At 36.1% G+C, this 72,089-nt stretch overlaps 1 protein-coding gene, 1 long non-coding RNA gene, 1 other non-coding gene and 1 pseudogene across 3 annotated transcripts; 2 read left to right on the top strand and 2 right to left on the bottom strand.

Moving 5' to 3' along the window:
• The first annotated feature begins 7,373 nt into the window (after window positions 1-7,373).
• LOC132286704 (uncharacterized) lies at window positions 7,374-10,391 on the top strand. Its single transcript, XR_009472843.1, has 2 exons — window positions 7,374-7,640; window positions 10,118-10,391. It is a non-coding gene; the product is annotated as an uncharacterized LOC132286704 (long non-coding RNA).
• A 13,633-nt stretch (window positions 10,392-24,024) lies between these two features.
• LOC132286452 (uncharacterized) lies at window positions 24,025-26,054 on the bottom strand. Its single transcript, XM_059788788.1, has 5 exons — window positions 25,694-26,054; window positions 24,947-25,427; window positions 24,727-24,823; window positions 24,477-24,645; window positions 24,025-24,428 (listed from the first exon to the last, which is right to left on the bottom strand). Exons 1-5 carry the CDS (start codon window positions 26,052-26,054, stop codon window positions 24,025-24,027), a joined length of 1,512 nt encoding a protein of 503 aa, XP_059644771.1.
• Window positions 26,055-30,434: 4,380 nt separating this feature from the next.
• On the bottom strand, window positions 30,435-30,533 carry LOC132287555 (small nucleolar RNA R71; annotated as a pseudogene).
• Window positions 30,534-57,383: 26,850 nt separating this feature from the next.
• Window positions 57,384-57,492, top strand: LOC132287519 (small nucleolar RNA R71). Its single transcript, XR_009473053.1, has one exon. It is a non-coding gene; the product is annotated as a small nucleolar RNA R71 (small nucleolar RNA).
• Window positions 57,493-72,089: the final 14,597 nt, after the last annotated feature.

Genomic DNA, 72,089 nt, shown 5'->3' with positions numbered 1-72,089 from the left:
AAAAATTATTTTATTTTCTTTAAATATATCCTTGTCTGATTAGATTTCATTTTATTAAGAAACTTATAATAAAAGCTAATTTGTGGTAGAGTTTAAAAAAATTTATTTTATTTTATATATCAATTAATAAATATTTTTTATATTAATAATTTTTTTTTTCTATTCATCTAATAATAAATAGATAAATAGGTTAATTTGAATTTTATTAGTTAAATTTTAGAGTTTTATAGTGTTTTTTTTTTAAATTTTTTTATAAAAACACTTTTCATATCAATTAATAAATATTTTTTTTATAAAAATAAAAAAAATACTAAAGCACTACTGAAACTCTTTGCACATCTAATAATAGTATAGATAAAAACACTTTTTATATCAATTAATAAACATTATAAATTTTTATATCAATTTATAAATATGTTTTTATACAAATAAATAAATATTGAAACTTTTTGGTATATCTTCTGTATTTCCCTTTGGAATTATGAATTTCTACAATTCTCAATTTATGTACCCCTTAGTCCTTCATGAATGCTTCTTGGATTAATTAGATGATGACATGTGTCCTTTCCTGATAATGATATAATCATAACTTGGCCGGGCCAGGTCGGTTATATTGTGATAATTATCCCTAAAAAATAACTATTCTTTTTATATCAATTAATAAATATTTTATTGTGATTGATTTTATTAGGTAATTTTTAGAGTTTTATAGGAACTATTTTTATAAAAACCTTTAACATTTTATTGTGATTGATTTTATTAGGTAATTTTTTAGAGTTTTATAGAAACTATTTTTATATCAATTAATAATTTTATTCATTTAAATAAATAAATACTGAAATACAAATAGATAAGTAGGTAATATGTGTTAGAGTTCTATAAAATATATTTTAAAAACTCTTTTTTTATGAATTAATAAATATTTTAACATATTAATAATTCTTGTCTAATTAGATTACCTGTTATTAAAAAAACTCATAATAAAAAGCAATTTGTGGTAGAGTTTTAGAAAAATTATTTTACTTTCTATATTAATTAAAAAATATTTTTTATATTAATAATTACTGTCTAATTAAGTTTTCTTTATTAAAAAACTCATAATAAATAAATAAATAAATAAATAGGTAATTTGTGTTAGAGTTTAATAGAAACTCTTTTAAAAACTCTTTTTATATCAATTAATAAATATTTTTATATGAATAATTATTGTCTAATTAGATTTCCTTTTATTAAAAATACAAAAAGATAAATAGGTAATATGTGTTAGAGTTTTATAAAAAAAACTTTTAAAAACTCTTTTTTTTTTATTTATGAATTAATAAGTATTTTTATATATTAATAATTCTTGTCTAATTAGATTACCTTTTTTTAAAAACTCATAATAAAAGATAATTTGTGGTAGAGTTTTAGAAAAATTATTTTATTTTTAATATTAATTAAAAAATATTTTTTGTATTAATAATTAGTCTAATTAGATTTTCTTTTATTAAAAAACTCATAATAAATAAATAAATAGGTAATTTGTGTTAGAGTTTAATAGAAATTCTTTTAAAAACTCTTTTTATATCAATTAATAAATATTTTTTATATTAATAATTCTTGTGTAATTATATTTTCTATAATTAAAAAACTCATAATAAATATATAAATACGTAATTTGTGTTATTTTTTTATAGAAATTCTTTTAAAACTTCTTTTTATATCAATTAATAAATAATTTTTTATATTAATAATACTTGTAAAATTAGATTTCATTTTATGAAAAAACTTATAATAAATAGATAAATAGGTAATTTGTGTTAAAGTTTTATAGAAACTCTTTAAATATATCTTTGTCTAATGTGATAGAGTTTTATTAAAAATAAAATAAATAATTTGTGATAGAGTTTTATATTTATATTAATAATACTTGTCTAATTAGATTTACTTTTATTAAAAAACTCATAATAAATAGATAAATAGGTAATTTGTGTTGGAGTTTTATAGAAACTCTTTAAATATATCTTTGTCTAATGTGATAGTGTTTTGTTGAAAATAAAATAGTTTGTGATAGAATTTTATAGAAATTATTTTATTTTCTTTAAATATATCCTTGTCTAATTAGATTTCATTTTACTAAGAAACTCACAATAAAAGTTAATAAAAGCTCATTTGTGGTTGAGTTTTAGGAAAATTATTTTATTTTATATATCAATTAATAAATATTTTTTATATTTATGATTCTCGTGTAATTATATTTTCTTTTGTTAAAAAATTCATAATAATAAATAGATAAATAGGTTAATTTGAATTTTATTAGGTAGACTTTAGAGTTTTTTTATTTTTATTTTTTAAACTCTTTTCATATCAATTAATAAATATTTTTTTATATAAATAAATAAATACTCAAACTATTTGGCAGAGATTCTGTATTTTACTCTGGAATTCTGAATTTTTAGAATTCTCAATTTTTGTACCCATTCCTCTTTTCTCCATGCCTCTATTTATAGCCTTCTTGGATTAATAGGATGATGACCTATGTCATCTACTGATAAAGACATAATCATAACCGGGCCGGGCCGGTTATATTGTGATATTTATCTATAAAAAATAACTATTCTTTTTATATCCATTAATAAATATTTTATTGTCATTGATTTTATTAGGTAATAAACACTGAAACACTTTGCACATTTAATAATAGTATAGATATAGATATAAATATGGTAATATAACAATGCCATACAGGTGGGGCATACTGAAATTTAAGTAATTAATGTATATATTGAGTAATAGTGTAGGTAATAAATGCATATATAATAATATAGGTGTTCCATATCACGAGAACTCTAATAAATATAGTTATAATAAATAAATTCGTATGGAAATCGCGAATTAAGAAAACAAATTCGCGAATTGCAAAAATTCAATTTGCAAATTTTGTACAAATTTATTTCTAAATTGTAAATTCACGCATAGAGCTTGAGAATGAAGCCCCTTTAAAGGAATTGTGTGACTAAGGTTTGTTGTGCCTGATTTCATTAACTTGGAACTCTTGGCTGTGAGATTGCCTGCCCCTATATATATATATTCGGCTTGATGATTATTTTGAGTACAAGAAGACCAAATTTTCAATGGGATATATGTTTATATATGCCTCAGCCACTTGCCATATATATATATATATTAGCCTTGATGATCATTTTGAGTACAAGAAGACCAAATTTTCAATGGGATATATGTTTATATATGCCTCAGCCACTTGCCATATATATATATATATTAGCCTTGATGATCATTTTGAGTACAACAAGACCAAATTTTCAATGGGATATATGTTTATATATGCCTCAGCCACTTGCCTAGCTAGTGCTAATTAAGACATTCTCTCACACATGGAACTTCGACGATGATAACAGCACTACCTATATATTCCGTTATGAGGTCATTCTTCTTAGCTGTAATTATGATCGTTGTTCTCTGAAATTCTATTCCTAATCATGATTTTAGCCAACATTGCAATTGACGAAGCAACCACTTCTCTTACCAGCACTCAATATCTCATTTTTTCCTAATGACCAATTTGCCCAGCAAAATCACCCCTTTTTCAAAAGAAAAATTGAGAGTTTAAATTTTGGTGAACGTAAAGTGTGCGCATAATATGTCTTAACTTTCAAAAAAAAAAAAAAAAAAAAAAAACTACTCATTTCCACATCAATTTACATGTAGGTTGTCGTTGAAACTATATATATATATATATATGTATATATAGATATTTATACTGTATCTGCTTTACCATTCTAGTTTTATATATTTCCAATGCCTCCATGGTTAAGGTAGTAGAATGAATGACGAGGTGTGACGACACATTTGAAATTGATATCATACATATATATTTAATGTATATTGGAAAATGTTTATCTGTCAAATCATTCAATTAAGTTATATGAATCTCACTGCATAATACATGGAGAAAAAATTCTTTATAATAGTATAAAAATTGAGATCAAAGATATGTTTTGTGACGATTTATTTTTTAATATAAAGTGAGACTTTTTTAACGTTCAACATTAATGTCATTGTTATAAATTTGAGCCATAGATCAATTAATTTGTAATTAAAATACAAAATGTTAGGTATGCGCTTGGTGTTATATGGTATGTAAGAACTAAGAAAGCATAAGTACTACTCCGTGGTAAATAGTTAGGACCAATCAGGACTGGTTGACACGAATGATTAAGCAACTAATCTATCGATGGAGACAAGAATTAGTATATATAAATAAACAGATAACAGACTATAATTAACGAAATAGCACGATTTTATATATACAAGTATTTTGAAGTGTAATAAAATAATTTGAATAATCAACCGTACCTGATTTTGGAATCTTAAAGGGTGGAATTCGATAAGAAAATAGTGTAATAACTTTTATCGAGTCAAATTGAACTTTTCTGAAAAAAAAAAAAAAATCAAAAAATTTACAGCCTCTAAATATTTGGCTTTTCCCATTCAAAATACCTCCATAATCATTGACAATTCGTTGTACATCAATTTAATTAGGTTGGAATATGTTAAATTGCCCATAAAGTTTATAATCTGAATATATATATATATATATAAATAATATTAAATTGGTGATAGGAAAAGGTGTGACCATTCATGCATGTTTGGTGGTTATATTGCACCCATTAGTATAAATTAGCCACTCATTTCATACCATTTAAATAAATTCCCAACTGTAACTTCTTTTTCCTTTTCCTGTTCCAGTATTTTTTATTGTTGTCAGTCCCTCAAAATAATTTCGTATTATTGTATAATGAACATTAAATCAATATTTTGTATTCTTTCTCTTTTTCCTGTTCTTGTATTTTTATTGTTGTCATTCCCTCATCATTTCGTATCATTGTATAAATAACATTCTATCAATATTTACTTACCCCAAAAAAGACATTCAAATATTTTTGTACGTTACATTTAGTCTCTGTATGTTTTTCATTTCGCAGTGAATGGTAGACAGATTTGAAGTTTTCTACTAGGTCTTTGGAAGAATTTCACGTGAGAATAAAAATAGAAAATTAGGAAATTCTAAATAACAAAATAAACTATTTAAAAGTGCATTTTTGATTATGAATGAATTAAGCAAGTTAATTATAAATATATTAAGAATTATTTTTAAGATTCAAAATATCTTCAAAATTTAATAGTATTTCAAAATACTAAAATATATTTCTTAAAATCATATAATTTGCAAACTATGAAAATAAATATTCGAGAACCATTTTGAACTAACAAATATGAATTATATAACTTAAAAAATTGACTAGCACATTGTTATTAAAACGGTCAATTTGAAGAACTCATTTGCAGTAGTATAATATGTTTAGTAAGCTGTGCAAGGAAAGGAAATCAAGAGAAGTACTAATTAAATCCTTACTCTTATTATCCAATACTTTTCTTTGTTCCAACTAGGTGCTGGACCTATTACATATAGATTTTTTTTCGAAAAATGCATAAGAGTTATTTAAAAATATTTGATAAATAAGAGTCTCTTATTATGTTATATTAGGATTCTTGAGCTAGAAATCAAGAATAGCACCATGGAATTACAGATTTTGGAGGCCGATTTCAATACCCTCCAAGCTTTTTAAAAAAACTTAATTCTAACAAATTAAGAATAAGTTTGAACAAGTAGGGCTGCAAATGAGTCGAGCCGAGTCGAGTTTTGGGTTGTTCGGGCTTGGCTCGAAATCTTTGAAGGGGTGCTCGGGCTTATTTATATACACCCTCCAAATTTGCTTCCCTAATTGTGCCTTCTATGCATAAACAAGATGTATAGAATTCAACAAAAAAAAACAGAGATGTGTCAGAGATTCGGAGAACATATTTCTACATCTGCAACTAGAGAATTTTTCACATAAGGCAGCCAAGAACCAAAAACTAGTGCATCCATTTTTTTGTTTTTGTTTTTGTTTTTTTTTTTTTTTTTTTTTAATTTTTTCAGTGAAAATTTCAATATACTCAAGTAGTAGAATGAATTCCATATTCAAGAAAGTAACTAATCTCTTACATGAGATCTTATCTAAATCTCCAAGGAAAAAAGAAATACAAAAAAGATATATAAATAAATAAATAAAGATCAAATTTTCAAGATAAAAATCAAATATTACCAGGTTTCCATACTGCAGTTCCGTCTTAAGATTCGTTTGAGCGATAGCTATGTGGCTTGTGGAGTGATGTCAGAAGAATTTAGGTTGGTGTTTGAAGATGCACAAAATTTTCCCCCAATTTAGAAAGAGAAATTACGCACTTCAAACATTTTCCAACCCTTTTTCCCTTTCCTTTTTGTTTACTTATAGACGGTTACAACCACTCCTGAAGCTTTCTAACTGATTTTCTTATGATGGGCTGGCCTTGTCTACCTTCCTTTTGTTTGGGCCCAACCCCTTTCATCCTACTGCGGGCTTCTCTACTAACCTCCTGGACCTAGGCCCGCTCAGCAAGGACTTGCTTCATTTCAGCTGCCCTTACCGGACCCGTTCTCAGCAATCCGGATCGTATCAAGCCCAGGTCACTTTTAGTGTAATGACCCGGTCATTTTTCTTCCTTTTCTTTTTCTCAGATTTTAACGGATATTTTTTTTTCCGTTGTCTTTTCTTTTTTGGGTTCGGTTTTTCATCACTTGATGTCGTCTCGAGTGCTTTGGAATGATTTCCGAGACTCTTTTCCTTGGATTAACAACTTCCTTTGGGGATTGTGTCATTTTCATATTTTATTTTTCCGAATACTATTCACATTTTGTCTTTTTCTTGTTTATCCATTTTCCTTGCACAACCTCACTTTTTGTGCTCGGATTTGATTCCAGTTTTGCATGCATTCATGATATTTGATTTTCATGATATTGGTATTTTTACTTTTCTAGAAAAGTATATTGATTGCTTACTTCTTTCATAAAGGGGCATTAACGCATACTTTAGTGTAATTATTCTTAACTTGTGGGGTTTTAGTGTAATTAAATAAAGTAATTATTTTTTTTATCTTGGGGACCATTTTGCAATTAAATTTAGAAGATATTTTCAAAAAGGACTTTTTTGTAATTTTTGAAAAGTGTGACAAGTGTCCCACTCTCATTGGTCCACTTGTTGACATTTGTGTGGAAACATTTTAATGCATTGGATGATGACATTTGGAGGGTGAGGATTCACCCACTTGTTGGCTTGAATGGTTAACAAGTGTAGGTGTGGGATTAAGCCTAAGAAGAAGCCATGGATTGGTGACAAGTGTAGGTTCACAATTTAGTCTTGCAAATATCTTTAGGCCACTTTGGGATTATGGTTTTAAAGAAGGGTTTTTGTGCAATTGACCATAGATGTGTGTGTTGACCATGGTGTAAGAGCACATATGAGTGGAGGATTTTTATTTCCTCCACTCATACTTAACCACATTATTTCATTCTCTTCCTTACAAGAAAACCTTAGCCTCTATGGATGGAGCTTGAAGCCTTAGATATTGACCTTGATCTTTGAGGCCCTTCCACTTACTTTAGACCATAAAGCTTGGAATATTTTTTATTCCCCTCATCCTCCTCTTCAAAACCCTTGAAGGATCTAGCCTAACTCCTAGTTTTGCTTTTGTATCTAGAGATTCAATTCTCTAGTGAGGTATTGATCTATTATTTTGAAGTATTTTTATGTCATTATTGAGTGTTTTACATGCATGGAAGAGAAGGACTTGTATTTTGCCCTTAAACTGTTTTAACTTGAAATTAATCTTGTTAAATTAAATATAGAATATGAAAATATACTCAATTATTTTTCATTTAGTTTTGGTTTCATGTAATTTGGATTTAAAATGAAATAGTTATGAATTTTTGAAGTTGCAAGCTAGTTGTTGGAAATTTGAAGCTTTTCCTTTTTGGTCCGGAAATGAATTTTTATATAAAGCTTTGGTGCTTTAATTGCCTTAAAATTTTTACTGGAACTTTCCCCAGGGGTTTTACACCATTCAGAATTTTTTTACGATTTTAGAGAATTTCTAATTTTTTTTAAAAATCCGAAACTATCTACTGTCCATGTTTTTATTGCAGCTGGAAAATATATTTTTAAATGATTTATTTCACTAACCTTTTGACATTGGATCATGGCTTAAATTTCCAGTTTTACACTCTCATATGTTTACTTCCAAAATAAATTAGGTTTGCCCAATTTGGATGTTAAATGAATTTTTCATGAATTTTCAAAGTTGAAAGTTGCAAGCTGAAAATGTGTTTTCTGGGCAGAATTTGTTTCAAAGTTATGGGTCAAAACTGTTTCAATTGGAAAAATATTTTGTTAAACTAAATTGATATTATCAAATTACAGTGTTTAAGCTTTCATTGGGCTTTGGATTCATTCAATTTGGGTTAGAGTTGAATTTTTTATGAATTTTACAAGTTGAAGGTAGCAAGCTGAAAAATCTGTTTTGCGGACTGAAAATTTGGGGCGATTTCATTTCGGTGGTAATTGAGATTTTCATTCCAATTGAGATAGGGAATGTTTTAGGATTATTTGTGTGTTGTATTGTGTATTTGCCATGATTATACAACATATATATATGCCTTGTATCAAATCTAGAAAGTTAGTAATTTTTATTTCTTTGTATAAGATTTAAAATTTATGATGATGTATAACTTTGATTTGAATTGTAACATGTTAGGAAATTATGCTTTGATATGTTGGTTAACATATATTAAATTTGGATCATTTGATTAAGAATTACAACTTTTATTTAATATTTATCTTTAGTGAAAGTTTAATTCACATGGTTGTATCAAGTATTAAATCAAGTTGTAATGTGGTATTTAAATAGGCCTTGGCATGTTCTCTAACATAGATTAAATTGAGGCAATTTGGAATTGTTTAAAAATCTAGAGTAAATTAATTAATTAGCTTGATTAATTTTGTTTCGAGTGTTTTAATCACTGAACTAGTCATTTGATGCTATATATATGATGACCATGACATGTCTTTCAATATATATTAAATTGAGATTATTTGGATTAACTTGGAATTTAGAGAATTTAACTATTTATGTTTAATTAAATTCTACTTTATTACTCCATGGATTTAATTGCATTTTGGAAGTAGTTTCTATATTTAAATCATGGATTTGGATTTGATGTATGTTCACTTGATTACTTTTGAGTATTGGATAACATAGTTGTTACTTTTATATTCATGAGAATATGTTTTTCCTTATTGAATATATTGTTGCTATGTGTAAGGAATTGCACACTTTGTATTTGACATCTTACATGCCATAGTAGTTGTGAATTTTGAGCATGTATTATATAAGTTTCCAAAATTTGGATTGTGCTTGGTAAATAGTTGATATCTTGTATATACATGTTGATATATATACGTTGTTACACAATTTGTTGATTTTGGAAACTTGGGGATGTCGTTGTTTGGCTACGGCTAGGACTTGGTTCTAGTACGGGGGATTGTCCCTCTATATAGTCTAGTGCGCACATAGGGAGGTTACCCATGGGCTAGTAACCCTAAAGTAATTATGTTGTCGGTTTGATTCGGTGTGACGTCCGAGTATCCACTTTGTTTGATTTCGTATTTCATTTCAAGTTGATAACTAGATGATATCGTAACTTGTTGTTCCTTATTTGATTTCCTATTTTGAGCTTAAGATGTAGCTTTGTTAAAGCATGCTTCATGCGTTGTATTGGAAGTTCCATTGTTGGTTAAATTGCATTGATATCATAATTTGTGTTTTGATGTTCAAATGTAGTTTAGGAATGACCTTATAGATTCATTTTGAACATAGACGTTAGGTGGCATGACTCACACTTGTTATTTTCGTATTTTGGATTTCAAGTTGAAAACTTTGAGAATCTATATCTTGTTGCCTTGTATAACATGTTTCCATATTGTTTGAATTGCATGAACAATGTGATTATGATAGAAATGATCTAGGTAGCTTAGGATGCTCCCTAGGTCTCATCTTGACATAGACGTTAGGTGGCATGAGCCCCTTTAACATGTTTCACCATAAGGTGATAAAATTGTAAAATGTTAGGTCGATGCATGCTCATCTCCTACGAGTAGCTTTATGTTACTCACCCCTACAATACTGGGGCATATTTAAGGTACAGGACTCAGGATTTAAAGATTCCATTGCTCCTTGGATGGCTTACAGTTTCTAAGTTTCTATTTTATGCAAGCGTTAGCATAAGATGCCTCTTTGTAGCCCTATTTGTTTAAACTTGTATTCGTTGATTCGTATATGTAAAGTGTCCGTAAGTGCACTCTTTTCAATGTATTTAACATGTATGGGATGAGGCCGGAGGCCAATGGCATGTATCTCATTTTCTATGCACTTTTGTTTTCAAAGTTTATTATGAAAATATTAGAAAATGTTAAGTCATTCCTTTATAACTTTCGCATCGGGTGTTGGAATTTCTTATCTTTTTTGCCCGAACTCAGAATCAGACGATTCTTGTGTCTAATTTTGTTCATTTTTCGTTGTCCTTCCAATGGTGTGCACGGTGGCACCCTTTTAAGTGAGAAATGACCATTTTGCCCCTAGTTCATCTTTTTTCGGGTTAGGCATTCTTGCTTCATTTGTTTGGCTCATTTGAGTTCCGTGGCTTCATGGAGAGTCATTTTGGGGCCTTAGGGATGACGTACATCTCTTGAGGTCATTTAGCTTCTTTCGCTTCCGCATTTCGTGTCCGTTATCGGGTCAATTTCTGGTTCATCACTAACGCACCGGGTTGAGAAATCCGGGTCGTTACAGGTGGTATTAGAGCTCCTAGGTTTGAATACCTTGGACGACGGGTTTTGGGTGCATATCATGCTTATGTTGCCATGCTTTATGGGCTTATATGCTTCATGATAACATGTTTTGGTTTGATAACATGTTTATGTGCTTACGTGCTACATGTGGCATGCCGTTTGTTTAGCATGATTTAATTATCATGTAAAGAGCATGACATATGATGTATTCTAGATCAGATTTGTATATGCATAACTGTGTTGCATATTTGGCATGACACGAGATTGGTAATTGAGGCTCGAGTTGAGGTTGATGGTGATTGTAGTCATAGTTGTATTGTAGTTTAGGTTGTTGTTGACCTAAAGTTGGTTTTGAGGTGGGTGGAGAGACACCTTTTGTTTAGGCTCTCGTGGGGTGAGCCATTAGGCACAACCGTAGTACTGGATTTGTTGATTTTAGGCCATGGTTAGGTTTTGGACCTTTTGGGATCCTTGGTTGTTTTGGAAGGTTCCTCTGAGATTGCAATTTTCGTGGGCGGGTACGTTGTGGGTGGGTGCATGGCACTGTCATGCTACTGTATTGGCAAACTACGAGTGCAGTTCGGATGGAATCAGCGTTGGGTTTTGTTCCGACAGGTGTAGTCCTTTTGATCGATAATGATGATGGTTATTTTGGGGATCAGTCGTAGTGATCGATTTGGTTGTCTGATTGTATGGCTAGAGTTGCCATTTCCTTTGAGTTCTCCTTGCGCGATGACGCTTTTCGGGTCAAGTCGATTAATAGATGCTTCGGGTAGAGAGAGCATTGCATTGTTAGTGTTACTTGTAGTGTCACCGTTAGATTCAGAGATGGATTGTAAGAGTCTTACCATTGTGGTAAGGGCTCACGTTTGTTTTGAGCCAGGTTGTTGTTGCATTGGTTTTTGGAGTCAGTGTATGGCTAGGACTGGTCCTTCCTTTTTACCTAGGCATTTTAGGACACGATATCCATAGGGTTTATTGTTGCATCACTTTTATTTTCTGCAGTTTCTTTTACTACCATGTTAGTAGTATGATTTATGATATTGTGATGCATGAGTAGGTGGAGGTCTATCCACGTTTGCCTTCTTGTTGTGTGGCAATAGCATGCCTTTCTTATATGTTTCGAGATGCCATGTTGTTACTGCACTTTAATGACATGCTTTTGTGTTTATGTGGAGACATGCAGCATGTGCTTTTGATTTTCATCTATGTAAGTAGATTTTCTTTCTGGTAGTTGCATTCCTTGTCATATGCATGACTTTCAGGTTTGGTTTTCCCATTCGTTTCCCTTGGTCGCACGTAGTCTGTATGCGGGTTTCCACAATGGTTTTGTGCTGGTTCGTGTTAGGGACTTCACAAGGAGTGAGTCTCTTCCCTCTGTTGTGTTGTGCACTGTTTTGGGGTTGGTGGGTCCATGAGGATCATCGTTATTGTCTTGAGTCCTTGGTGAGGATTTGATAGATTTTGGTCGACTTACTTCCATGTAGGGGGTGAAGTCGTTGACTTTATTATCTTTTATTTCAGAGATGGAGTCGTGGTGTTGTCCTTTTTAGGACTGGTGGTCCCCTTTCTTTCGTGTCTTCCCTTGGGGAGTTCCTGCTGTGGTTGTTGATGGTTGTGGTGCTCAAGTGAGTTGATTGGTGTGAGATCATTTTATAGAGACTTATGTCCATATCTTTGAGGATTGTTTGATTCGTGAGGTGAGCTCGATGCTCTTTTGAGAATGTCTTTTGGAGACTTGTTCCAGTTTTGGAGGCCTGAATTTTGTTGACTCTTAGGAGGAGTTTTGGAGGATCGTTGTTGGATATGGCTTGCTTGTAGAGTTTTCTCATCCTAGTTATGACTAGGCATGGCCTTGAGGAATCGTAGTTCCAGTGGTTGTTTATAGATGGATCGAAATTGAGAAATTTTGATTTAGCTTGGTGTTGTCAAGTACGATTTTGAGAGACTCATTCTATGACCTTGGTTGTCCAGATTTTGATGTGTGTGTGACTTCGTGGACTTGTATTTCGAGGATCTAGTTATCCGTGATAGGGATTTTGATTCGATGTTTGATTACGGTGAGTAGTCTTATAGTTGATCTATTTTAGGATGATATCTGGGATTTTGGAGATGTTGTTTTGCTTGTCAGACTTTGGATTCGTAATTGATGTTGTTGATAGTAGTGTTTTGAGATGTTAAAATTGTTGGTCTTTTTGTATTAAGGATTTAAGGCTTTAAGCGTAGCGGTACCTATGGCATTGTTGTCAGAGTTTTGGTATTGGCCAGGATGGTCCAGCCGGACATCTTTGGACCATATCTTAATTCTCACAAAATGTTGGTTTCCGTAGTGCTTTTGGTAATGATCATTTTTGACATTGAAGTCGTTTGTATTGAGAGGTTTCATGGGTAGACCTAGTGGGGGCAGGTTATGAATTGGTGCCTTATATTGTCATGCTACCGTACAAGTTGTGTGCTGTGGGCGGGTGCTAGTTGCCGTCGATGCTACCTTACTGACGAGTAAGTGTGGGCGGACACTAGGAATTGTCATTGCTACCACACATTTGAGTACGTCGTAGGCGGGTTCTGGTCGCTATTCGTACTGCCATGTCGTCTTTGTTTAGTACTTTGATTTGATTCATGGATATCTTGGAGTTCTGTTGGTGGTTGTTTTTGGTTCCTTATGATGGTTCGTCAGGAGTGGTGCTTTCGATTGTTGTCTTCCATTCCCTCGTCTGGCCTTAAGTTCTGTGTGTGAGTTTCGACTTGTGGTGTGGCCATGTGATCACTTTTCTTTTGAGGGGTAGTCCTATCATGAGCACGTGGGTGCGAATGACATGGGGTTGTACGTTGTTTTCAGTTTTGGGATTACTTTTGTAGCATGTTGTGAGGGATATTCAGAGATGTACTCCGTAGTTATCCTGGTTTCGCCTTTTTGTTTTGTTGGGGCTAGATTTCGGGAACGAAATCCCTTTAAGGTGGGAAGGTTGTAATGACCCGGTTATTTTTCTTCCTTTTTTTTTTTTTTTCTCAGATTTTAACGGATATTTTTTTTTTTCCGTTGTCTTTTCCTTTTTGTGTTTGGTTTTTCATCACTTGATGTCGTCTCAAGTGCTCTGGAATGATTTCCGAGACTCTTTTCCTTGGATTGACAAATTCCTTTGGGGATTGTGTCATTTCCATATTTTGTTTTTCCGAACACTATTCACATTTTGTCTTTTTGTCGTTTATCCTTTTTCATTGCACAACTTCACTTTTTGTGCTCGGATTTGATTCCGGTTTTGCATGCATTCATGATATTTGATTTCCATGATATTGGTATTTTTACTTTTCTAGAAAAGCATGTTGATTTCTTACTTCTTTCATAAAGGGGCATTAATGCATACTTTAGTGTAATTATTCTTAACTTGTGGGGTTTTAGTGTAATTAAATAAGGAATTATTTTTCATCTTGGGGACCATTTTGCAATTAAATTTGGAAGATATTTTCAAAAAGGACCTTTTTGTAATTTTTGAAAAGTGTGACAAGTGTCCCACTTTCATTGGTCCACTTGTTGACATTTGTGTGGAAACATTTTAATGCATTGGATGATGACATTTGGAGGGTGAGGATTCACCCACTTGTTGGCCTAGGATTGGTGCACTTGTTGGCTTGCACGGTTGACAAGTGTAGGTGTGGGATTAAGCCTAGGAAGGAGCCATAGATTGGTGACAAGTGTAGTTTCACAATTTAGTCTTGCAAATATCTTTAGGCCACTTTGGGATTATGGTTTTAAAGGAGGGTTTTTGTGCAATTGACCATAGATGTGTGTGTTGACCATGGTGTAAGAGCACATAGTGAGTGGAGGATTTCTATTTCCTCCACTCACACTTAACCACATTATTTCATTCTCTTCCTTACAAGAAAACCCTAGCCTCCATGGATGGAGCTTGAAGCCTTAGGCATTGACCTTGATCTTTGAGGCCCTTCCACTTACTTTAGACCATAAAGTTTGGAATACTTTTTGTTCCCCTCATCCTCCTCTTCAAAACCCTTGAAGGATCTAGCCTAACTCCTAGTTTTGCTTTGATATCTAGAGATTCAATTCTCTAGTGAGGTATTGATCTATTATTTTGAAGTATTTTTATGTCATTATTGAGTGTTTTACATGCATGGAAGAGAAGGACTTGTATTTTGCCCTTAAACTATTTTAACTTGAAATTAATCTTGTCAAATTAAATACAGAATATGAAAATATACTCAATTAGCTTTCATTTAGTTTTGGTTTCATGTAATTTGGATTTAAAATGAATTAGTTATGAATTTTTGAAGTTGCAAGCTAGTTGCTGGAAATTTGAAGCTTTTCCTTGTCGGTCCGGAAATGAATTTTTATATGAAGCTGTGGTGCTTCAATTGCCTTGAAATTTTACTGAAACTTTCCTCAGGGGTTTTACACTACTCAGATTTTTTTCACGATTTTAGAGCATTTCTAATTTTTTTTTAAAAATCTGAAACTATTTGCTGTCTATGTTTTTATTGCAGCTGGAAAACATATTTTTAGATGATTTATTTCACTAACCTTTTGACATTGGATCATGGGTTAAATTTCTAGTTTTATACTCTCATATGTTTACTTCCAAAATAAATTAGGTTTGCCTAATTTGGATGTCAAATGAATTTTTCATGAATTTTCAAAGTTGGAAGCTACAGGCTGAAAATGTGTTTTTTGGGCAGAATTTGTTTCAAAGTTGTGGGTCAAAACTGTTTCAATTGGGAAAATATTTTGTTAAACTAAATTGATATTATCAAATTACAATGTTTAAGCTTTCATTGGGCTTTGGATTCATTCAATTTGGGTTAGAGTTGATTTTTTTATGAATTTTACAAGTTGAAGGTAGCAAGCTAAAAAATCTGTTTTGCGGACCAAAAATTTGGGGCGATTTCATTTCGGTGGTAATTGGGATTTTCATTCCAATTGAGGTAGGGAATGTTTTAGGATTATTTGTGTGTTGTATTGTGTGTTTGCCATGATTATACAACATATATATATGCCTTGTATCAAATCTAGAAAGTTAGTAATTTTTATTTCTTTGTATAAGATTTAAAATTTATGATGATGTATAACTTTGATTTGAATTGTAACATGTTAGGAAATTATGCTTAGATATGTTGGTTAACATATATTAAATTTGGATCATTTGATTAAGAATTACAACTTTTATTTAATATTTATCTTTAGTGAAAGTTTAATTCACATGGTTGTATCAAGTATTAAATCAAGTTGTAATGTGGTATTTAAATAAGCCTTGGCATGTTCTCTAACATTGATTAAATTGAGGGCATTTGGAATTATTTAAAAATCTAGAGTAAATTAATTAATTAGCTTGATTAATTTTGTTTTAAGTGTTTTAATCACTTAACTTGTCATTTGATGTTATATATATGATGACCATGACATGTCTTTCAATATATATTAAATTGAGATTATATGGATTAACTTGGAATTTAGAGAATTTAACTATTTATGTTTAATTAAATTCTACTTTATTACTCCATGGATTTAATTGCATTTTGGAAGTTGTTTCTATATTTAAATTATGGATTTGGATTTGATGTATGTTCACTTGATTACTTTTGAGCATTGGATAACATAGTTGCTACTTTTATATTCATGAGAATATGTTTTTCCTTACTGAATATATTGTTGCTATGTGTAAGGAATTCCACACTTTGTATTTGACATCTTACATGCCATAGTAGTTGTGAATTTTGAGCATGTATTATATAAGTTTCCAAAATTTGGATTGTGCTTGGTAAATAGTTGATATCTTGTATGTACATGTTGATATATATACGTTGTTACACAATTTGTTGATTTTGAAAACTTGGGGATGTCGTTGTTTGGCTACGGCTAGGACTTGGTTTTAGTACGGGGGATTGTCCCTCTATATAGTCTAGTGCGCACATAGAGAGGTTACCCATGGGCTAGTAACCCTAAAGTAATTATGTTGTCGATCTGATCCGGCGTGACGTCCGAGTATCCACTTTGTTTGATTTCGTATTTTATTTCAAGTTGATAACTAGATGATATCGTAAGTTGTTGTTCCTTATTTGATTTCCTATTTTGAGCTTAAGATGTAGCTTTGTGAAAGCATGCTTCATGCATTGTATTGGAAGTTCTATTGTTGGTTAAATTGCATTGATATCATAATTTGTGTTTTGATGTTCAAATGTAGTTTAGGAATGACCTTATAGATTCATTTTGAACATAGACATTAGGTGGCATGACCCACACTTGTTATTTTCGTATTTTGGATTTCAAGTTGAAGACTTTGAGAATCTATATCTTGTTGCCGTGTATAACATGTTTCCATGTTGTTTGAATTGCATGAACAATGTGATTATGATAGAAATGATCTAGGTAGCTTAGGATGCTCCCTGTGTCTCATCTTAACATAGACGTTAGGTGGTATGAGCCCCTTTAACATGTTTCACCATAAGGTGATAAAATTGTAAAATGCTAGGTCAATGCATGTTCATCTCCTACGAGTAGCTTTATGTTACTCACCCCTACGATACTGGGGCATATTTCAGGTACATGATTCAGGATTTGAAGATTCCATTGCTCCTTGGATGGCTTACAGTTTCTAAGTTTCTATTTTATGCAAGTGTTAGCATAAGATGCCACTTTGTAGCCCTATTTGTTTAAACTTGTATTCGTTGATTCGTATATGTAAAGTGTACGTAAGTGCACTCTTTTCAATGTATTTAATATGTATGAGATGAGGCCGGAGGCCAATAACATGTATCTCGTTTTCTATGCACTTTTGTTTTCAAAGTTTATTATGAAAATATTAGAAAATGTTAAGTCATTACTTCATAACTTTCACATCGAATGTTGGAATTTCATATATTTTTTGCCCGGACTCAGAATTAGACGATTCTTGAGTCTAATTTTGTTCATTTTTCGTTATTCTTCCAATGGTGTGCACGGTGGCACCCTTTTAAGTGAGAAATGACCATTTTGCCCTTAGTTCATCTCTTTTCGGGTTAGGCATTCTTGCTTCATTTGCTTGGCTCATTTGAGTTCCGTGGCTTCATGAAGAGTCATTTTGGGGCCTTAGGGATGACGTACATCTCTTGAGGTCATTTGGCTTCTTTCGCTTCCACATTTCGTGTCTGTTATCGGGTCAACTTTCGGTTCATCACTAACGCACCAGATTGAGAAATCCGGGTCGTTACATTTAGTATCCTCATTTCCCCCTATAATCTCTCCCTAATTAATTAGGGTGAGAATATCGAAAAGACACAATCATGATTTGACGGCTCGGAGTGATGACATGGGGAATCGAACGGCTGGCTTGAAGATCCATACCTTGAGATCTGCTGCGCCACTTTCGCCTTAACCCTTTGAACACTGAGTTGCCTCCATTTCTTCTCTTTAAAAAACCCTAACCCCTCAATCTCTGTCTTCCTTTAATCTCTCCCACCTTCATCCTCTGTCGTCGTCTTCTCCGATTACCTCTGTCATCCTCCTGCATTTTCCGACGAGTTTTTCTTTGCGATTTGGCTCTTGTATTGTCGCAGGGTACTTCGTGAACTCATTTCCCAAGGTTAGTTTCTTTCTTTTGCTATTCTTTTTGAAAGAAAAACTTTTAGATCCAAAGATTCTTCCCCCTTTCCATGGCTCCCCTTAATTTGGACACCACTCGTTCTAAGAATAGCATCCCGAATGACGTTTCCCTTAGAATCTATCCCACAAATCTAGATAAGAGCTCTGGTGAGGGTCTCCTTCCTGGAGAAATTTTATTCTCTGCTATTGACTTAAATGTAATTAGGTTCCCTCTACACCCATTCTTTTGTTATGTCTTCAATAAATTGGGGCTTTTCCCTCTACAGGTTAACCCTAACTTCCTTAGGGTAATTTCAGTCTTTCTGCTCTTGAACAGTGATAGGGATCTCAATCTAGATATTATTGACCTCTTACTTTGTTACCGAATTAATAGAATCAAGCACAGTGAGAAGTACTTTCACTTCTATCCTATTGAAAAACGATCCATCTGTACGGACAAGCTCTCTTTTGAAAAGGGTTGGAGACAAAACCTAATTAGGGTCAGTGGGAATTGGGGAACTCCGTTCAGTCAGTCCTTCCCTATCCCTACCACCTTTGGAGAGTGCTTGGTCTCTGGCTATAAGAAGCTTAAAAAACATCCCATTGACTGCCATTGTGAAAATTGCCTTCCCCGTTTTTGTACTTTTCTTTGTAAATGTCTTCAAATACATCATGACGAACTGGTTTACAGCATTTGTAGGGCCAAGCTTGACGTCCTAAAAGAGAGAGTGCTGAACAACATCCCTTCAGCTACTGACTTGCTTACTTCTGACAATCTTTCTGACATATTTCTCTTAGGATCTACAATGGAGAGTATTTAGATTCCATCCTTCAGCAGGAGGAGACACTCTGCTCCCACTCCTTCTGCTGCACCTGTCACCACAACAACTTCCTCAACTGTCCCCAGCTCCGGAACAAGTTATGACTGTCCCAGTTGTAACTCAAGTTGTAGATCATTCTATTGCTGGGCCCTCTACGTCTATCCCTACTAAGGCTCAAGTTGTAGATCATTCTATTGCTGGGCCCTCTACGTCTATCCCTATTAAGGCTCAAGTTGTAGATTATTCTACTGAGGCTTAACCCACTGAATCGATCAATGAGTCCTCTAACATTCTGGTTGACACTTTTTCAGATGACACTCAGGATGTTGGGGGTTCTTCTCGAAACAATGGAGGATCTCCTCCAGTCTGAGCTGGTATGTCACAGAAGAGCCTGGGCAAAAGGCCGATGCCTGAGGGTGGTCATGATCAGAGCGACATCCCACCAGCGCAGAGGGCCAGGGTGACCTCTTTCAGGATCACTGATCCTTTGCCCCCTCCTTAGTTATTCATACCGGAGGGTGAATCTGCTAGAACCTTTGGTTCCACACCATCCATTCTCCCATGGCGCCCCTTGCTCAGCCGTGAGGATGGCTCGACCATTGGCCCCACAGATTCTTTATTCCAGGACTCTCTTACTTCATTTGCTTTTCCAGAACAAGATGACCTTCAGTGAGATGTACCGGCGGTTCCCAGCAGCTGCCGTTGAGGTAACTCTTCCTCCCCTTGAGATACATTTCTTTTTCATTTTAATTATTTGATGGTTGAACTAGCCAGAACATCCTTTCCCTTGTACAGAATCTATTTGGGATGTTTACCTTCCAAAAGAGCATTAAAGCTCTGAACAAGAAGCTTAAGTCTCTCTCTGCTGCCTTTAAGAGATTTGTTGAATCAGAGAGCTTACTTGAGGCCAAGATTGAATGCAGAGAGATTACAGCTTCAGGGATTGCTCCACCCTTTTTCCCTCTGAACGTCCCTCTTATCACCACTATCATCCCTTCCACATCAGTTGCCTCTAACAGACTTACGCTGACTGAGGGGGTTATCCATCTTGACTCTCCCCCCAGAGATAATGAAACAACTAACGGTGGAGAGGTCAACAATGAGCCAGAGGGTAATGGTGGGGGAGACAATGAGTCTGGGCTAGGAGAGGAACCTGCCAACTAAAGTTCTGTGGACCTCTACAGCAGTTTATTTTTTTTATTTTTTACAAGTGTTCAAGAATTCATGTACCTCCAGAACATTAACTCATGTACTCAAGAACTTATTTTGTGATAAATGAAAGGGGAATGATATATCTGTTTTTTACAAAACTTCCATTCTTTAACCCTGAATGACATGACAATTCGATCTTTTAATTTATTTTATTTTATTTTATTATTTTATTTTTTGTTGTGATAAGTGTTTGGCGTTCGGCTAATAGTGTCACTTGCCACTTACTTTTCTAAGTGCTTGGCACTCAGCTAGAATGCCACTTTTCAATTTTTTTTTTTTTTGTGTGCAAGTGTTTGGCGTTTGGCTAATAGTGCCACTTGCCACTTACTTTGCTAAGTGTCTGGCACTCGGCTAGAATACCACTTGCCACTCGGCATATATTTACTTTTGTGCAGGAGTCTGGTGTTCGGCTCGTAGTGCCTAGTGCTCGGCTAGAATGCCACTTGCTACTTGGCTTTTTTTATTTTTTGTGCAGGAGTCTGGTGTTCGGCTCGTAGTGCCAGTTGCCACTCGCTCTGCTAAGTGCCTGGCGTCGGCTAGAATGTCACTTGCCACTCGGTATATATTTATTTTTTTGTGCAAGAGTCTGGCATTCAACTCGTTGCATTCCATGGTTTATTGACCAACCTTCCTGCCATGGTCTCCAGAACGTATGCCCCATTTCCTATGACTTTTGCAACCCGTCATGGACCTTCCCATGGTGAAAACATCTTTTTGACTACCCCAACCTTCTTTTTCAGAACTAGATCGCCAAGGGCAAAGTCTCTATACTTCACCCTTTTGTTATGGCTATTCATGAGCATCTGTTGATAAGATGCAAGCCTTATTGCAGCTGCGTCTCTTTTCTCCTCCAACAGATCAAGATTAAACCTTAACATGCTATCATTCTGCTCTTGATTACACGCTAAGCTCCTAACAGTTGGAACTAAGTGCTCTACCGGTATCACTGCCTCGGTGCCGTACGCCATAGTGAATGGGCTCTCCCCGGTCGGCCGTTTCGGGGTTATTCTTTAAGCCCACAAGATGTTCGGAAGCTCGTACAACCATTTTCCTTTTTCATCTTCGAGCTTCTTCTTGATGCAGGAAAAGATTGTTCTATTCGTAATCTCAGCTTGACAATTTGCCTGTGGATGGCTAACTGCTGCCAACTTTTAATTAATTCCATACTCTTCCAGCAACTTCCTCACTTGTTTGCTGTCGAGATTAGTCCCATTGTCCATAAAAATTGACCTTGGAACGCTAAAACGACAAATAATATTGCTCCAGATAAAGCGCCTTACTTGAGTTTGGGTCACACTTGGATACGGCTCTGCCTCCACCTATTTGGTAAAGTAATCTATGGCTAGTAGAACGTATTTGTTCTATGACCTTGCAGTCAGCAGAGGGCCAACCACATCCATCCCCCATTGCGCGAAAGGCCAGCCATTACGTGCAAGTCTTCAGGTGGTTGATGTATCAATGGTCCGAACCTTTGGCATTTATCGCATCTTCTGGAGAATTCTTCTGTATCCCGTGACATATTCGGCCAAAAATACCCCTATGCCAGAGATCTTCCCCCTGAATGATTGCCACATACACCCTCATGAATGGTTCGCAAGATCTGCCCAGCTTCTATGGGGGTAACACATTTTAAGTATGGACCTAAAAAAGACCGTTTGTATAGTTGATTTTGCACAATAACATACTTCGCAGCCTTTGACCTGATCTTTCTTGCCTCATCTTTTCGCTCGGGCAGCACACCATCCCGTATGAAAGTCAAGATTGGGTCAATCCAGCTCGGCTCGTATAGAATAACATTAACTTGCTGAGGGTTCGAACTGGACGGTTCATTAAAGATGGATGGCTGGTTCGACACATCAATTGGGATAACTCTAGCCAACGTTTCTCCAGAACTAGATGCACTACATGCCAATCGATTGGCATCTTCATTATATTCTCTCGACAATTGGATAAATTTGATTTGATCGAAGTCTTTCGCTTCATACAGAACAGCAGAATGGTAGGCTTCCATTGTCTCATCTTTAGTTCCATATTCTCCAGTTACCTGCCGTATTATTAGCTGCGAATCACTAAAAGCAACTAAACTTTTGATCTTCAATTCCTTAGCCAACTTCAGTCCAGCCAGCAATGCTTCGTATTCAGCCTCATTATTGGTTGCGTTAAACTCAAGTCTAATCACTTGGCTCAGCGTAGTACCCTCTGGTGTTTGGAGTCTGATCCCAATTCCTACTCCCATTTGATTTGACGAGTCATCGACGAAAATTTTCCAAGAGAACCTTCACGATCCTCTTCCAAGTCTTCGGTATCACATTTTAGCTGGAAATCAGCCACTACCTGACCTTTGATGGTTGTTCTGGGTTCATAAGTTATGTCAAATTAGCTCAGCTCTATGGCCCACTTTATCATTCTTCCAGACAGATCTGGCTTATGCAGGATCGTCTTTATAGGGAAGGTGGTCAGAACGACAACAGGGTGGGACTCAAAATAATGCCTGAGTTTCCTTTTGGCATTTACCAATGCCAGGATCATTCGTTCGGCCTTTGAATACTTTCTTTCTGGTTCTGCCATTGTTTTGCTGACATAGAACACCAGGAACTATTTTTCTTCCTTACGGCGAATCAGAACGACACTTGTAGTAATGCTGGACACACCGAGGTATATAAAAAGTTTTTCACCCGACTCAAGAGCACATAATACTTGAGGGTCCGCATATATTCCTTCAAGCTGGTCAGTACTTGTCTTTGCACATCCCCCCAGGCCTGCCTTCCATGGCCTCGTATTGTATCGAAAAACGGCTCACATCGATCTAACAATTTAGAAATGAACTGACTCAATGCGGCTATTCTTCTTGTGAGTGCGTACACCTCTCTGACTATTTTTGGTTCTGCATTGCTGATCAGAGATTTTGTTTGGGCTGGGCTGGCTTTAATTCCTCTATAATTGACCACGTGTCCTAAGAATTGGCCAGAGCTCACCTCAAATGAGCATTTGGTTGGGTTAAACTTCATTTCATACCTCTTTAACACACTGAACACGTCTTGTAGGTGTTCCAGGTGATCTTTCTTCTTCTTACTCTTTACCACCATGTCATCAATGTATGCCTTCACAGTCTTCCCCGTTTGATTTTTGAAAATCTTGCTGATCAGCCTCTGATAAGTAGCTCCAGCATTCTTTAGTCCAAATGGCATGACCTTGTACCAGTAGGTTCCTTGCTCGGTGACAAAAAAAGTTTTCTCTTCATCAATGGGGTCCATAGGGATTTGATTGTAGCCCGAGTACGGGTCCAGGAATGTTAACCATTCGTACCCAGTAGTGGCATCCACCATCTAGTCAATCTTTGGCAATGGAAAGCTATCCTTCAGGCAAGCTTTGTTCAGATTAGTGAAATCAATACATACTCTCCATTTCCCATTCTTTTTCTGCACAACGATGACATTTGAGAGCCAAACTGGGTATTGGACCTCTCTAATGAACCCTGCATCGAGCAATCGATCGATTTCTTCAGCCCTTATTTCTCCTTTTTTACAAATCTTGTTCCCACTTATGTGGTTCGATCTGGCTTCTTATGGTCGATCTGCACGTCAACAAGAGGTTCTTCAATCAAGACCGAAGGCTCCTCCTCCCCACTGTTGTTAGGTGCAGGACCATGTAATTGTTATCTTGGGTTAGTAGAATGGATGGGTGCTTTTCCTTTTGCAGCAGACTTCAGAGTTACAGAGTAGTATTCCTTGGCCGTGACCTGATCTCCATGAATGTCAATCACTTTGTTCCTATCTGGACCTAAACATCTCATCACTTGATGCAGAGTTGATGGAACACCCTGGACTCTGTGGATCCACCCTCTTCCCATCAGAAGGTTGTAGGAGGGATGGATCTCAATGACTACAAATGTCTCTGTCAGAACTCTTTCAGCAGCCTGCACAATCAATTCTACCATGCCAATGGGCTCCACCCATTTCCTAGCGAACCCCAGCAATGGATTTCCTGTGGGTTTGAGCCTTTTCGGCTTGATCTCAAGCTGATCAAATGTTACTTTGGGCATGACATTCGCACTGCTTCCTGGATCAATCAGAACTATTCACACCAAGCATTCTGCTACCGTCAAACTGACGACCAGTGGATCTTCATGAGAGGTCTGGACGCGGAACAGGTTCGTTCTGTCAAACATTTTCTGTGCGGATGCGTTCTGCTGATGCAAAGCATGCACACTGCCAATCCTCCTCTTCATTTGTGCTTGGCGTTGTCGCGTTCTGAGCAGCTCCTCTAACTTTGCTGTCTGTTCAGGTCAGCCATGAATTACATTTATAATCCGAATGGGCTGAGTGCTATGGTGACTCAGCTTCTGAGTTATCTTGACCTGCTCAGTCGGTCGATTCTGCTCCTGTGCTGGCCCTTGAACATATCCTGCAAATTCCCCTTTTGCGATCAGCATCTCTACTTGCCTCCTTAGGTTCCTGCATTCATTAGTCTGATGACCAAAGTCACTATGGAAAGCACAATGTTTAGATTGATCCCTCTGTTCAAAAGGTTGTTTGATTGGTAAGGGAGGGCGAAACTTATCTTTATTCTCTTGATACAGCCTTGCCAGAGTAACTCTGAGTGGAGTAATTGCCTCTTCCTCTCTGGGCCTCTTCTCGGCCTTCCAGGAGGTCTGACAATGTGGTTGAGCTTGTTTTTGCCGGATTTTGGCTTTAGACTTTTCCTTTGTTGAGATAATTGATGTCTTCCTTGCATTAGCTGCCTCTTCTTCTTCCAGACGCACAAAATCATCAGCTCTCTCATTCAGCTCGTCTATGGTCTTTGGTGTATTTACCACTAGGCTTGTGTGGAACGGTGTTCCTCGGTTCATTGCAAGTTTGAACACTTGAATCGCCGTAGACGGATGACATTCCATTACCATGCTCTTGACAAGGTTGAACCTGGTGAGGAAAGCTTGGAGTCGTTCATCTTCGTGTTGCTTCATTGTAAAGAGACTTGAAATGTCCTTGGCCGGGCGTTTATTCCCATAGTACTGGCTTATGAACTTGTCGCACAAGTCCTGGAAACTAGCAATTGAACCTTGAGCCAGATTCTTAAACTAATTGAGGACTGGCCCAGCTAAACTTATAGGGAAGCACTTGCATATCAAAGGATCATTGTTTGTGTTTAAAGCCATTTTCAACTGAATGTGGTAGATGTGATCAATCGGGTCGGTTGTTCCATCAAACAGAATGAAGATCGGTATGGAAAACTTCCTCGGATTTGGAGCGTTTAGGATTTTGTTAGTGAATGGAGATGTAATTGTTCTTACTGATGAACGAAGTGCTTCATTCTCCCTTAAGAACCGTGATGGAACTCTAAGGTCTGCAGATCTCCTTTCTGAACTCCTATAATCAAACGTTGCCATTGAAGGCCGATAGGGTGGATCAAACGATCTATCCTCCGCAAACTCACTCTACCACGGTGATGTAGCCCTATAATCAAACGCTGGTGCTTCTTCTCGCATGATCCTTTCAAATGAATAGATCCCTCTCGATCCTCTACCTGACGAACATTTGGAGGTAAATCGCCTACCAAAATTTCTTCACGATGAGGATCCATGCGATTGACACCTTCTGGATCACCTTGATGAACAACATTGAACGGCAAGACTCCCTTTCCTACCGGAGGTGGCCTTGGAATAGTAGGAGCCTCACGACGCTCCATTCCAGCTCATAATTCTGCATTCTTTCTTCTCAGGGCTTCGATCATGCTCATTAACTCATCGATCTTCGACTGCTGGCCATTCTCCAATGGATTTGAGCTCTCTTCTCCGATCATCATTCCTGATCGGAGCAAAGTCATTAACCACAGATTTCTGATCAGATCTGAGCTTTGCTAATGCAAACGCACTAGATCTGGACTCAAACTAGTTGAATTCCGATCGCTACTGGCCGGATTTGAATTACTTCTGCGATGATCTTGCTAAATTCGACAATCTCAACAAGTCTCAACTGCGCATCTCACCGGAACAAACACAGATCAGAATTGCGTAAATCGGATGACAATCTTTCGAAATCAACTAGAACCGAGATTCAGCAAGACAGACCACGATTTCATTGATTCAGCTTTCAGAGATCAAGCATCTTCTTCATAAATTACTCTGGATCGAATCGATTTGGATCAAACATCAATCAATCCTCATCGCTTCCCACAGACGGCGCCATTGAAGATGCACAACATTTTCCCCCAATTTAGAAAGAGAAATTACGCACTTTAAACATTTTCTAACCCTTTTTTCCTTTCCTTTTCGTCTATTTATAGACGATTACAACCACTTCTGAAGCTTTCTAACTGATTTTCTTGTGATGGGCTGGCCTTATCTACCTTCCTTTTGTTTGGGCTCAACCTCTTTCATCCTACTGCGGGCTTCTCTATTGACCTCCTGGACCTGGGCCTGCTTAGCAAGGACTTGTTTCATTTCAGCTGCCCTTACCTGACCCGTTCTCAGCAATCTGGATCATATCAAGCCCAGGTCACTTTTAGTATCCTCAGTGTTGATCTGAGAGAGAGAGAGACAGGGAGAGAGAGAGAGAGAATTGGCCTGTAAATGCGTTGCGTTTTGTGTAGAGTATTGTCGACAGATTATGTGGCTATAGTGTTTTTAGGTTAATTCTGATTTCTGAACTCAACGGTTGAGATGGTGAGATGAAAGGAATTAACTCCACGGCTGAGATGGTGAGATGTGGATGAAAGGATTTAAGTTGGGCTTGATTAATGAAGGGATTTAAGTTGGGCCTGATTAATGAAAAGAAGTGAGTTGGGCGTAATTAATATGCACATATATATATATATATAACGAGCCTAATACGAGCCTTAACGAGCCTATGTTCACGAGCTTATGCGAGCTAAGCCCAATGATGAGCACTGAAAAATGCGTATTAAACTCTTTAAGCTTAGGCATTCTAGTACCTTTATCTATCTTACTTTACCATTTTAGATTGATTTAGTATTATTTCCATTTTCAGGCACTTATCCTGAAAATAAGCTAACTCAGCCAAATAAGAGCTTAAATAAAGCAATTCTGAGATGAAACAAAGAAAGGAGCAAAATGGAAAAAGAAAGAAGCAAAAAGAAGCCAAAGGTGGGAAGCAGCAAAGTTCGATCGATCCAACTTCAAGGTTCGATTAATCCAACATTGATCGATCTCAGCACTTCATGATAGATCCAAACCTCGACCCCAAAGCAGAAAGTCAAAAGTTTGATCGATCCAACACCATTCTTCGATCGATCGAACACTTTGTCCTTATCCAAATGATTGATCTTATCTAGTTGTACCACCCTACCAACCACTTTTGTCCTTTTCCTCAAAATATCTCCAAAAAAATCTTAAATTTGTCTTTTCCCAAAAAGCTCAACTAGTTGGATCGATCCAGCCTCAGTTCGATAGATCTCAGCCAAATTCGATCGATCTAAGTCCAAGGTTCGATCGATCGAACTTTCTCTAGTGCGAAAAAGTTAAATTTCCAGCTCATTGAAAGTAGTCTTTTTCCAATCATTGGGGAATATGCTTTGCACGACCCCAACTCATTTTGTGTGTCACTTGACCTACCTATAAAAGGAATATGATGCACTTTTTGAGGAGAGACTTAGCATTTGGTAGATACAACTTTAGAGGTTATTCTTAGGGTAGAAGCTTAGAGGAGGAGGCTAGAGACACCATTGGAGAGTTCTTTATCAACAAGGAGCGGATTTCTTCCATGGAGTTAGACCTTGAGGGTTGGAGCAACATCACCATGAGTGGCTAGACATCCTCTTGGGGCTAGAGTTAGCCCCAAACATGATTTCGATATCTTAATCTTGTGTATTATTGAGGGATTAGTGTTGTAATTAATGTTTTGACACTTTGATATATATAGATCTTGAATATTTAATGATTTATGTAGTTAAATGCTTTCAATTGATCATTTCATTCTATCCATATGTCTATGTATGCTAGAATAGATGTTCATGTGCTTGTCTCTAGATTTTGTGTTATTGATGCATGTCTATGTGTATTGATGCTATAGATTTAGAGATTGTCAAAATATAGTACTTCATGGAATGCTCTTGTGATTTTCTTGATAGTTCATACTCATTTCTTGATGGATTGTGCCTCTCCCTTAGTTTATTTTCATGCTAGTAGTGTAGATGTAGTGTAGTTGTAGTGTAGTGTTAAATGGGAGGACAATCCATGCTTGTTGATTGATGATACATGCTTTTTAATGCAGGTAGCATATGTCTCTAACCATGTGTTGTATTTGGATTGTGAGCTTAATGAAAGGATTAATGACTTGTTTTGATCTATTGTGCCTTTCACATGTTGTTTAGACAATATATGCTTCATTGCTTAGATATATTGTGCCTTTCACATGATGTTTAGACAATACATGCTTAACTAGTCATCCTTGCTTGTTGAATCAACCAAACGCATACACACACACACGCCAATATTACAACACACCATTTGCCCTCATTAGTCACTTGGCAATGGTATATAAATGCATTGCTTGGTGGTGATCTCTAAACCTCAAGACTCTTCTCTCTCTTATTTACTCTTAATTGCATAATTTTGTTATCACTTAGTTTAATTTAGTTGCTCTCTAGTCTAATCAACCAACCAACCAATTGTTTGATAATTTGACCTACTAGCCCTAATAACGATTCCACAATCTTGTTCGACCCTCACAATCCCTTGGGACGATCCCTACTCACCCTAACTATATTCTTAGTGAAGGTAGTAATGGCTTCAATAAATGTAAAACTTGGCCCTCGCCTTAATGCACATTCTTTAAGCTTATGGTAAGACGACGACCACAGTTTTTGGCGCTGTTGCCGGGGATTGATTTGATTAGGCAACGTCGTATTTGTGGAATCAATTAGGAATTAGTACTCTTTTGATCATGTCTTTACTTTATTTTTATTATTCTTTTTTTTTGGTTACTTATTGTGTTTGTTCATCTTTGACAAAGAGCATTGAGCTAGGAGGCAAGCAAAGGAGCCATCAAGCAATGGAGCTAAGCAAGAAAGTAAAAAGCTAAAAATTTAAAAAAATTTGCTAAGCTAAGCTTTAAATTTGGAGTTGAAGTGCTTTAGGATCTTTGTGAGCTTTTTCTTACTCAATCCCTTAGTTAAATCGTCGGCCTGCATGGAGGCTTGTTTTTAATTTCTTAGTTAAATCGTGAGCCCGTGTGGAGGCATTTTTCTTATCATTGCATCATTGTTGTTTCAAACATGGGAGTATGAATTAAGTATTTGTGGTAGAAGTCTAATTGCATTGTTGTGAAGGCATAGTGTTTGTCATTCTTTGTGCTTGTTGTGTTTTGCATTGTGCATGCATAGACGTCGTTCATTGAGACCAACTCTTGTCCCTTTAGATTTGCATCTTGAATCCATCGTTAGAAATCCTAGGGGAAGAGGAAGTTCAAATAGAACCAATCTATCAATGGATGACCATAGTGATGATCATGTTGAGGACCTTGGTCACATAGACCAACAAGGTATTCTTCATCCTAATGTGCACAATGAGAACATACAAGTACCATTAGGCATGCCTAGGCCATACATTCACCAACCACAACAACAACAAGGCCAAGTTCCATATGGAATGCCAAGGCCAATGTATGCACCACAACCTTCCATCATCAATCAAGGAATTCAAAACCAAGGTGTTCATGTTACACCTCAAGTAGCTAATCCACCTCTTGCTTTAAGAGACCACTATGTGCCTAATGAGTATAATGCACTTACATGCAACCAATTGCCTCCATTTAGAGCACATCAGTATGAAATCAAAGCACAAACCATTCAAATGCTTCCTAACTTTCATAGACTTCCTAGTGAAGAACCTTATAAGCATTTGGATGAGTTTCTAGAAGTTTGTTCCACCGTAAAATATACGGATATGCCGGAAGAGGTCTTAAGACTCAAACTTTTTCTATTAATCTTAAAAGACAAGGCAAAGAATTGGTTTAACAATCTTAGGCCTTTTTCAATCACTTCTTGGGCAGAAATGCAACAAGAGTTCTTGAAGAAGTACTATCCGGTTTCTAAGACCAATGCCATGAGAACTTCAATTAGAGAATTCACACATGGGGATGGAGAAACATTTCATGAGGCATAGGAACGCTTTAATGAATTGCTTAGGAAGTGTCCACACCATGACATGCCCAAATGGCAATTAGTTCAATACTTCTTTGAGAGCTTATTGGACAACTATAAGGGTATGGTTTATGCTTCCATGGGTGGCTCATACATTGATAGGCATGAGGATGATGTGTGGCGTCTCTATGAGCGCATGAGTGAAAATTCATTACATAGAACATTGTCTTCAAAGAATGGTAGAAATACACAAGGTAGGAAGAGTGTTAGCTTACATCAAGTCAACCATTCAAATGAAATAGCCGCCGAAATGAAGTCTTTATCTTAAAGGTTTGATCAATTTTTGATTAACCAAAACTCAGCGAACCAAGTATCTTCCTTCCCTAACCATTCTCATCGTGCATCAAATGAATCATGTATGACTTGTTCTAGTGTCCTTCATTCTACTTCTCATTATCCTCACGGACAAGTGCAAAATAAACCTAATGAACAAGTCAATGCAGCTTTTGTGAACCAAGGGAACAATCCTTATGGTACTCATTATAATCCAAGTTGGAGAAATCATCTAAATTTCTCTTGGAAAAACCAAGGAGAGGGCTCAAACCCTTCCCAAGGCGGTTTTCAAGGGAAGTACATTCCACCTCCACTTCAAAACCAAGGATCCCAAGGTTATAGACCTTATCAATCACAAGGGAATCAATTTGCTAATTCTCATTTTCCCAACCAATCTTATTCCCAAGGAAATGCTAGAAGTCCTGCTTTTGAAGAAAAAGTTTTAAATGCTTTAGGCACTTTAGAGGCAAACACTCAATTGTTACACTCCCATTCTCAATCCATTGCAAAGCTAGAAACCCAAGTAGGGTAAATAGCTAGCACTCTTAATGCAATAGAGAAGGGAAAGATGCCTATGAATGCCCCACCTAAGCAACAATGTGTTGTGCAAACCTATTCCTTATCGAAAGGCCACACCATTGAGCATGTTAATGCGGTGACTACCTTGCGGAGTGGTAGGTTTGTGGACAATCAAGTTGAAATATCTAATGAAGAGAGTGAACCGGTGCAACCTTAAGTTGCCACCCGTCCCGTTTCACATCCCATTCCTCCTTCCTTGCATGTGCATGACTTAATGAATGAGAAAGTTGAAAAATGTGATTTGAAAAGTAATTTTGAAAATGATTCATTGAAGAAAGTCTTGAAAAATGTGTTTGAAAAAGAAGTTTTGAAAAATGATGTTGAAAAAGTTTTGCTGAAAAATGATTTGAAACAAAGTGATTTGAAAACTTCTTGTGTTGAAGAGACTTCAAAGGAAAATTTTGAAAAGAGTTTTGAACCAAATGTTCAATTTTCGGACGCCTTGAAAGTGTCCATTTCGAAGGAAAAAGCAAAAGGCTAAGACCAATGAAATAATGGAGATGTTTAGGCAAGTAAAGTTAATCTTCCAATTTTGGATGCAATCAAGCAAATTCCGGCTTATGCCAAATTCTTGAAAGACTTGTGCACCCAAAAGCGGAAGAACAAGAGCCAAGCACCAAGGAAAGTGGTCTTGACTGAGCAAGTGAGCTTAATTTTTCAACATAACACTCTTCCAAAGTTTAAAGACCCCGGTTCACCCACTATATCATGCATCATTGGTGATCATATCATTAATCGGGCGCTTCTTACTTAGGAGTAGGTGTTAACCTTCTTCCATACTCGGTTTATGTCAAATTGGGCCTAGGTGAATTAAAACCGACGTCGGTAGTTTTGCAACTTGCCGACCGATCTATCAAGAAGCCTAGGGGTGTCATTGAGGATGTTTTGATTAAAATTGATAAATTCTTCTTCCTGGTTGATTTCGTTGTCATAGACACGGAACCGGTTTCCAATCCTAAGAGCCAAATACCCGTTATCCTTGGCTGTCCTTTCTTGGCAACCGCAAATGCCAACATCAATTGTAGGACGTGAGTAATAAAGATCTCTTTTGGCCACATGAAAGTGAAGTTGAATATATTCAATCCAACCCCTAATTCATTTGACAAGTATGAAGGAGAGGTTAATGTTGTGGAAAAATGTCATGAGTTCAATTGTGAAGGAAATGAGTTTTTGTGTGACTCAAAAGTTTCTAAAGCTTTATCTTCAACATTGCATTCTAAGATCAATGTTTCAAATTCGTGCTTTGAAAGGGCATGGAAGCCCAAAGGTTTTGATTGCATAGACAAGGGACCAAAACCTTCTTTTGAGTTTGATCCAACAAGTTCTTCTAAGAACCATTTGTTGGGTGGAGTTCAAAGTATCTATCACCCCAACAAGGAGGGGATGCATTATAAGATTTTTGATCCGGGCTAAAAGAGCCCAATGTCTTGCTAGAGACGTTAAAGACTAGCAAAAACATTTCGTAGGGTGTCAAAACTATTCCTCCCTCATTTCTATCTTAAATTTCATTTCTTGTGAAGTATAGATACTTGTTTTTGGTTCATATGCATTGATAGGAACTTTGATTAGGATTGCATGAATTTTTGTGTTGTGATTGAGCATTTTGCATAAGTTCGATTGATCTAAAATGAGAGTTCGATCAATTGAACTTCCACCTACATCCAACACTTAGAAAAATTTTCGACCTGCATCCACCTGCATCCAAATCACCTCTCTATCCCATCATTCGAACTCATTTTTAGATCGATCAGGAGACCTTCAATTGATCCAACTTCAAAGTTTGATCGATCTCGTGTTTCAACACTTAGAAAAATTTTGAGCCTGCACCAACCTGCATATTTCAGCTCTCTCTCTCATCGATCAAAAACATTTCAAGATCGATCTGAAGTTCTTCGATCAATCGAACTTCATCATTCGATCGATTTGCAAGTTCCAACACTTAACCAAAATTTTGAACCAAAAACCTGCATATTTTTGCTCTTTGTCTGATCGATTGAACTCTTGTTCCGATCGATCTCAGTTCGTCATTTCATTATTTTGACTTTTCAAATTTCAAAAATCCAAAAGCACTTTCATTTTTATTTTATTTTATTTTACTTTCATTTCATTTCATTTTATTTTATTTTTCAAAAAGTTTTCAAAAATACAAATATATTTTATTTTATTTAGTTTTTAATTATTATTGTTTGTTCAAAAAAAAAAAAAAAAAAAAACAAAAAAGAGAAAAGACAAAGTTCGATCGATCTCAGTTGAGGTTCGATTGATTGAACTCTGTCAGGGAAAATTTTAAAATAGACTTGGAGGGTCTCACCAAACCCTAACCCCCTTCTCTCTTGTCGCCGTCACTGTGCACCATCTTCTTCATCTCCGGTGACACCTCTAGCGACATCAAGCTCACCCCGAATCTCACTCCCTCTTTATATCCACTTCTCTCCTTTGTTGAGGTAAGATCCGAGGCACCATGATTGATTTTCGGCTTAGATTTCATATATCCATGCTTTAGATGTCAAATCCATCCTTATTACATGATCAAATCCACCATTGTTGAGCTTGAAGCATGTTTGTATATATGTGTATATATGTGTGCATATATGTTTTTATATTTTTGATTTTTGAATTGAATATGGGAGTATTGACTTTGTAATGTGGCTAGAATTAATTGATTTGATGTGTAGATGGGCCCACGAACACGATCGTGTGGGCCATATGGTTCCAAAGTCACTGATCTGTGACCTCTGAGTTTTCACCTTCGCACAGTTCGATCAATTGAACTTCAATCTCAGATCGATCTTGAGAGATCGATTGAACTCATACCTCAGATCGATCGAACTTTTGTGATCAATCTCATTTCTTTTTGTGATCGATCGAATTTCACAGATCTCACATATGCACTTCATTCATCATGTATTATGTTTATGCTATCTCATATATGCCCAATGCCTGTGACATTCCATATTGGATGCATTTCATACTTACATTGTTTAGTATGCTTCATATCCTATCACTTGCATAGATTCATGTCATCTATATGATTTGTCTATCTTATTTGACATGCATGTTTCTATTTTGTGCTTTCAATTCTTTATTCTGGCACTGACTTCCTTTGCAAGTTTTTAAATTATTTTTCAGGCCATGACTAAGTGCAAGACTGTAGCCTGCGGTCACTATCACCGCCGGGGTAGGCACACTTTCGATGCCGGTGCCGGTCCTTCTCACGACCATGACCATGTACAGGAGGAGCCATTACAGCCTACTCCACGTCAGTCTCCTGCTCATGAGGCTGAGGATGATCATATTTCATCTCCTTCTCAGGCTCAAGCTGCGTTCACACCTTCACCATCTCCACCACATGCTGGAGCTGAGCATTCACCAGTACCATCTCCACCACACCAGCCAGCTCAGCTAGCTCAGGAGCGTGATAGGCCCGCACCTAGATATGCACATATGGCAGTAGACCATGAATCGGTGTTCGACACAGACTTTTTCGCTAGATCGGTGCTGACCCGATCAGCTTACCATGACATCATTCAGAGGGGCCTTGCAGCTATTCTTGCCCCAGTTACAGAGCCAGTCTACCCGCGGCTGGTGCGGTTGTTCTTCTAGAACCTCCGACCATCCCCGCGCACCACAGCAGAGCTGATCACTACTATAGATGGCCATCAGATTATGATTACTGTGGACTCGCTAGCCCGCTCTTGCCATTGTCCACACAGATGCCCTTCGGAGCTACAGGAGCTATATCCGAGGCTATACAGGCCTTCTTATGCCGACATGGCAGTATTTCTTACAAGTCACCATGCCGATGGCGAGACTTTCGCCACCCGCACATTCCTTTTAGATGACCTATGGTTCTTTGATTCTATTCTTTTTTGGAATATATATATGGCCGGGTACAAGATCCAGCGGCGATGAGACTACTTGACAGCCCTCTATGCATTCTACATAGGCCACTGGGTATTTATCCCCGCGCTCATCTAGAGCGTGATAAGGAAGCTATTTGATGAGTATATCAGCAAGGAGAAGCCCGGACGGGCTAAGTCTCTCTCTTTTGGCCACCTCATCACCCAGATACTTATTGACCAGCGCTATCCATTTCATCCTCTAGAGCACCCTGAGAGAGGTTCCTGTCACTTCTTGAAGAAGGACTGGGACAAGAGCTACAATGCCATCATTATTAGACTGCAGGACCACGCAGTATTGGCTATAAAGGAGCTAGAGGCTGAGGAGGCAGAGGTAGCAGCATCAGATCCCATAGCGGATGACGCACCAGTCGATCTAGCTGTCGAGCGTATGGACATTGATTTAGAGCACCCTGCAGACGCTACAGAGTAGCACTCTCCAGCTGGGTCTCCCATTCACGAGCAGGAGCAGACTTAGCATTTGGTAGATATAACTTTAGAGGCTATTCTTAGGGTAGAAGCTTAGAGGAGGAGGCTAGAGACACCATTGGGGAGTTCTTCATCAACAAGGAGCAGATTTCTTCCATGGAGTTAGCCCTTGAGGGTTGGAGCAACATCACCATGAGTGGCTAGACATCCTCTTGGGGCTAGAGTTAGCCCCAAACATGATTTCGATATCTTAATCTTGTGTATTATTGAGGGATTAGTGTTGTAATTAATGTTTTGACACTTTGATATATATAGATCTTGATTGTTTAATGATTTATGTGGTTAAATGCTTTCAATTGATCATTTCATTCTATCCATATGTCTATGTATGCTAGAATAGATGTTCATGTGCTTGTCTCTAGATTTTGTGTTATTGATGCATGTCTATGTGTATTGATGCTATAGATTTAGAGATTGTCAAAACATAGTACTTCATGGAATGCTCTTGTGATTTTCTTGATAGTTCATACTCATTTCTTGATGGATTGTGCCTCTCCCTTAGTTTATTTTCATGCTATTAGTGTAGATGTAGTGTAGTTGTAGTGTAGTGTTAAATGGGAGGACAATCCATGCTTGTTGATTGATGATACATGTTTTTTAATGCAAGTAGCATATGTCTCTAACCTTGTGTTGTATTTGGATTGTGAGCTTAATGGAATGATTAATGACTTGTTTTGATCTATTGTGCCTTTCACATGTTGTTTAGACAATATATGCTTCATTGCTTAGATATATTGTGCCTTTCACATGATGTTTAGACAATACATGCTTAACTAGTCATCCTTGCTTGTTGAATCAGCCAAACACACACACACACACACCAATATTACAACACACCATTTGCCCTCATTAGTCACTTGTCAATGGTATAGAAATGCATTGCTTGGTGGTGATCTCTAAACCCCAAGACTCTTCTCTCTCTTATTTACTCTTAATTGCATTATTTTGTTATCACTTAGTTTAATTTAGTTGCTCTCTAGTCTAATCAACCAACCAACCAATTGTTTGATCATTCGACCTACTAGCCTTAATAGCGATTCCACAATCTTGTTCGACCCTCACAATCCCTTGGGATGATCCCTACTCGCCCTAACTATATTCTTAGTGAAGGTAGTAGTGGCTTCTATAAATGTAAAACTTGGCCCTCGCCTTAATGCACACTCTTTAAGCTTATGGTAGGACGACGACCACCCAACGTTGTTCGGGCTCGGCTCGTTTACTAAACTAGCCTATAAATTGGGCTCGAGCTTGGCTCGTTTGCTTAACAAACGAGCCCGAGCTGAGCCCTTAATGAGCTGAGCTCGAGGTGTTCATGGTTCATTTGCAGCCCTATGAATAAGCAAAATCAAATCAAATAGTTGATATATATATATTTTCCTAACAGAAAAATAAAACAAAGGAAACAAATAAATTAAAAGAACTTTTTAAATTCAACAGAAACTATAATTCTTGCTGCATTTGTAATTATTTTGTTTAAATCAATATTGTATAATTTTTCCTAAAAAATAGAATAATTAGAAGAGATAAAAATAAAATAAAGAAAGAAAAATGAGAGAGTGAGAGAAAGAAAGATTCAATATGATTCTCTTCACAAGTTCATTTTATAGGGCCTTTTTGAGACATGGAATTTTAGTACAGGAAACAAAATTTAAGTTGAAAGTAGATTGTGTATCCTACAAATTAATCATCTGTTATATCCTATGTTAAGAGTTGGGGGAAAAAATAGAAAAAGATATTGATTAACAATTTGAAATTTTCAACATAAAAAATCAACAGCCCCCAATTTTCTTGAAGGTACGTTCTACTAATCAGCACATATTTTATGAAAAGAAGATAAATATAGCAGCTTTAGAAAAAAGTCATAGTTGCTGATAATGCATACAATTATTAGTGGATTAGTTTAGTCTATAATAAACTAAACTAGTCATATTGATCAAATCTCTTTTGCTATGTTTGGTGTGCAGGAATGGAATGGAATGGAATACACATTCCAACCATTCCTTTGTTTGCTATGCAACTTAAAGTGGGAATGGCCATTCCATTGGAATAAAAATCCATTCCTGGGAATGAAAATCCATTCCACAATTAAACCTATGGAATGGTCATTCCATTCCCAAGTAATTTATTTTTAAAAATCGACTTCCTAAAACACCCTCATATTCCAAGTCCAAAAACCACCACCTTTCACCACCACCGCCTTCCACCATCGCCATCGCCACCACTACCACCACTGCCGCCTCCTTCCACCACCACTACCACCACCGCTGCCGCCTTCCACCACCGCCACTTTTACTGCCTTCCACCACCACCATAGTCACACCACTATCTCCTTCCACAACAACCATCACACTACTGCCACAGCCTTCCACTAACACCACTGCTACCTTCCACCACCACTGCTGCCACCAATTTCCACCATTGCCACCGCCGCCGCCTTCCAACACCACCACCACCAGTGCCACCATTTATTTTTAAAAAATTATTAGAGAATATTATTTTGTTATTTTATTTTAATTTAATTTATTTGTTACTAAGAGAGATATTTTGGAGAATTCAATTAGAAATTTATTCCAATCTAAATTTTAAATTGGTCCAACCAAACACTAGAATGGTTATTATCATTGCATTCCTACACATTTTATATTTACAACCAAACAATAGAATGAGAATGACCATTCCATTCCAGTCCCATTCTCATTCCATTCCCACTTGCATTCCATGCCATTCCTGCACACCAAATGTAGCATTAGGGTCTATATTTCTCCAAGTTATGTTTCTATATTTCAGGTATGTGTGTAATGTGTATGTGTAAATATTTATATACACGTACACACGTACGTGAAGATCATTCAATTAGTCGTAATGAGCTAGCTAGGTTTCTCTTAACCACATTTACGTTTTCCCTTAATGTTATTATGGGTTAAATGTAAAACACACGCTAAAAGTATGTTTACCATGTATATTATACTACTCACGTGCAAATAATTTTGTAAAATATATAAAAATAAATAATTTTGTAAAATGATTGAAAATGACAGTATTGGAGGACGCCTCTCATCTACAGAAAACACTCCTGAAGTTTCAATTTGGTGCAAATAGGCACCTCTCACAAATTAAAACTCTAAGTTGACTAAATTACCCTTATTGAACCATTTTATAAAATATATAAAAATAAATAATTTCGTAAAATAACCAAAAATGATACTATTTGAGGATGTTGGCAATGGACAAGTAAAGATAAAAATAGAAAATAAAAATAAAAGTAAAGATAAAAATATAAAATAGAAAACGAAAATAAAGTGCAAATTAAAGAAAACAAATCTACTCCAAACTCTGAAAATCAGTGCACACTGATATTGTAGTTTATTTATTTATTTATTATTTTTTTTAACAGTGTTGGTACCAAAAAAAGAAAAAAAAAAAGAAAAAAAAGAGTAGAAAACATTAAATTGAAATCTAAAAAATTTCAAATCCTTATTCCACAAATTCTCAAAGTTTTTTAAAAAAAATTTAGAGATATATATCGAGAAAAAAGTATATATATATATATATGGTAATGTTCACATAACACCTATATACTAAGAGAGTATATATACCCCCTTGGGCATTTTCAGAAGAGTAAAAGGACAAAACTGGTATTACAATACTAATTTATATAAGATTTCTAATTGAGGGGTATTTTTTAACATTGTGAAAAGATTAGGGGTGCTTTTTGCACACTTTTTCAAATAGGGATAAAAGTGTTATGCGTAGTATACTTTAGAGGTGTTTTCTACACTTGTCCCATGTAATTATAGTATTATAATATATACAGTAACTTTTCACTACTCCCTGGTGAGTAGAGGGTAATATATTCATTTTTAATTGTAGTTGTAGGATTTAATCCAACGAATTTAATTAATCTGCCTTCCTTTTTTAATTTTAGGATACTTACTTATTTATGCAATTTCTTTAAAATGTCATTAAGATAAAATTACAAAATTAGACATATCAGTAAATGAAACAAAAATAAAAGAAATTGGTACTCTTTTTTGTCGATTTTATGACAATTACTTCGGGCTCAAATGCCACTCCACCACCACCACCACCATTACCATACCCCGTACAATGCCACCTCACACTCCACCATCTTTGTACCAATTTGTAGCAATACCTTAAGCAAATCAATAGCATCTTTATACCAATTTGCAATAATACCTAAGTCAAATTAATAGTTGGTTGGAATGATCATGGGAGATTTGGCTTACCTCGTTGAAATTACCACAACTACTACAACTCTCATATATTGTAACCAATCCAAATATATTAATTGAATTATAGAACTAGATGGTGATTGATGTATATTTCTTAAAATAAACAAAATTAATATTCTTTGATTTGATTAATTGTGAAGGGAATGGACCACCTCCACGTACCGCTGCCACCACCACCTACATCACCACTACCATCTCCTCTACCACTACGTGGCAGTGGCAGTGTAGTTGTGGTGCGGTGGTGGCAATGGTGGTAATGTGGTATATGTGGTGGCGATAGAGGTGGCGATCACCATGGTGGAAGGCATTGTGGTAGTCCAAAGTTAATGAGATTAAAGAAAATGATAATTTTTTATTTTTTTATTTTTTATTTTTATTTTTTTTAAGAAGCTAGCCTTATAGTTATTTCAAAAATAATATCTAATTAAAGAAATTTTAATTTCTTAAAAACTTATTCCTTCAATTAACCATAGGATTAAATCCTAAAGTTACAATTAAAAGTGAGTATATTGTTCTCTGCTCATTAAAGAGCACTTAAACACCACTAATAATATATAATATTATATATAAATATAAAAAAAGACTAGGGCATCGCTTCAATCACTCTGAGTATCAAATCATAAAGATTGATTTAATCTAAAGAAAATTCACTTTCTCGTATGTGGGGAAGACACCTACAAAGCCATTTTGTTTCTATGTGAATAACAATTTGTAATTTGAAATCCAATACACCAAGAAATTAGTGTAGATTTTTCCTTTTTGCATGCAAAAATTTGAAACCATATGTTAATTGTGGGTAATATGTTTAGAACTATTCAACTTAAAAATATACTCTCTTTGTCCCAAAATAAGTGTTATGTTTTTTTCTTTATCTGTCCCAAAATAATGAATAATGTTGGCCTTAGACCGCATAAGAAGGAGCTTCCTTCTTGTGATGAGGTGGCCCAAAGGTGTTTAAGTTTTAAAAGGAAATTTTTTTTTTGGATGACTACAGGCAATAGAAATTGACACAAGGAATTTTTTTTTTATGACTACAGATAATAGAAACGGTGTCTATAGGGGTATGGATGCATAGTTTTTCAGAATCTTTTTCTCTTCTGAGATAAGTGTGATCGGAGAAAACTTCAAACTTCTCCCCGTACAAATAATGTCTCCACCCTTTCAGGGCAAAGATAACCGCTGCCAACTTCAAATCATATGTCGGATAGTTCAACTCGTGAGTCTTTAACTATCCAGACCCATAAGCTACCACCCGTTCAGTCTGTGTAAAAACACACTTTAAACCTTCTCGCGAAGCATCACAATAGACTACGTAACCCAAACCACGTTCAGGTATGATCAAAACTGGAGTTGATGTAACCTGATCTTCAAAACCTGAAAAGCAAAATTACAAGCCTCATTCCATATGAACTTGACTCCCTTGCGAGTAAGTCAGGTTATAGGTGATGCTAGACGAGAGAAATCCCGAACAAATCTCCTGTAATAGCCGGCTAAGCCAAGAAAGCTCCGTACCTCAACCACTATCTTCAGACGCTCCTAATCCATCATAGACTGAATTTTCGACGGATCTACTACAACACCGCCCCCTGACACAAAATGTCCAAGGAACTTCACCTCTAATAGCCAAAATTCGCATTTCTCGAACTTGGCATACAATCGGTTATCCTGAAGGATCTGCAACACTATCCTCAAATGATACTCATGCTCTTCTACCGAAGCTGAGTACACGAGACTGTCATCAATGAACACCACCATAAATCTGTCAAGATAGTCACTGAATACACGGTTCATCAAATCCATAAAAGCTGCTGGAGTATTGGTCAAACCAAAGGGCATCACCAGAAACTTATAATGGCCATACCCTGTGCAAAAAGTGGTCTTGGATATGTCCTCATCCTTAACCCTCAACTAATAGTAACCCGATCTCAAATCGATCTTCGAAAAATATGTCGCTCCTTTCAATTGATCAAATAAGTCATCAATCTTAGGCAAATGATACATGTTCTTGATCGTAGAGTGATTCAGCTTGCGATAATCGATGCAAAGTCTTAAAGACCCATCCTTTTTCTTACCAAAAAGAACCGGTGCTCCCCATGGTGAAGCACTAGGTCGAATAAAGCCCTTAGCTTTCAAATCGTCTAACTGACCTTTTAGCTCATTAAGCTCTGCCGGTGCCATACGGTACTGTGCCATAGAGATGGGTGCTGTATCAGGAATGAAATCAATGGCAAAAATAACTTCCCTTAAAGAAGGTAACTCTGTCAGTTCCTTTGGAAAGATATCAACAAAATCCTCAACAACTGCCGAAAGAACACGGCCTAAACTGCTATCCTCATCAACTAGTAAACTAGCCAAGTAGGATCTATGGCGACTCTAGTCACCAATACCGAAAACCATCGCTGGGTGGGAATCTCTCCGATCTCCCACAAAATAGAAACAATCTCCTTTGGGAGTGCAAATAGACACCCTCCCGCAGAAGCAATTGATTGTAGCCCGAAAGAAAGACAACCAATCCATTCCGAGAATGACGTCAAAACCTGTCATGTCAAGAACAATGAAATTGAACTCTAAGGTCCACCCAGCTATCTCAATAGCACAACCCCAACATACACTGTAATGACCCGGTCATTTTCCTTTATTTCCTTTTTCTCAGATTTTCACAGATATATATATATTTTTTCCGTTGATCTTTTCCTTTCTGAGTTCAGTTTCACGTCACTTAGTGTCAAGTCGGGTGCTCTGGAATGATTTCTGAGACTCTTTTCTTTGGATTGACAATTTCCTTTGAGGACCGCGTCATTTTTACACTTTTATTTTTTCAACACTATTCACTTTTCGTCCTTTTCCCTATTTTATCTTTTCCCCGTTTGTCACTTTGTTGGCATAACCTCACTTTTTGTGTTTGGAGTTGGTTTTTGACTTCACGTATCTTCATTCTAAGTGGTTTCCACAAAATACGTATCTTTACTTTTGCAATAAAGTACTCTGGTTGCACCCGGTGTCCATAGGGGCATGGATGCATAGTTTTTCAAAATCTTTTTCTTTGTATGAGATTTAATTCTTGTATGAGATTTAATTCTCCCGGTTGGTTATAGCTTAGTTTAAACTTGTGGCATGCTATTATATTACGCCTTGATATGTTCATTGACATATATTAAATTGAGAGCATTTGGACAAATATTGAAGCTTTTATTTAATATTTTTCTTAAATGAAAATTTAATTTATGTGGCCTTATCTAGCTTGAAATCAATATGTGTTATCATATTATATTAGGCCATAGCATACTCTTCAACATAGGTGAATTTGAGAGTAATCTGAGATGTTTTAAAATTTAGAGATAATTAATTAATTTTATAAATTAAATTATTCCAAGTGTACTATTCACTCCATTAGATTTCTGACTTGATATTACTAATGTGCATGCCATATACTTTCACATATATTAAATCAGGAATATTTAATTGGGTTGGAAACCTTTCATTTATTATTTTTTCTTGTATGAAAGTTTAATACTCATGGTTGTATCTTGCATAGAAATCACCTGTATCATGCTATTAAATTAAGTCTTGACATGTTTAATAACATACTTTAATTGAGAGCATTTGGATGAGTTTCAAAATCTAGAGATTTTAATTAAAGGAATTAATTAAAACCTATTCAATGGTTCCATAAGCTTGATTAAGTTTCTAACTTGGTATTCATGATTTTCTTGACAAGTTCCTTCACGTGTATCAAATTGAGAATAATCAGATAAGTTTTGAAACTTATATTTATTTATTTCCTTTGTATGGAATTTAAGTCACATGATTGTGTCTTGTATGAAATGAATTTGTAACTTGATATTGAACTTGTCCTTGACATGATCCTAGACATATCTTATTCGTGGAATATTTGGACTTGCCTTGTAATCTTGATAATTTAATCCCTTAAGTAGATTGAATTCCATTTTATGCTTCCATCGAGTTAATTATGCCTTGATATTAAACTCTTTTCAAACTTAGGAATCGAACTTGTATTTTATGGATTTTTATCTTTTTATAAAGAATCGTGACCTCTTATATCTTGGTTTCATTAATGTACTTAATGAACTTGCACAATTGTCATGGAATGATTTAATTATCCATGTAGTGCTTAGAAAATAATTAAATTATTAATCTTAGACTTGTGGTATATTTACATCAATGGATTCCTTGTGGTTTAAATCCTAGTTTGTAATCTATGTAGATGCATGACATGATCTCCTGACATTTCACATGCCATCATAGTTGAGAATTTAGGGCATGACTTGTCTGTTTCCAAAATCTTGGTTGTGCATGAAACGTGGTTAATGCATTACTTGTATCTTGATATTACCTTGATTTGCACAACTTGTTGATTTTGGAACTCGGGATATCAATTAAGATTTGACATGGCTAGGACTTGGTTCTAGTACAGGAGATAGAGAGCTCCCTACACTATAGAGCACACTAGGGGAAGGTATCCATGGGTTAATAGCCGTAAAGTGATCCCAAGAGTACGGTTTTAATCCGGGCGATATCCGAGTATCTACATTGGTTGATTTCACTCTTTAAATTTTAAGTTGCTATTCTTTGAAGATTTAAAACTTGTCGTGTTAATTGAAATGTTCCAATCATGTTAATTGCATTGATAATGTAATTTTTATTAACTTATATCCGAGTATTCTTCTTGTCGTGTTAATTGGAATGTTTCAATCATGTCAATTGCATTGATAATGTGATCCTTGTATTCAAGTACCCTTCTTGTCGTGTTGTATGGATTATTCCAAACATTGTTCAATTTCATTGATAATGCGATTCATGGTAAATTATAAACTTGTCATGTTCTTTGGATTATCCCAACCTTGTTCAATTTTATAGACATCGTGATTCATGTTGTTTCATATTGATATGACTTAGGAATGATCTTATATAACCATCTTGACTTAGATTTCATTTTTCTTGGATTCTTCTTTCGCCGATGAAGGCCTTCTTGTCGGCCTTGGCGAGGCCTTCGATTCCAAACGATTGGAATCCCGTTTTGGCCATATTTTGAGTTCAGGATTTGGGTCGGGCTTGGATTTTGGTGTTGCCACAAGAGGTTGTATGGTTCTCATTGTTGTCCCCGTCATAATCTTGAAGTGGCGTCACATTCGGAAAGGTTCCGTTTTGGTGCCTTTTGAGATTTCATCTCAAATTGAGGTAGGGGGTTGTTGTATGTTTATATCTTAAGTGTTTTAGTGTTTTTGGGGCTTAATATATGTTATCTACATGCTTGCTAAATCATAGTCTTGTATATAGATGGAAAGCCTTTGAATTGACTTAAGGTTTTGTTGGTCCTAAGGTCCCTTAAGCACTGCTTGCCTGTTTAATGTCAAAAACCAGTGTATCAGAGACTTTAGAGGGCTTATTTTTGCTGCTCTGTTGCTTGAATTATCATATAGGGGTAATATAGTCTTTTACTCTAGTGTGACACAATGTTTGTAGTGATTTGAAATAGTACATTATTGATTTGAAGTCTGCTTAGGCTTACTTACTGTGTTCATCAAGGTTCACCATATAAAAATTGGCTACAAAAGGTCTCAGGGGTATTATTGTCTTTTTTCAGCTGTATTTTGTATGTACACGTATGCTCAGGTAGTTGCATTGCACTGAATTGCCTTGGTTGAACCTACATTATAAGTTATACAATCTCACGACCTTTACTTTGCTGAGAAGATTAAAATCTATTACAAGGGCATTTTAGTCCTTTCTAACTATGCTCAAGAATGTGACGCATCTCAGTGGTCCTAGAGAGATAGTATATGCAAGAATATTGCATTTCTTGGAGGCTAAGTCTGGATGAGAATGGAATTTACAGCTTAATCTTTTTAGGTGTAATTTTTGGTGTGAAAGGCGACAAAATAGTTGAGGTGGCTTGCTCTTATTGGTTTTCTCTCATGAAAACATATGAATTATGCTCTAAGAATCATTGGCTGAAGGTGACAGGTGTATACTCTTGGTGTAAGGGGCATTGTGTATTCAGTGACATTATAAATACACTGTTATAGTGATTTTAGGGTTTTAAGCCTTATGTATTTTTCTGAAAAGTGAGCTGCAGTTAATTTTATCTTGAGACCTTTGAATGGACAAGTTTTTTTGAGTGTTTCGATGATGATCCATGCAAGAAAAACACATTGATTCAAGTCTTGTTAATGTATTTGTTGAGGAGATGTTGCAGCTGTCAATTTTACTGGTGCAAGGGCTAGTTTGAGTTGTGAATCTGAGTTCCAAGCAGCTATGGTCTATTCTGAGGGTTGACATAGGTTTAATTCATCTTATTACAGTTGCTCAGTACTGTGTTTGTGTTGAAAACATGCTAAAAATGAACTTGGACTGTGAGATCACTAGTTAAGGCTATTTTCTGGTTTTAATCTTGATTTAAGTACAAATTGATTATACTCTGCTAATTCTTGAGTTATTTAACTCGTAGCAAGTATATTTTGATGAATCAAGATTGTTGAAGTTGGCTTGGTGTTAGAAAAGTGGTATGCTATGTTTTTGAGTGATTAAACCCTAAGGCTAAAGCTTTGTTTTGCTGATATAAGTGTTGTGATAGAACTTTGTGATATACTCATGCTGTGCTTCATTGTTTAAAGTTATGAACATGAGTAATACAGTAAAAGAAGACTGTGTAAGATGCTGGTGAATTGATCTTATGTGGAAATTCTAATTTTACCCCTCATACCCTAACTATAGTATATTGTGGTTTTGAGGTAATAACCTGGAATTCTAAGTTGTCCAACCTATTTTAATTGTAGGAAGGACTTGTCTACATTGTTTTACATCTGTAATGGTGTGTGTTGTGAGCTATGAGAGCTTATTTAGTCATGGTTAGGTTTCCTAGGACAGGGGGAGTGTTTGTGTACACTGTTTTGAGCTATTGTGTGAGTAGAGTGTGTGAAAACTAGTGTCTACTTCTAGTACAAGGGTATGTGCAAAGAGTGATACAGCTGAGTGTGTAACAGTAACTAGTGGATGATTGAATTGGCAGTGGCCAAGAACCAAGGTTTTTCCTAATTGAGATGGTTTCCTTGTAAATCTTATTGTAATGCTTATTGTGAACTTGTTTTAATTAATTTCAAGTTTTTAAATTAAGGATTTGACTAATTCACCCCCCCTCTTGGTCCAACAATTGGTATCAGAGCTTTGGTCTGCTGTGTAGGGTTCTAACAAGCCTGTAGTTGATCTTTGCAATGGATGAAGGCCAAGTTATAAACAAAGCTCCAGGCTTCAGTGGTTTAAACTATGGTTCATGGAAAATTAGAATGGAGGCATTCTTAATGTCTCACTCTAATGATGTTTGGCATGCTGCTGTGCATGGTATTGTGATTCTCAGTCCTAATAATCCTTCTGAAGCAAGCAAAATTGTTGTGGCTAATAATGGTAAAGTCAAACATGTCCTTTACTATGCTTTGAAGTGACAAGAGTTTACCAGAGTTAAGAATTGCAAAACAGCCAAAGAAATGTGGGACTCTCTTTAGGCTGCTCATGAAGGGAATACTGTTATCAAAGAAAACAAGATTTAGCTCTTCAAAGTCTAATATGAAACTTGTAAGATGGAAGAAAGGGAAACTGTAGCTGAATACTTGTTTAGGATCAATGACATTGTCAATAACATGAAATCCCTTTGTGAAGACATTAAAGACTCTGATGTTTGCAAGAAGATACTTAGGTCTCTTACACCTAGGTTCAATGCAAAAGTTACAATTCTTGAGGACAAAGACTTATCTCAAATGAAGATTGATGATCTACAAGCCTCTCTTACATCCTATGAAATGAGAATTGGTGTTTCAACTTTCTAAAGAAAAGAAGCTACACTTAAAGCCAAAGAAGTTGTAGAAGAATCTAAACCAAAGTCTGAAGAGGATGAAGTGGCCTACCTGTAAAAGAAGTTCAAGAAGTTCAGGTTTAAGAAGAGAAATCAGTCTCAAAACCTAACCTGCTATGGTTGTGGTAAGCTTTGCCATTATGTCTCAAATTATCTAACTTCAAAAGGGCAAAATCAGAGAAAGAATGAAGGGGGAAACTTCAAGGGAAGATTTGGAAGGAAGGGTCTTATCTTAGATTAGGATTCAGTCCCAGAAGAAGACAAACCTGAAGAATCACAAGAATATGAGTGCTTGTTCATAGCTATTGGTGTTTATCGTTACGGCACCAACGTTTAAAGGTGCATTAAGAGTGTGAGTGTGCAATGTATCCAAGTTTTAAATTTATAAAAGCCACTACTACCTCTAACTAAAAATATAGTTAGGGTGAGTAGGGATCGTCCCAAGGGATTGCGGGCGTGCTTGCAATGAAAACAATGTATAGGGTTAGTAGGTCGAATGATCAAAAGATGGTTGGATTGGTTGATTAAACAACAATGCAAATGAAATTAAAGCAAATAAAAGGTAACAATTTAGAATGTAGGGAAAAAGATATAGAGGAGAGGACCTGGGGTACTAGAGCTCACCACTAAGATTGACTCCACTAGACACTAGCAATTGTATATCAATGGGGGAAATTGAATTGTAAATTGTGTGTGTGTGTGTGACATTAATTGAAACTAGGCATGGATGGCAATTAAGTATAGATTGTCTAGCCAATTCAAATGGAAAGCACAACCTATCAAATGAGACCAAAATCCATTCAATGAAACCACAATTTATGCACACACAACTATCTAGAAGCATACACCATTTGCATTCATAAGTATGGAACACCAAGGAACAAGAATAGATTGTCCATCTATCTATGAATCTAAAGCAACTACACTACAACTACACTAAAGACATGGAAATTAAACTAAGTAAGCTAAAGGTGTGGTATAATCCATTAATAAACAAGTGTGAACCATTAAATAAATTACAAGAGTGTTCAATTAAGTATTATGTTTTGACTATCTCTAGATTAACTTCATCCATACACATAGACATGCATAAACTCCATTAAATCTAAAGAAAATCACATGAATCATCCATTCTAGTATACATAAAATTATGGTTAGAAATAGAAAATCAATTGAAAGCATTAATCCATACACATCAAGTAGAAACCATAAGATATATATATAAATCCAAGATCAAAACATTTATTACAAGCAAATCCCCAAAAATATATAAAACACTAGGTCTAGGAAGCAAACTTAGGGGCTACTCTAGCCCCAAGTAGATGTCTAGCCACTCATTGAAGTAGTCATCCAACCCTCAAGGGCTATCTCCATGGTAGGCATGACCTCCTTCTTGATGGAAACCCTAGAAGAATGGAAGAACTCCCAAAGATGTGTAAAAGCTCTCTAGTCTCTAGCCTCTAGCCTCCTCTCCAAGATATGAGATATGATATGTGTATTGAAGATATGATGATCCTTTGATATAAATGGCTCAAAATCCTTATATAGGAGGCTTAAGTGTCACACCCAATGGTTTGGATTCGTGCACTAGGGTCCTTGCAATGATTGCACCTTGAGCCAACTTTTAATGAGCTGGAGTTTATTTTATTTTGGACTTGAGGAGGTTCGATCGATTGAACTGTGTTGAGATTGATCGAACTAAGGTAAGATCCATCGAATGCTGTAGAGATCGATCATCCTTGGTAGCGCCTTTTTGAATAAAGACAAATCTCTGAGATATTTTGGGAAAGAGACAAAAGTGGTAGGTGGGTTGGTAGGTGTGGATAAGATCGAATAATTTCGATCGATCGAAGATAAGTTGGATCGATCGAACATGGTGGAATCTTTTGGATAAAGACAAAGGCTTGGATCCATCTCGAAGTGTCTAGATCGATGTTGCTCTGATCAGTCGAAGGAATGTTGAGATCGATCGAACTTGTTGATTTTCCACACTTTGCTTCATTTTGCTTCCACTTTACTCCTTTCTTCTATTTAGCTTGGGATTGCTTCTTTTAAGCTCTTATTTGACTGAATTAACTTATTTTTGGTATAAGTACCTAAAAAGGGCAATAACATGAAATTAGTCTAAGATAGCAAAATAAGATAGATAAAGGTCCTAAAATACCTAAGTTTAAGGGGTTTAATTATGCACTTTTCAGCGCTCATCACACCCCCAAACTTAAATATTGCTAGTCCAACTACGATGTAAAGGAATGAAATGAAGGACCATACAATTATGAACTAGAAAGCAATAATTGGATAACGCCACTTTCGTAGGGAACATGACTGCATTTAGCATACGCAACAAACCTTTTAAACCCCTAGGATACCCCAAGTGAACGAGTGAAGTCTCGTGAGGGTTTCCAAAAATGATACCCATAAACATTAAGCTCATTATCACAAAAGAGACACCAATATTGCAAACAAGCATTGGGAGAAAACTATCTTAAGTATGCAATTTTTCAACCATTTCCAAGCAATCTCCCAAAATTTTAACATCAAGCAAACAAGTATGGTCCTCCACACATCAAGAAAATGATCATGCAAATCAAAACAACTCTAGAATCCTTTTTGAGTGGACCGGTATAAAATATGTTGCTATCTAAGCCAACTAAAGAAATGATCAAATCCTTACCCTCAAACTAGCGCACAAATCTAGTACCGATCATCAAGACAAAGAGTGGATCTTTTATTAAAGCTTTATTGATCTAGGTGTGCTTATTCTTTTCACTCGATTATTATTTTTTATTTTAATTTTGTTTTTTTGTTTTTTTTTAGCCCTAAGGATCAAAGATGGAAGCATAGTGCAATGTGTTGATTTATTAAGCTTTCTAGCGATCCATGAGGTCGAGCATTAGTCAATGACTCCCAAACCGGAAGGCTTTAGGGCAATAGGTGTTTAAATACCCAGAAGGACTTACAAGCTCAAATCAACTAGGCTACAGATCAAAATAACCTCCATCTAATCATTTCCCACTTCTCAACTTTGGGAGAAGTCTTCACTTTTTATTGCTTTTGCAACCTTTTTTTTTTTTTTTCATAGCATTAAATTATTAACCCAAAGTTTGGGCCCTCCACCTTTCGGCGCGAGAAATTCAGTGCTTGATGAGGCTAGAATCCCAGCTACTTAATGAAAAGGGTTTGTTATCCACCTTTATCAAAATGAAAGCTTTCAATGCACTACTAGTCCAATTGGGATATAACCAATTCAATAATCAACAAAGCATGTATCCCATAAATGAATGCTAGTGTGCACCTGTGCTAGCGTAGAATCCTAGATTGAATCTCAAAACAATCACAAAATCAGGATGATGTGGACCACAAGTGCAAACATGATATCAATTTTTTGAAAAATTTACTCCTAAATGGCATTCACAAGGCATACAAGGAGTATTGGACTCTCAAGTCAAGTAATTTTTAAATTTTAAGCAATATAGTCCTCAAAAGATCAAAATCATAGCTAGTTATGGACCAATGATAGAAAATCCCTCAAATACACAAGTCATGCTTAAAATTTTGAATTGAAAGCAAATATTACAATAAACACCCATTACCCCCAAACTTAAATGGCACAGTGTCCTCAATGTGCAAAGAGAACAAAAGGAAAGAGTATATTAGTGCAAGTAAGACAAAGAATGGCCGGGACACAAATATCCAAAGTGGGTGGTACAACCTTCCCAAACTTGGAATTGACTGTGGTCCTGAAAAGATGGCACTTGGATAAAACTTATTAGATAACAAAGGGATAATAATAGTGCTCAGTGGACATGCAAGTGTAAATGGGATAGTAAATGAAGTAAAGAGAGATGAATAAGGTGGTCCTGAAAAAATTTAGGCAGCGCTCTCTCTCACTGAAGTCACTGGGATGTACCTGATAAATGGAGTCAATCATAGATAAATGTATCAATATAAAATCCAGACATCCAAAAATATCATGCATAGAAAAAAAAAAAATAATGTACAGCACATCACAGTATCAGGGCCAACAGATTGGCCGCAAAAATATCATATCAGTAGTAATGTAACAGTAATGTATCACAGATATATCAAATGAGGAGAGTAAAGAGATAGAGAAATCAGGCAGAGGAGGTAGGGCGAGCGGGGCGTGATCCCTGGATATCTCTGGATATGTCACGCAGCGCAGCTAAGATATCTGTACGGAGAGTAGAAATGTCTGCTCTGAGAGAGACTATTACATCCTCCAGTGACTGGACACGCTCTCCTAGGCCGGGTGTCCGAACTGGAGCCTAAGGAATGACTGGATCATGAAATTGTGCTACATCCTGATCGTGCTCCTGGGAATGAACTGGCAACCCAACAGGAGAGTGATGCTGTAAATCCTCTGGAGGCTGCTACTCCAGGTCTATATCCATATATACTGCAGCCGCCGGTGCGTTTGCTAGATCGTCCGCTGCTGCTGCCATCTCCACTTCCTCAACCTCTGCAGCCTCCTTTGCTGCTAAGATAGCGACCTCCTCCAAGCTCTTGATAAGAGCATTGTAACTCTTGTTCCAGTCCTTCTTGCCTTAGTGGCAAACCCTTGACTCAGAACGCTCATGTGGATGGAAAGGGTAGTGCTGGTCCCGAAGGATCTGAGTAATAAGATGAGCAAAGGGGAGATACTTAGCCCGCTTGGGCTTGCCCTTGCTGATATAATCTGTATATAGCTTCATCATAACACTGCAGTAGAGTGCAGGAATGGAGAACCAGTGCCAATATAGAAGGCATAAAGGGCTACTAGAAAATCAGAATGCCTCTGAATCTTATGCCTCACCATAAACACATTTCGGTACAAGACTGAATCAAATAACCATAAGTCATTGGGCAGATAAGTTCGGGTGGCGAAAGTCTCGCCAGCTGCGTAATGGCTAGTAAGGGCAAAGGCCATGTCTGCATCAGAAGGCCTCCTTAGAATAGGATAATTAAGACAGATATGTGGGCACCGAGAAGAAGTGGCTAAAGTGTCGACTGTGATGATGATAGGGTGGCCGTCAATGGTAGTCCACAGCTCTGACAGATTACCTGGGGCCGGCCGGAGGTTCTGGAAGAACATCCGAACAAGCTGCGGAAAACAGGATAAGTAACTGGCGCCAGAAAGGCTAAAATGCCGCGCTGCTCAATGTCGTCAAAAGCTACCAGGGTCAGGACTGACCGGGAGAAGAAAGCTATGTCAAATACGGACTCATGGGACACAGAAAGGCGTCTGAACTTCCAAATAGGGCGGTCTCGGACCTGGCCAGGCTATGCCAGTGGTGGAGAAGGAGAAGATATATGCTTATCCTTATCAGAATAGGATGAAGATGCAGAAGCGGTAGAGGCAAAACGGTTAGACTAAGCCGGAGCTGGCTCCTCATACTCCTGTAACTGCTCATGCTGCTCAATCTGCTTTGGATCCTAGGCATGAGAAGGCTCTACGGGCTCCTCTATATGCTGTCGTACTCTCCTCGGATACTTTCAACGGGTGACTATCTTAACCCGTGCCATGGCCTGCAAAACAGAAAAGAAACACTTGCAATATAAGTTAGTAACAGATAATAGAGAATTGAAGCACAGTATATAGAAATATGTTTGTCAAGTAAGATAGACAACTCAGAGTAATTGACATGAATCTATGCAAGTGATGACGCAACCAAGTAAACAGTGACTAAGTGAAGCATGCTGAACAGTGTAAGTATGGAATGCATCCAATGTGAAAAACACAGGCATTAGGTATTAATAAAATACCATGGAACACTATGGATGGTGTGTGAAGTGTGCATATGCAAATCTGTGAAGTTCGATCGATCAGGAAAATATGAGATCGATCTTTCTTAGGTCAATCAGGACTAAGTTCGATCGATTTTTCTCTGATCGATCAGAGAAAACTTCGATCGATCGAACTGCTGCGAGAAATTCGAAAAGTCACAGATCTGTGACGTGGCTGACACGGGGGGTACCCAAGCAAGCTTGTGGGTCCCCCTACACCTCAACAACACAAAAATGGTCATTTGAATAGGCACGTGACCCCCAAAATGGGATTCGGAATGAAAATATATACAAAAATACATAGATATATATACATATATATACATGTGCTTTATCAATTAAAAAATGGAAACATTCAATCATGAAGCATGGAAAACATCTAAAACATATGATTGAAGCTCAAAATCCAACAAATACAACTCAAACTTACCAAATCGGGGAGAGAAGTAGATCTAGAGAGAGAGAGATGAAATCTGAGATGAGGGAGAGAGATTCAAAGCTCTGGAAGCTCGCCGGAGGTTGGGAAAAAGGGTTACAGCGGCGAAAGGGAGCTAAGGTTGAGATCAATGTGTAAGTCGATCAAAATAACCCTTGGCTTCTATTTTTAAAAATTGTTTCCGACATGTTCGATCGATCTAGAAAAATCTCAGATCGATCGAACATAGATCGATCTTTAAGAACACAGATCGATCTAAGCTCAAAACGACATAGTATTTTTGAAATTTTTGAAAATTTTTTGAATTTTAAATATATTTATTATTATTTTTTTTTTTGGATTTTTTGAAAATAAAAATAAAAATAAAAATGTTTTTGGATTTTTTTTTTGAAAATAAAAAAAAATAAAAATAAAGGAAAAATATTTTTGTATTATATATATATATATATATATATATATATATATATATTTAAAAAATTCCTTAAAACTAAAAATATTTCTGAAATTTTTGAAAATAAAATAAAATAAAATAGAATTTGAATATATATATATATATATATTATAAATACATCAAAATTCAAAAAGGCAAGTCAAAGTCAAAGCCAATAAATGGACACAGATCGATCATTCAAAGTTCGATCTGGAAGATACTTCGATCGATCGAATAGGTGAAAACTTGCAGACAAGTTTGATCGATACACAGAAAGGCCTTTTTCATAGGTTTTAAAAAAATTTCTAAGTATGGAATGAAAATCGATCTGAGGGAAATTTTGATCGATCTTGGAGCACTTAGATCGATCTGAACTGAAGTTCGTTTGATACACAGAGAGCTGAAATATGTAGGAAATTCTCGATCGATGGAACTGAGGGCTGATTGGATACAGGGATGAATGTTCGATCGATCGAACCTCTTTTGAGATCGATCGAACAAGTGAAAAATGCCTATTTTTATAATGAGCCTGCATTCTCAATCATAGTTCCTAGCCATGTGTATAAACCCAGAATATATCTAGATGACGCAAGAAATGAAAGGTAAAATAGAAATGAGGGAAGAATAGGGTTGTAAACCCTACGAAGAATTGCTAGTCTTTAACATTTCTAGCAAGACGTTTGGCTCTTTTTGCCCGGATCAAATATCTTGTTATGCATCCCCTCCTTGACAGGGTGAATGGATTTTTAAATCCCACCCAATAAATGGTTCTCTAGAGAACTTGTTGGATTTGATTCAAAAAACATTGATAGTCCTTGGTCTACGCAACTCTTGGGCTTCCATGCCCTTTCAACACAAGGTTTTGAAACAACAATTCTTGAATTCAAGTTTGAAGATGAACTCTTAGAACTTCCACTTCCAAGCAAAGACTTAACTTTTTCAAGTTCATTGGCTATACATTTTTCAACAACACACACTTCTTCATGCTTGTCTATTGAATTTGGGGTTGGATTAAAGATGTTTAACTTCACCTTCATGTGGTTAAATGAGATTTTCATTATCCCCGTCCTACAATTGATGTTGGCATTTGCGGTTGCCAAGAAGGAACGGCCAAGGATAACTGGAATTTGGTTTTTGGGATTCGGAACTAGTTTTGTGTCTATGATAACGAAATCAACGGGGAAGAAGAACTTATCAATCTTAATCAAAACATCCTCAATGATACCCCTGGGCTTTTTGATGGATCGATCGGCAAGTTGTAAAACCATCGATGTCGATTTCAAGTTTCCTAAGCCCAATTTGACATATACTGAATATAGAAGAAGGTTAACACTTGCTCCTAAGTCTAGAAGAGCCCAATTAATGACATGGTCACCAATGATGCAAGATGTAGTAGGTGAACCGGGGTCCTTAAACTTTGGGAGTGTGTTATGTTGTAAAATGGAGCTCACTTGCTCGATCAAGACCACTTTCCTTGGTGCTTGGCTTTTGTTCTTCCTCTTTTGGGTGCAAAGATCGTTCAAAAATTTAGCATAAGCCAGAATTTGTTTGATTGCATCCAAAGCGGAAGATTAATTTTCACTTGCCTAAACACATCAATGATTTCATTAGTCTTGGTCTTTTGTTTCTCAAGAGAAATGGATCCTTTCAAGGCATCCGGAAATGGAGCTTTAGGCTTAAAAGCTTTTTCAAAATCTTTCTTTGAAGAATCTTTAACACAAGAATTTTTCAAACTGTCAAAAGAATTTTTCAAATCATCTTTCAAAACTTTGTTCAAATCATTTTCCATTACTTTTTCAACAAAGGGGTTATGCACATGCAATGAAGGAGGAATAGGATGTGAAACGGGACGGGTGTCAACTTTTGGTTGTACTGGTTCACTCTTTTCATTGGGCATACTCACTTGGTTGTCCACAATTCTCCCACTTCTCAAGGTTGTTACCGCATTGACATGTTTGATTGTGTGACCTTCCGATGAAGAATGAATCTCTACAACACGTTGTTGCTTTGGTGGTGCATTTAAAGGCATCTTCCCTTTCTCTATAGCATTCAAAGTACTAGCTATTTGCCCGACTTAGGTTTCTAGCTTAGCAATGGATTGGGAATGGGAATGAAGCAATTGAGTGTTCGCCTCTAGAGTGCCTAAAGCGGTCAACACTTTCTCCTCAAAAGCGGGACTCCTAGAATTTCCTTGGAAATACGATGATTGGTTAGGGAAATGAGAATTAGAGAATTGATTTCCGTGTGATGATTGAAAAGAAGATTTATAACCTTGGGAACCTTGACTTTGCATCGGTGGTGGAACATACTTTCCTTGAAAACCACCTTGGGGAGGGTTTGAGCCTTCCCCTTGGCTTTTCCAAGAGAAGTTTGGATGGTTCCTCCAATTTGAATTGTAATGAGTTCCATAGGGATTATTCCTTTGTTTTACAAATGTAACATTGACTTGCTCATGGTTTTCACTTGGCACATGTCCATGGGGACAATTGGAAGTAGAATGTAAAACACTTGAACAAGTCATGCAAGATTCATTTGATGCACGCTGAGAATCGTTAGGGGAGGAAGACATTTGATTCACCGAAGTTTGGTTAATCAAAAATTGATCAAACCTTTGAGATAAGGATTTCATCTCGGCGGCTATGTCATTGGAATTGTTAACTTAATATAAGCCGACGTTCTTCCTTCCACCTTGATTTCTACCATTTTTAGAAGATAAAGATCTATGCATTGAATTCTCACTCATACTTTCATACAATTGCCACACATCATCCTCATGCTTGTCAAGATAAGAACCACCCATAGATGCATTAACCATACCCTTGTAACCATACCCTTGCCACTTAGGTATGTCATGATGTGGGCACTTCCTAAGCAAGTCATTAAACCTTTCCCATGCCTCATGAAACATTTCCCCATCCCCTTAAGAAAATTCAAAAATAGAAGTTCTCATAGCATTGGTCTTCGAAACCGGATAGTATTTCTTCAAGAACTCTTGTTGCATTTCTGCCCAAGAAGTTATCGAAAAAGGCCTAAGATTGTTAAACCAATATTTTGCTTTGTCTTTAAGGGTAAAAGGAAAAAGTTTGAGTCTTAACACTTATTCTGGCATGTTCGTGTATTTCACGGTGGAACACACTTCAAGAAACTCATCTAAATGCTTATAAGGTTCTTCACTTGGAAGTCCATGATAGTTGGGAAGCATTTGAATGGTTTGTTGTTTAATCTCATAGTGATATGCTCTAAATGGGGGCAATTGAATGTATGTAGGTGCATTGTATTCATTAGGCACATAATGATCTCTTAAAGCAATAGGAGGATTCACAACCAGTGGTGCCACTCGAACACCTTGGTTGCCTTGCATAATGGGAGGTTATGGAGCAAAAATTGGCCAAGGCATTCCCAATGGAATTTGGCCTTGTTGTTGTGGTGGGATGAATGGTTTTAGCATGCCTAATGGTAGTTGAATATTTTCATGATGCGCATTAGGGTGGAGGATGCCTTGTTGGTCTGTGTGACCAAGGTCCTCCACATGGTCGTTATTCAATTCCTTTATTAGTGAAATGGAGTGATGAGAACTACCTCTTCCCCTAGGATTATGAACAACCGATTCAAGATGCAAATTAGGAGGGATAAGAGTAGGATTTAATGACCTACGACCATGCATGCACTAGTAAAACAAATAACAAGCAAATAACAATCACTTCACCCCCACAACAAATCAATCAACAAATATTCTTCACATACATTGGTCCCACACTCCCATGTTTGAACAATATGCAAAGTAAAAGTAAATTGCCTCCACGCGGGCTCACGATTTAGCAATGAAATGAAAAACTTGCCACTACGCTGGCCGACGATTTAACTAGAGATTGAGTTAGAAAGATCTCATAAAGGGTCCTTAAGCAACTTCAAATTAACTTTCAAGTTTCAAGCCTTGCTATGCTTTGCAAATTTTTAGATTTTAGCTCATTTTGCTTTTACTTAGCTTCACTTGGCTTCCTTGCTTCATTTGCTCTTTAATTCCCTTTGCTTGACTCTCTTAGCTCAATGCACCTAGCTAATCAAGAATACACACGATAAGTAACAAAAAAGAAAATAAAGTAAAGACACGATCAAAAGTATACTAATTCCTATTTGCTTCCAAAACACGGCGTTGCCAATTGAATCCCCGGCAACGGTGCCAAAAACTTGGTGTTTATCGTCATGGCACCAACATTTAAAGATGCACTAAGAGTGTGAGTGTGCAATGTGGCCAAGTTTTAAATTTAAAAAAGCCAATACTACCTCTAACTAAAAATATAGCTAGGGTGAGTAGGGATCGTCCCAAGGGATTGTGGGCATGCTTGCATTGGAAACAATGTATAGGGTTAGTAGGTCGAATGATCAAAAGATGGTTGGATTGGTTGATTAAACTACAATGCATATGAAATTAAAGCAAGTAAAATGTAACAATTTAGAATGTAGGGAAAACGATATAGAGGAGAGGACTTGGGGTACTAGAGCTCACCACTAAGCTTGACTCCACTAGCAATTGTATATCAATGGGGGAAATTGAATTGTAACTTATGTGTGTGTGTGACATTAATTGAAACTAAGGATGGATGGAAAATAAGTATAGATTGTCTAGCCAATTCAAATGGAAAGTACAACCTATCAAATGAGACCAAAATCCATTCAATGAAAACATAATTTATGCACACACAACTATCTAGAAGCATACACCATTTGCATTCATAAGTATGGAACAGCAAGGAACAAGAATAGATTGTCCACCTATCTATGAATCTAAAGCAACTACACTACAACTACACTAAAGACATAGAAATTAAACTAAGTAAGCTAAATGTGTGGCACAATCCATCAAGAAACAAGTGTGAACCATCAAATAAATTACAAGAGTGTTCAATTAAGGATTATATTTTGACCACCCACAGATTAACTACATCCATACATATAGACATGCATAAACTCCACTAAATCTAGAGAAAGGCACATGAATTATCCATTCTAGCATACATAGGCATATGGTTAGAAATAGATAATCAATTGAAAGCATTAATCCATACACATCAGGTAGAAACCACAAGATATATATATAAATCCAAGATTAAAACATTTATTACAAGCAAATCCCCAAAAATATACAAAACACTAGGTCTAGGAAGCAAACTTAGGGGCTACTCTAGCCCCAAGTAGATGTCTAGCCACTCATTGAAGTAGTTATCCAACCCTCAAAGGCTATCTCTATGGTAGGCATGACCTCCTTCTTATTGGAAACCCTAGAAGAATGGAAGAACTCCGAAAGATGTGTAAAAGCTCTTTAGTTTCTAGCCTCATCTCCAAGATATGAGATATGATATGTGTATTGAAGATATGAAGATCCTTTGATATGAATGGCTCAAAATCCTTATATAGGAGGCTCAAGTGTCACACCCAATGGTCTGGATTCGTGCACTAGGGTCCTTGCAATGATTGCACCATGAGCCAACTTTTAAAGAGTTGGAGTTTATTTTATTTTGGACTTGAGGAGGTTTGATCGATCGAACTGTGTTGAGATCAATCAAACTGAGGTGAGATCCATCGAATGCTGCAGAGATCGATCATCCTTGGCAACGCCTTTTTGAATAAAGACAAATCTCTGAGATATTTTGGGATATTTTTGGAAAGAGACAAAAGTGGTAGGTGGGTTGGTAGGTGTGGATAAGATCGAATAATATCGATCGATCGAAGATAAGTTGGATCGATCGAACATGGTGGAATCTTTTAGATAAGGACAAAGGCTTAGATCAATCTTGAAGTGTCCAGATCGATGTTACTCCGATCAATCGAAGGAATGTTGAGATCGATCGAACTTGCTGATTTTCCACACTTTGCTTCATTTTGCTTCCACTTTACTCCTTTCTTCCATTCAGCTTAGGATTGCTTCTTTTAAGCTCTTATTTGGCTGAATTAACTTATTTTTGGGATAAGTACCTAAAAAGGGCAATAACATGAAATTAGTCTAAGATGGAAAAATAAGATAGTTAAAGGTCCTAGAATACCTAAACTTAAGGGGTTTAATTGCGCACTTTCAGCGCTCATCAGCTAATCTTAAAACACCACAAGCTGTAACTAAAGTTGAAGAAGATAGTGACCTAAAGATTGAAGAAATACTTGTAGAGTGTGACAGACTTGCTGTGAAGTGTAATTAACAGAAGTCTTAGATAAAAACCCTTAATTCAGAATTACAGAAATCCAAACAACTTCTTGTTAAACACTTTAAGCTTAAATTGTCAACCTTGTGTTCAGTTTCTCTTCTCTTTTCAGTCTAACATTGAATGGTCTCCCAAAAATGTAGGGAAGAACTTTCACTGGTTCTTGGAAAAAGGTCTCTGAAAATGGCTAAAATTTGGAAGCAATCCATTTAGCAAATTGGGAAGACTGGAATTGGTTATATTTGTGACACTGTAACCAAGTTTAAACAAAACCACTCTGTGTTTGTTAAGGCTACCACTGGTGAGGGGTATACAAGGTTTTCAATTATAAAACCTTTGAGATCAAAGTATGATATACTTGACAACACCTACAGCAACTTAAGGTTGAATGAAAGTGATTTTGTTACATCATCCATCAGAAACTTCAAAGTTACCAAGATATATGTGAAGAAATTTGACTTAACTCAAGTTCAGAAGGGCAAAGATAAAGGATCTCTTGGAAAGTCCAAGATGATGTGGTTGCCTAAGAAGATGAATACAGTGAGTATGTTGGTGTATACAGCTTTTAAGGCCTATAACACTAATAACAAGTGGTATGTTGACAGTGGTTACTCAAGGCACATGACACGTGATGGTTCCAAGTTTGTCTCTCTGAAAAACTTTGATGGAGGAAATGTGATCTTTGGAGATAATCAAAAGGCTAAAATAATAGGGATTGGTACTGTGAGAAAGTCTAAAGAATTACTTGAGATCAAAGAGGTTTTACTGGTTGAAGGCCTTAAACATAACCTTCTAAGTGTAAGCCAATTATATGGCAATGGGAAGAAGGTGTGTTTTGACAAAGAGAAGTGCAATGTAGTTGACATTGAATCAGAAAAGGTTTTATTCTCAGCTTGTAGATCTACTAGAAATGTTTATACAGTCACTGAAGAAGCTACTCAATGTAACTTGACCACACTTGATGAAGTTGTACTATTGAACAAGGGATTAGGTCACCTTTATTCAAGAAATCTATCCAAAATCTTGAAACTGAAAGCTGTGAAAGGTTTACCTAATCTCAAATTCAGTGATAATCTTCTCTGCAAAGCCTATCAACAAGGAAAACAAACTAAAGTGTCATTCCCTTCTAAAAAAATTAACATTTCCAGAGCTCTTGATTTGATACACATGGATCTCTATGGTCCTACCAGAACTATAAGTATTAGTGGAAGTAAGTATTTTATGCTTCTCATTGATGATTTTAATATAATGGTGTGGGTTTACTTCTTGAAAGAAAAATCTAAAGCTATTACACACTTCATCAAGTTTGTAAATCTTGTTGAAAATGAAAGAGGTTGCACTGTAAAGAGACTTAGGTCTAATTTTGGCTCTGAATTTACAATGAGAGAATTTGAAAGCTACTGTGATGTAAAGGGTATCAAGAAAGAGTTCTCAACTGTAGCTACCCCTCAACAAAATAGGGTTGTGGAAAGAAAAAATAAGACTGTTCAGGAAATAGGGAGAACAATGTTACTTGAAAAAGGTCTTGTAAAAGGATTTTGGGCTGAAGTTGTAAGTACTACAGTGTATATCATCAACAGGGTGATTCTTAAACCAAATTCAACTAAGACTATAATGACCCGGTCATTTTCCTTCCTTTTCTTTTTCTCAGATTTTTACGGATAAATTTTTTCCGTTGATTTTTCTTTTCTGAGTACGGTTACTCATCACTTAGTGTTGTCTCGAGTGCTTGAAAATGGTTTTCAAGGCTCTTTTCTTTAGATTGACAACTTAAAGAACCGCGTCATTTCCACATTTTTCGTTTTATGACACTATGCATTTTTCTTCCTTTTCCCCGAGAGCGGGTCGCCGCGTGCCGGCCGGGGGACGGACTGGGAACGGCCCCTCCGGGGGCCTTCCCCGGGCGGCGAACAGTCGACTCAGAACTGGTACGGACAGGGGGAATCCGACTGTTTAATTAAAATAAAGTATTGCGATGGTCCCTGCGGATGCTCACGCAATGTGATTTCTGCCCAATGCTCTGAATGTCAAAGTGAAGTTTGTCTTTGTTGGCCTCACTTTTCATGTTAGATGTTGAGTTTTGACTTCATGTACCTTCATCCTAAGTGGTTTCCATGAAATATGTATCTTTACTTTAGTAGGAAAGTACTCTGGTTGCTCCTGGTGTCCATAGGGGCGTGGATGCAAAGTTCTTCAGAAACATTTTTATTTCTTGGGGTGTTTTTCGTAAATATCTTTTACAGATATTTTATTTAAGGGGTTTTTAAGAAAATATTTTTAGAAGATATTTTTATTCTGGGTCATTAGTGCAGTTAACTCTTTTTACAGGGGCTATAATGTAATTAATGAAAGTTATTGCAAAATGCCTCGTTTTGAGCCTGTATCCTCGTACGGGATTCATTTTCACATTTCATCAAATCGTGTACTCTTAGAATTGTTTTGCGGTCGAACACTACAGTTTTTGGGTTTTCGGCCCCGATTAGTGCCAAAATTTTTGGGGCATATCTCTCTGCTCGGAAGTCAGTTTTTGATGCCGTTTCATCCGTTGTTCATCTTTTATCATTTTGGTTCTTTTTCGTTCATGGAGTTTTGCCGTTTGAGCGCGTCTGCTCAAATTCCACTTTTTCAGACCCAGCAAAGCCCTTTAGGGGCACTTTTAGGGTCTTACTATAAATAGAATGTCTTAAAGTGAGAAATCACTTTTTCATCATCTTCTTCCCTCTCTTGGCCGGTAGCCATGGCTGCCCAAGGGGCTGCCACCTTTCTTTCTTCTTTTCCACTTACATGCCTTTGTATTTTACTTTGAGCCTTAACGTTTATCGAAGGCCTTGAAGACGCGCACCTTTCCCCCTTATTAGAATCCATTTCTGACCATTTCTGAGTTCGGGTTTGGATTTACATGGTACCTCAAAGGTTAAAGTTACTTCCCTCATAGTCTCCGACATAACCTAGGAGTATCGTCGGATTCGAAGCGTTTTCGTTTCGGTGGGGATTTGTGATTTCATCAAAAAATGAGGTAGGGGATATTTTATGTTTAATTATGTATTGTATTAATGATTTTATAAGCATATACAACTTGTAAGCATGCCTTTGTATTAATTCTAGAATTTAATTTAATTATTTAAGATTTAATTCTCATAGTTGTATATAGCTTGGAATTAAATTGTTGCATGCTATTAAATTAAGCCTTGATATGCTTGTTAACATATATTAAATTGGGAGGATTTGAATAAGTATTGCAACTTTTAATTAATCTTTTACTTGAATAAAAATTTAATTCACATGGTTGTAACTAGCATGGAATCAACTTATAATGTGATATTAAATTAGGCCTTAGTATGTTTTTTAACATATGTGAATTTGAGAACATTTGGAATTGTTTTAAAATCTAGAGAAAATTAATTAGTTAGATTAATTAATTTTATTTTAAGTGTACTATTTACTTAATTGGATTTTTTACTTGATATTGTTGATGAGCTTGGCATATTCTATCATATACATTAAATTGAGAATAATTGAATAGGTTTTGAGACTTTTATTTAATTATTTTCTTTGTATGGAATTTAATTCACATGGTTGTACCTAGATTGGAATGAACTTACAATGTGATATTAATTAAGGCTTAAGATGTTCATCAACACATATGAAAATGAGAATATTTCAATGAGTGCGGAGAACTTTATTTAATTATTTTCTTGTGTGAAATTTAATTTACCTAGTTGTGAGTTAGGAAGAAATAACTTGTAAAGTATTGTTAAACTAGTTCTTGTCATGACCTTTGACTTGTATTAATTTTAGAATATTTGGAGTTACTATATAATCTTGAGAATTTAGTTATTTCATTTAATTAAATTCCATTATATGCTTTCATTAAGGTAGTTAGGTATTGAAGTTGTTTTCATGCTTAACTTGAAATGACCCAGTCATTTTCCTCTCTTTCCTTTTTCTCAAATTTTACGGATAAATTTTTTTCATTTAATTTTCGTTTCCGAGTTCTGTTTCTCAACGCTTAGTGTCGTCTCGAGTACTAAGAAATGGTTTTTGAGACTCTTTCTCTTGGATTGACAACTTCCTTTAAGGACCGAGTTATTTCCACATTTTCACTTTTTAGACACTATTCACTTTTCGTCCTTTGCCCTATGTTGTCTTTTCCACGTTTGTCACTTTTTGGCATAACCTCACTTTCTGTGCTCGGAGTTGGTTTTTGACTTCACGTATCTTCATTCTAAGTGCTTTCCACGAAATACGTATTTTTACTTTTGTATTAAAGTACTCTATTTGCTCCTGGTGTTCATAGGGGGATGGATGCATAGTTTTTCAGAATCTTTTTCTTTTCTTGGGGTGTTTTTCATAAATATCTTTTGAAGATATTTCATTTTAGGGGTTTTTATGAAAATATTTTTGAAAGATATTTTCATTCTGGGTCATTAGTGTAGTTTTCACTTTTGGAGGGGCCATTATGCAATTAATGATAGTTATTGCAAAAATGCCTTGTTTTGAGCTTGAATCTTCGTACGGGATTCATTTTCACATTTTATCGAGTTTTGTGCTCTTAGAATTTCCTTTTGATCGTTTTTTCTCCGGTTTTAAGGTTTTTGGCCCCGGTTGCCGCCGAACTTGTTCGGGGCATATCTCTCTTCTCAGGACTCCATTTTTGACGCTGTTTCTTCTATTGTTCATATTTATTTTGGTTCTTTTTTATTCATAGAGTTTTGCCGTTTGAGCGCGTCTGCTCAAATTCCACTTTTTCGGACCCCGCAGTGCACTTTCGGGGCAATTTTAGGGTTTTCCTATAAATAGGGGGTTATAAAATTAGAAAGTCATCTTCCCCTCTCCTCATGCATGGCCAGAAGCTGCCATGGCAGTCCATGGGGGGTTGGCACCCTTCTTCTCTCAATTAATTCTTCTTCCCTTTGTTAAAAAGTCATTATGTCTTTGTGTTTTGTGTTTGTCTTTACTACGCGCATCTTTCCCTTTATTAGAACCCATTTTTGGCCAATTTTTGAGTTTGGGTTTGAGGTCAAGTTAGGATTTTGGTAGGTCCTCTTTGTAGTTTAATGTTCATGACGTTGTCCCCGACAAAACCCTAAAGTATTGTCGGATTTAGAGTCGTTTTATTTTAGTGGCATTTGAGATTTTCATCTCAAATTGAGATAGGAGATGTCTTAGGATTTTATTTATATTGTACTGATGATTTTATAAACTTATACTACTTGTATGCATGTTTTGTATAGGATTTAATTCTCAAGGATGTGTATAACTTAGAATTAAAGTATAGTATGCTAGTAAATTTGGCCTTGGTATGGTTGTTGACATATATTAAATTTGGGTCATTTGAATAAGAATTGCAACTTTTATTTAATATTTTTCTTTTGTGAAAGATTAATTCCCATGGCCGTACCTTGAATGAAATTAACTAGTGATAGGTTATTAAATTAATTCTTGGCATGCTCTTTAAAATACTTTAATTTTGGAGTATTTGGATGAGTATGGAAATCTAGAGATTTTAATTAAATGAATTAATTAAAATTGATTTAAGGGTTCATTGGCTTAATTAGTTTTAAACTTGATAATTGAAATGACTAGAACTTGTTTACTAGCATATATTAATTTGGACCATTTGAAGTTGCTTTAGAAGTTAGAGATTTAATTATTATGATTTAATTAAATTCTACTTTATTGTTCCATTGGCTTAATTAAGATTTTGAATGGATGTATGTAATGGCCATGCAATGTTGTTTAAGATGTATTAATTAGGGATTATTTGATTGAGATTTGAAACTTAGAGAAATTAATTAGTTTATTTAATTAATTTTCATTTCTATAGCGTTAATGATTTAATCATGGATTTGACATTGGTTATATGTTTAAATCATGATTTTGAACTTGTATTTCATGAGTTTATGATTTCAATGTTGAGATATATTGTTATAGTGTGTAACGAATCGCACACTGAAGATTCGACATTTATCATGCCTTAGTAGTTGTAGACTTACAACATGTATTGTATGTGTTTCCAAATTCAATTGTGCATGGTAGATAGTTGATTATCTTGTATATACATGTTGATATATACATTGTTGCCTAACTTGTTGATTTTGGAAATTTGGGGATGTCGTTGTTTGACTACGGCTAGGACATGATTCTAGTACAGGGGATTGTCCCTCTACAGTTTAGTGCGCATATAGGGAGGTTACCCATGGGCTAGTAGCCCTAAAGTAACTATGGTGTCGGTCTGATCCTGCGTGATGTCCAAGTATCCACTTTGTTTGATTTCGCATTTCATTTCAAGTTGATAACTAGATGATATCGTAACTTGTTGTTCTTTAATCGATTTCCCATTTTGAGTTTCAAGATGTTAACTTAGAGGAATCATGCTTTATGCGTTGTATTGGAAGTTCTAATGTTGGTTAAATTGCATTGATATTGTGGTTTGTGTTTTGATGTTCAAATGTAACTTAGGAATGATCTTATAAATTCATTAGAATATAGACGTTAGGTGCCATGATCCACTTTAGTTGTTTTTGTGTTTTAGATTTCAAGTTGAAGACTTTGAGAATCTATAACTTGATATGTTGTATAATATGTTTCCATGATTTTTTAAATTGCATGAATGATATAATTTATACTAGAAATGATCTAAGGTAGTTTATGATGTTCCCTGAGTCTCATTTTTACGTAGACATTAGGTGGCATGAGCCCCTTAAACTTGTATCACCTTAAGGTGATAATTTTGTAAAATGGTAGGTTTATGCATGCTCATTTCCTATGAGTAGCATTATGTTACTCATCCTATAATGACCCGGTCATTTTCCTTCCTTTCCTTTTTTCTGAAATTTTATGGATAAATTTTTTTCGTTTAATTTTCCTTTCTGAGCTCTGTTTCTCGTCGTTTAGTGTCATCTCGAGTGCTTGGAAATGGTTTTCGAGACTCTTTCGTACGGATTGACAACTTCCTTTGAGGATCGAGTCATTTCCACATTTTCACTTTTCGGACACTATTCACTTTTTGTCCTTTTCCCTATTTCGTCCTTTTCCCTATTCTGTCTTTTCTCCGTTTGTCAGTTTTTGGCCCAACCTCACTTTTTGTGCTTAGAGTTAGTTTTTGACTTCATGTACTTTCATTCTAAGTGATTTCTACAAAATACGTATCTTTACTTTTGCAAGAAAGTACTCTGGTTGCTCTCGGTATCCGTATGGGCATGGATGCACAGTTCTTCAGAATCTTTTTCTTTTCTTGGGATGTTTTTTGTAAATATCTTTTGAATATATTTTATTTTAGGAGTTTTTAAGAAAATATTTTTGGAAGATATTTTCTTTCTGGGTCATTAGTGTAGTTAACCCTTTTTGGAGTGGTCATTGTGCAATTAACGAAAGTTATTGCAAAAATGTCTCGTCTGGAGCCTGGATCCTCGTACGGGATTCATTTTCACATTTCGTCGAGTCGTGTACTCTTAGAATTTCCTTCTGATCATTTTTCTCCAGTTTCAGGGTTTCTAGCCCTAGTTGCTGCTGAACTTGTTCGGGGCATATCTCTCTGCTCGAGACTCAGTTTTTGACGCTGTTTCTTCCGTTGTTCATATTTTCTCATTTTGAATCTTTTTTGTTCATGGAGTTTTGCCGTTTGAGCGCGTCTACTCAAATTTTACTTTTCCAGACCTGGCGGGACCCGTTCGGGGTACTTTTTAAGATTTTCTATAAATAGGGGGACTTAAAGTCAAAAAGTAATCTTCTCCCCTCTCCATGCACGACCAGAGGCTGCTATGGCAGCCCAAGGGGAGCTGCCACCCTTCTCATCTCATTTAAACCTCCTCCCCTTTGTTATAAAGTCATAGTGTCCTTGTGTTTTGTGTTCACCTTGATGACGCGCACCTTTCACCCTTATTAGAAACCGTTTTTGACCGTTTCTTGAGTTTGGGTTTGAAGTCAAGTTATGATTTTGATTGGGCTTCTTGGGGATTCTTGTTCATCGTGTTGTCCCCGACAAAACCCTTCGGTATCGTCGGATTTAGAGCACTTTTATTTCAGTGGGCCTTTGAGATTTTCATCTCAAATTGAGATAGGGGGTGTTATAGTTTATATTCTTGTCATATCACATGCTATGGATGCTTGTACTACTTGTTTACATGCTTGGATAACAAATCTAGAATTTTTAATTAATTATTTCTTTGTGTAAGATTTAATTTTCCCGGTTGCTTATAACTTTGTTTAAACATGTAGCATGATATTAAATTACCCCTTGACATGATCATTGACATATATTAAATCTAGATCATTTGGATATGTAATGAAGATTTTATTTAATATTTATCTTGAATAAAAGATTAATTCATGTGGCCTTAACTAACTTGAAATTAATATGTGTTAGCATATTATATTAGGTCCTAGCATGCTCTTCAACATAGGTTAATTTGAGAGTAATCGGAGTTGTTTTTAAAGCTAGTAATATTTAATTAATTTGATTAATTAATTTATTCCGAGTATACTATTCACTCCGTTGAATTTCCGACTTAACATTTATGATATGCATGCCACATTCATTCACATATATTAAATCTAGAATATTTGATTAGGTTTTGAAACCTTTCATTTATTATTTTTCTAGTATTAGAGTTTAATACTCATGGTAGTACCTTGCTTATAATTCACTTGTATTATGTTTTTAAATCAAATCTTGACATGTTGTATATCATACATAAATTTGAGATTATTTGGATGAGTTTCAAAATCTAGAGATTTTAATTAAAAGAATTAATTGAAATCCATTTAATGGTTCCATGAGCTTGTTTAAGTTCTAACTTTGTATTTATGATTTCCTTGACAAGTTCCTCCACGTGTATCAACTCGAGAATAATCGGCTAAGTTTTGAAACTTATAATTAATTATTTCATTTGTATGGAATTAAATTCACATAGTTGTGTCATGTATGAAATGAACTTGTAACATGATATTGAACTTGTCCTTGACATGGTCCTTGACATGCCTTATTCGTAGAATTTTTGGACTTGCCTTGAAATCTTGATAATTTAATCCCTAAAGTAAATTAAATTTCTGTTTATGCTTCCATCGGTTTAACCATGACCCCTTGTATCTTTTTATAAAGCATCGTGACCCCTTTGTATCTTGGTTTCATTAGTGTACTTCATAGACTTGTACATTTGTCTTGGAATGGTTTAATTATACATGTGTTGTTTGGTGCGTAATTGAATCATATATCTTATACTTGTGGTATATTTACTTCAATAGATTTCATGTGCTATATATCTTGGTTCTAGTCTATATAGATGCACACTATGATTTCTTGACATTTCACTTGCCATTATAGTTGATGAACTTAGGGCATGGCTTGGGTATTCCAAAATCTTGGTTGTGCATGAAACATGGTTAATGTATTTCTTGTATTTAATACAATCTTGACTTGCACAACTTGTTGATTTTGGGACTTGGGATATCAATCAAGAACAGGGGAAGGTACCCTTGGGTTGATAGCCCTAAAGTGATCCCAAGAATAGGGGAAGGTACCCTTGGGTTAGTAGCCCTAAAGTGATCCCAAGAGTACGGTTTTAATCCGTGCGATATCCAAGTTTCCACATTGTTTGATTTCACTCTTTAAATTTCAAGTGTTGCATTCCTTGAATATTTAAAATTCCTTCGTGTTATAGGAAATGTTCCATCCTTGTTTAATTGCATAGATATTATGCCTTGTTCTTGATTGTATAACTCTTTTCGTGTTTCATGGAATGTTTCATCCTTGTTTCATTGCGTAGATATTATGTCTTGTCCTTGATTTCGTGTATTACTCCTATCGTGTTAATTGGTATGTTCTAATCATATTAATTACATTGATAATGTAATTCTTGTTAACTTATATCCATGTATACTTCTTGTCTTGTTAAATTGGAATGTTCCAATCATGTAAATTGCCTTGACAATTTGATCTTTGTATTCTAGCATCCTTCTTGTTGTGTTCTTTGAATTATCCCAACCTTGATTCGTTCATATATGTATGTATATCATGATTCTTGTTGATGTTGCTCTGTGGTAGCTTAGGATGATCCCTGAGTCTCATATTGACGTAGACGTTAGGTGGCATGATCCTTTTGAACTATTACATGTCAGTCTAAAAATCTTTAAAGAAATCGAGTCGATACATGCTCATTCTCTATGAGTAAACTTGTTTACTCACCCTGAAGTTACTGGGGGGCAGTTTTAGGTACGAAGACTTAGTTCGTGATGCTTATCGTTCATTGGGATGACTTATAGCTATTGGACACTAATTGACTCTAGAGGGGGGGGGGGGGGGGAGGTGAATAGAGTCAATGGGCAATTTTTCAACTTTGCAAATTTAGATACCAATCAACTAGTATGCAATAAACAATTAGGATAGATAAATCATACAAAGCATAAATGTAAGAGAGATAGAGATAAGAGATTGCAAACAGTGACACAGAGATTTTAGCGAGGTTCGGAAATTCCTACTCCTCGACTCAAGATCCCTCTTGAGACTTCCCAATCCAATAGAGCTTTTCCTTAAGGGTGGAGAGCAAACCTTCACATGAAGCAAATCCTTGCTTCTCTTTCTTGCTAGGAGAACACCCTTTTCCTAGGTTTCTTTGGGTCACACCAACCCTTACAAGTTTGTAGAAATGAATGTAGATGAAATGCAAGATTTAATCTCTCTCAAGATAGATATACAAATATAAGCTCACAAGACTAGAGTAATAAATGAATCAAATGAAGCTCAAGTCTTGATGTGCTTAAATGAAAAGAACTGGAATAAATGCTCTTGAGTGATTTTTCAAATTGTTCTCTCAGCCGCGCACCAACCTTCTTCAATGCTTGCCTTTTTATAGAGTAAGAAGGAAGATGAAGTGCATTAAATGCTCAAATATGACTGTTGGAGTAGGTTAAGGAGCATTAAATACATAAGTAACCGTTAAAGCAATAAATACAAAGATTTCAGATCTGTCTTAGCTTCTTTAAAAAGCTCGAGTGAATGAGATTAGATCTCATCTAACCAGTTACAAGTTTTCATCTAACCGGTTACATCAGCTAGGGGGCTATCAGTTTATTATTAACTTATCAAGTGCAAGGGACCTCCTAACCGGTTACATGGTTACCCAACGAAAGTGTCATTTTGTTTTAGTGAGTCTAACCGGTTACATAGGTTCTTCTAACCGGTTGCATCAGTGGCCAAGAAAAATGTTGTTCTGTTTGAGTGAATGTAAACGGTTACATGGAATCTCCTAACAGGTTATGAAGGATCATGAAAGGAAGCATCATTTTGTGTGTGTTGATCTAACCATTTAGATCCAGCCTTTTAACCGGTTACTTGATGCATTATGTCAGGCCGAGCTT

The sequence above is a fragment of the Cornus florida genome, unplaced genomic scaffold (genome assembly GCF_030987335.1).
Source record: "Cornus florida cultivar Cherokee Brave unplaced genomic scaffold, ASM3098733v1 CherokeeBrave_3.0.0_Hap2_Chr11, whole genome shotgun sequence".
In the NCBI taxonomy this organism is placed as follows: domain Eukaryota; kingdom Viridiplantae; phylum Streptophyta; class Magnoliopsida; order Cornales; family Cornaceae; genus Cornus; species Cornus florida.
This window is presented reverse-complemented; position numbering and strand designations above follow the sequence as displayed.

What these genes read in the sequence shown, in the direction of transcription:
- LOC132286452 (XM_059788788.1), bottom strand. Translation starts at nt 26,054, where the DNA reads ATGGAGCGTCGTGAGGCTCCTACTATTCCAAGGCCACCTCCGGTAGGA. An exon ending in GACCTTAGAGTTCCATCACG is followed by an intron (nt 25,428 to 25,693) that starts GTTCTTAAGGGA and finishes ATCTGGCTCAAG; the next exon opens with GTTCAATTGCTAGTTTCCAG. An exon ending in TGAAGATCCACTGGTCGTCA is followed by an intron (nt 24,429 to 24,476) that starts GTTTGACGGTAG and finishes TGATTGATCCAG; the next exon opens with GAAGCAGTGCGAATGTCATG.